General features: G+C 40.8%; 7 protein-coding genes across 12 annotated transcripts in view; 4 read left to right on the top strand and 3 right to left on the bottom strand.

The window, feature by feature from the left end:
- il17a/f3 (interleukin 17a/f3) overlaps positions 1-3,415 on the bottom strand; it is a 3,631-nt gene extending 216 nt beyond the window's left edge. The window contains exons 1-3 of the mRNA XM_058378568.1: positions 3,275-3,415; positions 2,754-2,980; positions 1-97 (exon numbers count right to left, since the gene is read on the bottom strand). The exon at positions 1-97 is cut by the window's left edge and continues 216 nt beyond it. Coding sequence (XP_058234551.1) covers positions 1-97; positions 2,754-2,980; positions 3,275-3,289 — 339 coding nt within the window. The 5' untranslated portion in view covers positions 3,290-3,415. The remainder of the gene's footprint in view (positions 98-2,753; positions 2,981-3,274) is intronic.
- A 4,814-nt stretch (positions 3,416-8,229) lies between these two features.
- Positions 8,230-15,770, bottom strand: mcm3 (minichromosome maintenance complex component 3). The gene is made up of 17 exons (XM_058378460.1): positions 15,559-15,770; positions 15,145-15,257; positions 14,326-14,534; positions 14,067-14,197; positions 13,742-13,980; positions 13,473-13,581; positions 13,195-13,348; positions 12,901-13,032; positions 11,813-12,021; positions 11,513-11,687; positions 11,164-11,290; positions 10,777-10,927; positions 10,545-10,685; positions 9,383-9,495; positions 9,205-9,293; positions 9,017-9,098; positions 8,230-8,749 (listed from the first exon to the last, which is right to left on the bottom strand). The coding sequence occupies exons 1-17, from the start codon at positions 15,631-15,633 to the stop codon at positions 8,551-8,553; spliced, it is 2,448 nt and encodes an 815-aa protein (XP_058234443.1). The 5' UTR covers positions 15,634-15,770; the 3' UTR covers positions 8,230-8,550.
- Positions 15,771-20,442: 4,672 nt separating this feature from the next.
- Positions 20,443-24,195, top strand: paqr8 (progestin and adipoQ receptor family member VIII). The gene is made up of 2 exons (XM_058378595.1): positions 20,443-20,615; positions 21,399-24,195. The coding sequence occupies exon 2, from the start codon at positions 21,408-21,410 to the stop codon at positions 22,476-22,478; it is 1,071 nt and encodes a 356-aa protein (XP_058234578.1). The 5' UTR covers positions 20,443-20,615; positions 21,399-21,407; the 3' UTR covers positions 22,479-24,195.
- A 2,172-nt stretch (positions 24,196-26,367) lies between these two features.
- LOC131346306 (uncharacterized) lies at positions 26,368-35,557 on the top strand. Of its 2 annotated transcripts, none has more exons than XM_058379772.1 (6): positions 26,368-26,509; positions 29,680-29,824; positions 31,604-31,658; positions 32,999-33,050; positions 33,701-33,811; positions 35,056-35,557. In XM_058379772.1, exons 2-6 carry the CDS (start codon positions 29,706-29,708, stop codon positions 35,517-35,519), a joined length of 801 nt encoding a protein of 266 aa, XP_058235755.1. In that variant the 5' UTR covers positions 26,368-26,509; positions 29,680-29,705; the 3' UTR covers positions 35,520-35,557. The 2 variants fall into 2 exon arrangements, with proteins under 2 accessions (XP_058235755.1, XP_058235754.1); XM_058379771.1 differs by having other exon boundaries at positions 34,870-35,556.
- A 5,268-nt stretch (positions 35,558-40,825) lies between these two features.
- On the top strand, positions 40,826-47,632 carry znf395b (zinc finger protein 395b). Of its 2 annotated transcripts, none has more exons than XM_058378491.1 (10): positions 40,826-40,917; positions 41,924-42,080; positions 42,193-42,353; positions 43,745-43,851; positions 44,063-44,271; positions 44,350-44,450; positions 44,767-44,992; positions 45,230-45,319; positions 46,231-46,349; positions 47,121-47,632. In XM_058378491.1, the coding sequence occupies exons 2-10, from the start codon at positions 42,009-42,011 to the stop codon at positions 47,230-47,232; spliced, it is 1,197 nt and encodes a 398-aa protein (XP_058234474.1). In that variant the 5' UTR covers positions 40,826-40,917; positions 41,924-42,008; the 3' UTR covers positions 47,233-47,632. The 2 variants fall into 2 exon arrangements, with proteins under 2 accessions (XP_058234474.1, XP_058234472.1); XM_058378489.1 differs by lacking the exon at positions 40,826-40,917 and adding an exon at positions 41,373-41,701.
- A 1,359-nt stretch (positions 47,633-48,991) lies between these two features.
- Positions 48,992-59,719, bottom strand: pnocb (prepronociceptin b). The gene is made up of 3 exons (XM_058379355.1): positions 59,596-59,719; positions 51,454-51,651; positions 48,992-50,566 (listed from the first exon to the last, which is right to left on the bottom strand). The coding sequence occupies exons 2-3, from the start codon at positions 51,574-51,576 to the stop codon at positions 49,946-49,948; spliced, it is 744 nt and encodes a 247-aa protein (XP_058235338.1). The 5' UTR covers positions 51,577-51,651; positions 59,596-59,719; the 3' UTR covers positions 48,992-49,945.
- Positions 59,720-69,774: 10,055 nt separating this feature from the next.
- Positions 69,775-70,437, top strand: part of si:ch211-63o20.7 (Serine/threonine-protein kinase pdik1l-B-like) — a 10,702-nt gene continuing 10,039 nt past the window's right edge. Inside the window, exons 1-2 of one of the 4 annotated variants that reach the window (XM_058378494.1) lie at positions 69,775-69,942; positions 70,178-70,268. The gene's annotated coding sequence lies outside the window, so the exon portion shown is untranslated. Of the gene's footprint in view, positions 69,943-70,139; positions 70,269-70,296 lie in introns of those variants that run through there. The other 3 variants (XM_058378495.1, XM_058378496.1, XM_058378497.1) reach the window with 3 other exon arrangements.

Below are 70,437 nucleotides of genomic sequence, written 5' to 3'. Positions count from 1 at the left end.
ACCAGGGTCTTCACTCCCGTCTTTGCTCAAGCAGCCCGTTCTCTCACACTTCGCCTCGAAGATGCGGCTCGGAATGCGCGACTCATCGTAAGAGACCCTGAGAGGAGCAGAGACATTTAAACATCTTCATTTCCGTTCTGCACTTTAACCCACAGAGTTTCATTTCTGGTCTATTGCACAATGTTTTTGTGCTGAAGGTGCTGTTTAGTAAGAATGATGAAATCCGCACTGGAAAAATGACAATCTAGCAAAGTCACAACATCTGTACATCAACACAGATATCACATTTATCTGGTATAAGATTACAAATGAACTAAATGCAGTATGATTTCAAGCTCGAAATATTCTTGCTCTATTGGCAGATTTAGTTTTATTATTTGAAGTATTTATTTCAAGAAAGAATTAAAATCTCTAAAATAATTTTTTATTTTTTTTTTTTAAAAAAGCCATACAATAGAATTAAAAAAAAAGTGGACTGGTAAAGTTTGGGGTGGTAAAGGGGAAAAAAAATAGGATGAGAGGGAGATCAATAAAAGAAGACATCTTTTCTCATTAATGGAGGTGAGTAGTGGATATTGCTAATGGTATATAAATTGTAAAAAGAAAAATAACTGTCCCAACAACAATGCAATAATTTATAAAATTTTAAATAAATATTCAGATATAATATATATATATATATATATATATATATATATATATATATATATATATATATTCAGAAAAAATAAATATTAAAGCATGGAAAAACTGGTTGAGAAATCTTCTATCATTTATATTAATCACATAATAAGGAATATTATCTAAATATGGCCATATAATGTAGCAAACCTCTATGCACTGTTATTGATTTAAAAATATATATTTTAAAAATGATTATTATTATTAATAATAATAATAATAATAATCATTTTTAAAATATATTTTATATATATATATATATATATATATATATATATATATATATATATATATATATATATATATATATATATATATATTATTATTATTATTATTATCATAAACATCCTTGAACATAAAACAACGATCAGCCATAATATTAAAACAACTGCAAGGTGACCAGAATACCACTGATTATCTCTTTACAGCGTCACCTGTCAGTTGGATTTATCAGATAAACAGTCAGATCTTGAAGTTGGTGCGTTTGAAGCAGGAAATATGGATAAGTGTAGGAATCTGAGTCTGAGTGACTGATAAGGGCCACACTGTGATATTTACACGACTGAGTCAGAGCTTCTCCAAAACAGCAGGTCTTGTGTATTGATCCCGTTATGCTGGGATTCGTACCAACCAAAAGAGCTCCAAGGAAGAACAACCACTGAACCATAGACAGGGTCATGTACACACAAGTTTTGTTGATGCACATGGAGAGACCAGACTAGCTCGTCTTGTCTGATCCGACAGAAGAAGCACGAATTACTGAAAAAGTTAGAGTCTTGCACGCATGTGGATCTCACTTTGACACGAACCACCTACCTAAACATGATTATAGACCAACTACAACTCTTCATGGCGACAGTGTTCCCTAATGCCAGTGTCCTCTTTCAACAGTAATGATGCTGCCTGACTCAGGGACAACATTATTAAACAAAAATAAAAGCTACAGAGCCAGAGTAAAGTGGTTTGACTGGTTCAGTAATATGCAGGCTGAAAGTTAAGCGAGCCGGTAGGACACACACGATTTCATTACATGAAAACCCGGCCTAACGATACGGAAGAATGACTTGACAATAGCAGGAACAACAGGTCACACAAAGCACGAAGAACATCACCTCAATCATCAGGATTACTACACAGCTTCAATCTGGATTGAGTTTCTTGGCTGATGAGATTAAGTGATGCACGTATTGGGAGCATCATTACTGGAGCGTTACACGTCAACATGAAGGAAAAATAAAGGGAGATGTACCGGGACATAATAGAGTAGAATTTAATCTCATCAGCCAAGAAACTCAATCCGGATTGAAGCTGTAGGTTTTAACAAAACAACAACCCTTTAACATAACACATGAAGTCATGGTGTTGCCTCACGGATCTGCTGACGTGAATCTCATGAACGTTTATGGAGTATTTTGAAATCTTGAGTCCATGTGAGGGAACTTTATAAACCTTAAACCAAATGAAGATGACTTGCCAAGCGGATCGGCCCAGAATTAAACCACAGTGCTGCAAAAAGTCGGTTACACTGCAAAAACTAACGCCTTCTACAGTAGGCAAGTTAAAATATCTTAAATATAATCAAATTCATCTGGTATTTTCTATTATAAGGTCACAATAAACCAGATAGACCAGAAACATAATTCTACATATTTTTTATTAATTTCTAGCTTTAATTTTTTTGCAGATAATTATGTCTGTTTGTATTAATAAATGCTTTAGCAATTTTACTTAGTCCATAAAATAAGACTAATTTATGCCTGAGATTAAAAAGAAAATTCTAGAAAGATTTTTAATCATTTTGTATGTAATCATGTAACGAGAAAGAGCATAAAATTTTTACTCTATTCAAGTTTGCAGAGTACTTCTTACTGTAGACATCTCAATGCTGCAATTGCAAACAACAAACGACGTCATTTTTGGTGTCTGAATACTTCGTTTACTATCACTAGTATTGTTTAAAACATCTCTTTGTTCATGCTTACGAATAATTATCTGAAGTGGATATACACTCTGTTTGTGTGTGTGTGTGTGTGTGTGTGTTGCATCATGTGTACATTTTGAATCAGACTCACTCATACGTCCACGGTGATACTGACTGCCTCGGAGATATTTGGTAGGTATCTGGTTGGATTTCTTCTGCAGAATCGAGAATTAGCTGCAGTTTTTTGGATTTTTGCAGGGGGCCCTTTTTAGCTGGAGCCCTTCTCCGTTCTTTGTTTCTTCCTTTCCGCTCTGCAGGAGAACGATCTGCTCCGAGCAACAGTACCCCCAACGTTAACAACAGTGTGACCTTGAAAAGCTTGAAGGAGAGAGGAGAGAAGAGGTACAGAGAGGAGATTACTATTTTTCTTCTTCTCTTAATGCCTGTAGTCAGTGTTTCAAGGAAACAACTCCAGTATCTATGCATTTATTAATTATTATTTATTATAATAAATAATTAATAGCATTTATTAATTATTTATTAATTATTATTCTACAAATATTGTGCACATAACATTTTAAACGCTATCAGAGTGATACAGCAGTAAAACTCTCAGCTTTTTTAAATTGTCGTTAAAATTTACAGGAAATAAATAAATGTATGCTCACTAACCAGTGAGATGTACATCTTGAGATAAACAGGTGCGCTGTCAGTATCGCAGTCCGTCCTCAGCACAGAACTGGTCCATTCAGTGACAAATGAGGGTTTGTGAATTCCCCATCTTTATATACTGCTACATGTCATGCCTTGCTTGTGTTGTATTTCCTTCCCTTTGACATACTTTTGTCTTTTAGATGTAGACGAGCGGTTGAATATGTTCCAGTCTGCGGCCATGCAAAGGAACAACCTGAAATGGATATTTCAGAAAAATGCTTTTCGGTTTCATTTCTAAAGCATGATCCTCCCAGGTGTAAAGTTTGCCTAATCCAGGATATCATAATGTAGAAATGCAATTTCATCTTTTTGTTGTAATAAAGCATCTACGCATGATTAATCTGTCTGTCTTTCCTAAAATGCATGAATATGAAGTGTTTGATTGTGTTGTTTTTATTTCTCGTCATCAGCTGCACCGATAATTCAGCAGCTCTCGGCCATGACGTGTGTGGTTGACTGCACCAGCAGACACGTGTTATTTAACATATGTTAGGGTTAAAAGGGTTTAGTGAACACGCTCTAAATAATGAAAGCAAAGTTAAACATGGATAAGTTGTATTCAAGCTTATCTGAGATTTACAATCACCTGAGTGACTCAGGAGCCACATCCCTAATATACCACTCATGTTTCATACAGTAAGTGGACCACCTGATAAACTATAGTAATATATCGTATATAAAAATATGAAAGTTAGGAAATGATATTTTTAAAAAGGGGGGTTGCAAGGAAGAAGAAGAAGAAGAAGAAGAAGAAGAAGAAGAAGAAGAAGATGAAGGGGATGAAGACGATAAAGAAGAAGAAGAAGCCTTTATTTCATCACATATACAGTACATTACAGCAGAGTGTCCTTACATATCCCAGCTTGTTAGGAAGTTGAGGTCAGAGCACAGGGTCAGCAGTGATGCAGCTCCCTGAAGCAGAGAGAACACAGAACATGTCTTAATAATTGCCTGAATAATATAATGATGGTCTAGTTTATCAAACACAGCACTGAGATTAAGAAAAACAATGATTTCTTCTTCACATTTCATTTCAGGTCTTCAGGGAGCATGGTGGCTTAGTAGTTAGCAGGTTTGTCTCACACCTCCAGGGTTGGGGTTTGATTCCTGTCTCCTCCCTTTGTGTGTATGGAGCATGTATGTTCTCCCTGTGCTTCAGGGGTTTCCTACAGGTTCTCCAGTTTCCTTCTCCAGTAGGCTGATCGACATCCATAAATTTCACATAGTGTGTGTGAGTGTGTGTGGTTGTGCCATGTGATGGCAACTTTCTTCATTTGACAGAGTGAAGGGATGACATTTCATGATGTTTGGATTGTATTTGTCGATATAGTGACTGTAAAAGGAACTTTAAAACGAAGAATATTAAAACCGAAACCAATGCGTCTGTAGAAAGATCAGTGATCTGAGTGTTTTAAGTTCGATCGAAGACCTTTGACAAACAAAAAGACATTGGCATTTCCTTTTCTAAGTTGAATTTTGTCTTGATAGCAATCTGAAAGTCAAAGTTAAGAAAAATGATATTTTACACTGATTTTTCACGTTTAGAGGCGCTAGTCTATGTCTATTTATGGTGAGTGTCTATTATCTGACTCTGTAAATGAGATTCTGAGCTTTTCACAAATAAACATCGTCCAATGGAACTGATTTAAGGTTTTCTTCACTCTTTCGCCAAGTTCTGCACTCATGAGGCAGAATAAGCCAGCGAATATTGTCAGCGTAAGGCGACTGAATCGAATAACAAAAAAATCGAAGAATCAGCAGGTAAAAGAAATCTGTGACGCTGACCGTCTCCTCTTGCTCTGAGAAACTGCGAGCAGAATGTAGACAGGTTTATGAACATTAAAGTCTAGATTTTTCCTCCAGCACACGCAGTATTCTGGCAGCAGACATTCTGTCGCCCACTTTGCAAAAATGTAGGTCACTAAAATGCTGATTGGCTTCTTATAACACAGCTGAATGAATGCCAAAACCACAAGAGGAGACATGAGCTCATGAGTCATTCTTGGACGATGATCATAATACAGGGTATGTGTAACAGGTTTGGAAAATATTCAGACCCCCTCAGTTTTTCTGCACACTTTAGAGTCTTATAGCTTCCATTTAAAATGGGTTCAAGTGACTTTATTGCCATCCATTTTATCAGTAATGACAAGGATAGGACAAGCAGGAATGATGTTTTACTTTTTAGATTTGTGCAAATCTTTTAAAGATGACGACGCCAGAGGTAACGGTGGTGAGGGAAAACACCCTGAGATGACATAAGGAAGAAACCTTGAGAAGAACCAGAATCAAAAGGAAAGCCATCCTCATCTGGGTCACACCAGAGAGTGTAATTAGTAATCATTTCCCTTCTATAACTGTAATATATGGCCAAAAAGTGCTAATTGTGTAACCAGGAAATTCAGTCAAGTTTTAACTTGAAGTATATCTTGATGAAGTTATCGATTGCTCACTGATGGAGCCTTTTTTTTGCACTGAAGGCGAAACTTTTCATGGTAGTCCTCAGACCATCTTCATGCTACTATCTACAGTATCCCATGTATCTCCAGGCTGTTTATGTGACACATCCTCATCATGTTCATGTGGAGCATCCACCAAGTGATGAGATTCCAACCAGGAGTTGGGCATGAGGATGAGGGTGGATCAGGCAGGTCCAGAGGGAAGAAGGGGTTTTCCTTTTTGCTTTAATTATATGAGATGTCTCTAAAACATTCCTGCATTCCAGGACTTCTCCACTTTAGACTGGACATGATTTAGAAAGGCACACACCTGTGTTTATGAGGTCTCAGAACTCACAGTGTACATCAGGCTATGTGGGCTTCAGATCTCTGTGATCAAACTGTGTCAAGATATAGATCTGACCAAGGGAATAAAATCAATTAAATTAAGCATCAAATGTTCCAAGAAGCATCATTGTGAAACCTGGGGAAAATCTTATGGCAGACACATGAAGGACTAAAAGGATCATCAGGGGCAAAAAGTCAACTCCAAGGGCCGTTTCTTTGTTTTGAAATCCAGGTGCTGCTTATCCTAAACACAATCCTACAATGGTGGTGGCTGCATCATGTTATGGGACTGCTCTTTAGCAGCAACAATGAGGAGATTGGTCAGAATTAAAGGAAGCATAGAGAGATCCTTGAAGAAAACCTGCTCCAGACTACACACAATGGTTAAGCTTCACCTACATACTTGTTTTTGTTTTGTTATTATAGATTATTGCGTGTAAATGAAAGCAGAAATATGACTATTCCATACAGCTGATTAAATACATCATAAATGAAATTTAGAGATCTAAATACTTTTCAAACTCACTTGAGGAAGGTATGTCTCCCACAGAGGTCATGAGCAATCAAAATAATCTATCCCATAATATATACTACAGTACATGAAACTGGTGTATTGTGCCTCCAGGAAGAATTGACTCCCAGTGAAGAACGGGATATTTTATTTATATCTTCTCATTGTAATGTGACTTGATAGAAATAAGATGAAATAAATGTCCTCAGAATTATTTAATAAACAGCAATAAAAATTCTAAAAGCATCATACAGTAATTGAACATTCACACCCTTTTTGATGGAAATTAAGACTTGTATTTATTTTTGAAGAGCTCCAACTAAATATATTTGTGCAGGGTTCACCTGTGTCCAAGTGTATACATGTACAATAAATAATCTGGGTATTTGGATAGTCTCTGTCATGAGAACCAAGGAACTGTCTGTGAAGCTTCAACACTATTCCCATGATGAAGCACGGTATTGGTAGTTGGTAGTGTCATGGTCTCATCTTTTCAGCAGGAGGATCTGGAAAGTTTGTCAGCATCACAGGAAACATGGATGGAAAAAATTCAAGCAAACTGTTGATAAGAGCCTGTTTCAGTCAGCCAGATATCTGCAGATAGGGCAAGATGATATGATCTATGAGAATATATATATATATATATATATATATATATACATATATATATGTAGGGCAAGAATATATGAGTGGCTTGAACTAGGTGAAGCTCTGTTGAGTCCAAACCCAGTCCAAATCCAGCTGAAAACCTTTGGTATGACCAGAAACTTGCTGTCCATCAGCATCGTCCATCTAATTTAGCTTTGAGCTTCGAAGAACATTTCTATCGAGGAGTATCTAAATCCAGAATCTAAAGGGTCTAATATGTATAAGAGGACAGGTCACACTGAGGGGGTGAATACTTATTAATTGAGCAGTTTTATTATATATTATTGCTTTATTTTAATATAAAAATGTCAGAAGATATCTAAATTCTTTATTTTAGTTGTATTTCCGACCCACTTCAAAGGTATTATGAAACTTTCAGGAGGCTTTATTAAACTAGAAGTTCCACACATCAGTACATGAAATGCTGTGTTGTCAGTAATGAACAAAGAAAAAAGCTTTCCAAGCACAGATATATATATATATACATATATATATATGTGTGTGTGTGTGTGTGTGTGTGCTTGGAAAGCTTTTTTTTTTCTTTCTTTGTTCATTACTGACAACACAGTAGCATTTCATGTACTGATACACATCAGTTACACTCTCACTATGACACACCAGTCAAGTCAAGTCTACCCACACTGCTTACTGCTTCATTACGAGACCAGTGGAGAAAAGGTGAGAGAGAGAGTAGGCGACTCCCCCGAAAACCAGCGCATCAGGAATTTAAGATACGTGACTGCTCTTGTGCTGCACAAGCTTTTATGGTTTCCATTCAGGAGGAACAGAAAGTCTTGAATTGTAATGAATATGTTGCGATTGTCCAAAAAGTCACAGATATGTTTTGGGATCTTTGTTGCTTTTTAGATATCCGAGTCGCTCTAACATGTGAGAGGGATTCTGTTCCAGTACATTATTAAGGGTGAAACGAAAACTGGTAGAAATAAAACAATCAATCAAGCTGAAAATCAGGTGACCGCTCATTTATTTTTCCATTGAACTGAAACATTACCTTCTTTTGTAACAATATATACAAACACACACACACACACACACACGTCACCGTTTAATGAAAATAACTGATTTTTTTTTTGTTTAAAAGCAGATAAAACAACAACAATGAACACACTTCAGCACAAAGTAGGGTACGATTTAAAAGAAATAAAACTATGCATAGATATGCGTGTATTACAAAGGAGTAAAAGCGTCCATGTCCGAATGCACATCTGCAATAAAAGTCCACACTCTGCAGTGTTTTCATTTCCTCCATTCTCTCCTTCCCATCCTGTTTAGATGAGGAAGATGATGTCATCAGCTACCATGACTTGGTTGTCGTCTTGCATCCGTGCGAGAGCGGCCTGGACCTCGGCCTTCTCGAACGGAGCCGAGCGCTCCTTGTTGACCTCTCCCATCAGAGCGTTCATGCCCACAGACTGAGCATGTGCGGCTCGGAAGACTTCCAGCAAGGCGGCTTTGAACTCCTTCATCCTGCAAAACACACAAGACGTGTCAGAGCCTGAAGATATCTATAACAAAACGTGAATAAAACATCTGACCAATCAGATTAATCCGAGATTAGTCTAAATCTACTGGAACTGTTATAACAGACTTTAGGATTAAGTTTAAAATCCTTTTAGTCTATTGAAATATGCATTCCCTCGTACTCAAGAGAGTACAATAGAGATAATTTGCTATTTAAACACTAGTTATTAATGTTTGGTTGCTGTTCTCTACGTCCTTGTGCTTTGCACTGACCTGTCCGCTGACAGCTCTGAGTGGCCGTTCTGCGACGTCTCCATGGGCTCCTCACTGGGTCTTGCGGAAGCTGGAGATTGGACTGAACACAAGAAAAATCGCAATATAAATAAACAAGCATTATTTTATTTTTTTATCAGACGTGTACAGGCCACTACGTGATAAGGAGAAGGTGTAACTCTGCTCACTCTGAGGTATGTCCACCTCGGTGGTGAAGTCATAAGGGTCGTACGTTTCACTGCCCTGTGACGGCCGGCGCTCAGTCGAACGGCGCCTCCTAGAGGACAGAGAGCAGGTTTAACACATAATCAAGAGTAAAAAAAAAAATGGCTTCCTCTTAACAGATTAAACGTTAAGTGTTCAGACCTCTTTCTTTGTTGTCTGGGGGTGCCCTGATCTTCCTCATCCTCCTCTTCATCATCATCAGAGGCTGCATCACGCTCTCCATGTCTGGTACGCTTCTTCTCCTTCTCCAGGACCTAGAGTATTGAAAGGAATGATTGTGACTTTGTAGCTAATAAGATGCTTATAAACTGTAAACATGACATAGTTATATTCGTTGAGATTGAAGAAAGATATTTCAACTAAACTAACATTAATAACTAACGTGCTTCAGTGGGTAAACAAGTTAGGCTTCGTTAACATTATGCCTTTTTTCTGATGTAAGCCACTGGTCAAGTCTGAGGGTCATCGTGAGTGGCTATGTGTGTGTGTGAGTGTAGTGTTAGTGTAAATGAGAGTGACATGCGAGTGTCAGTGTGAGTGAGTGTTACTGTTCATGGTAGTGTAGTGTTTGTGTAAGCATAAGTATGAGTGTTTATGTGAGTGTGTGTGTGAATGAGTGTTTATGTGAGTGTGTGTGTGAATGAGTGTTTATGTGAGTGTGTGTGTGAATGAGTGTTTATGTGTGTGTGTGAATGAGTGTTTATGTGAGTGTGTGTGTATGTGAGTATGAATGAGTGTTTATGTGAGTGTGTGTCTGAATGAGTGTTTGTGTGTGTGTGTGTGTGAATGAGTGTTAATGTGAGTGTGTGTGTGTATGAATGAGTGTTAATGTGAGTGTGTGTGTGTATGTGTGTATGAATGAGTGTTAATGTGAGTGTGTGTGTGAGTGTGTGTGTGTGAGCCAGTCCAGGACAGTGCACGGTCCCGTAGTGCATGGTGACTTGCCTTCTTGCACGTTTTTTATATTTTATTTTTGTAAAATAAGCTGTAGTTATTGGCTGACACATTATTAAAGGTGATATGTATTAATAAGTCCACATATGTATGAATAGATGAACCTTTAACCGTAAGTACAATAAGCTTTCTTTCACAAACAAGATCAAGTTGAAAACAACAGCAATAAAACATTCCTTCTAGTAAAACCCCAAACCACCACCAGCACCCCACCCCCCACCCCCCAGAATCCAGGCCCCCAAAGCCCCCTGAACCCTCTATAGAGATATAATTCCTTCTGACCGGTACATGAGTATCACTAATTATTCCAGATTAAAGGTGTGTGCAGGTGTAAGGAAGACTCTCTGACCTTTTTAAAGTAGGCGAACTGAACCAGCTCCACGGCCACCTCAGTGTCCTCCAGCTCCACAGATTTGCTCATGCGAGCCTTGGCATGTGCCGTGGCCAGACGGATCAGAGTCTCCAGAGTCCTGACCGTCACTGGGGAGGTCTGTACGAGAGAGAAAGCGCCACTTAATCACTGTGCTACTTAATTTAAAAGGAAGATCTTGTGATTTCAAGACGGACAAACATTTCCTCACCCGCGCAATGTCCGAGCCCAGCTGCTCCTGGTTGCGCAGTCTTGTGTATTCCTCTGCGATGTGATTGGCTGCTTCTTGGGTCAATACGGGATTAATCACCTTGGCAACATGGATGTACTTCCTCATGAACTCTTTGCTCAGCACCCGATCCCTTAAAACGGGGAGAAAAAAAACATCAGCCCTGTTTATCACACCGCTTCATTCTTTAAAGCGCGGTCACTCTACATTTTTCGTTCCATTGAGTCCCGTTCACACGCCTACGAATGCTGGACACCAGAGTGATAACACGTGATATCATTAACATTTAAACTCTGATGTAATTTAGTCATTACAGTAAACAGGTCTCAGTGATGTGTTGCTTTTTGTAAACAGATTTATAGTGTATACCTTTGTCTCCGGTTGCCATGGAGAAGATGGTTATGTTTCTCATACACCTGAAGCTCCTCCTCTTCCTCCCGCACCACATCGGGGTCCTCGGTGGCCAACACATCCACTGTACCACCCAGAGCCATCGCTGGAACACAGTCAGGGGTGTGGTGGTGAGTTTGGTGTAATTACACAAATTACACAATTACACAATTAGACTGAGAAAACATCTGCAAGCCCTAACAAATTCCACACTGCTTGACTCAGCACAGGAGGATTTCAGGATCTAAACCTGGTTTTAGTTTAAAGCTCTATTCTGCAACATTTAACCCGAGGTCTCGGCTTGACAGCTGAAGTGAAGTCTGAGTACCTGTTCCTTCTTGCTCGCGAGGATCCCGGTAGCGGTGCATGCGCAGAACATGGTCCGAAATCTCACGATCCTGCTCAGGGTCCATCTGATCCAACATGATGAAGAGCAAATCGAAACGAGACAGCAGAGAGTCCTGCAGCCCGATGTTCTCCATGGGGGTCTTATACTGATCATACTGCAGAGAGAGACAGAGAGAGAGAGAGAGTCAGATTATTCAGTAGATCCACAAACCACATGACTTGCTGTAACTGACCGGTATGTGAATCTGTACTAGATGATGGTGTATTATAAAGCACTCACCCGCCCATACACAGGGTTGGCAGCTGCCAGGACGCTACAGCGGGCGTTCAGACGAGCATGAATCCCCGCCTTGGCGATAGTGACACGCCCCTGCTCCATGACCTCGTGGATCGCAGTGCGGTCCATGTCGGACATTTTGTCGAATTCGTCAATGCAGACCACGCCTCGGTCAGCCAGCACCATGGCACCAGCCTCCAGTCGCCGCTCACCTACAGGACAGAGCAAGAGTTCAGAGTCAGACGTCTAGTGTGTTTCTGTAATTACAGCACCGCTCTACTGTAACATCACAGTCACAGATCATCCTTAACAATCAGCTGGAACAAAGATGAATTTCACCTACATTTCACACAAAAGTCTGTGCACCCTTGGGCCAAAGTAAAGAATACTTTGCCTTTATATATTTATAACTAATTGTTTCCTTTTCTGTGAGCAGCATCTAGATTCTCTCACTAAAAATGCCCCATCAACTCTATAAGATGTTTGGACAGATACGTGAATAACACTGTCTTTATCATATCCTGGGGAGATAATACGAGCTTTAGCCTTATATATCACACTGCTAGACTGCATGGTCAAAGAATGGCTTAGACACCTGACCATCACACCCCTCTTATCTGCTGGAGGCTCACAAAGCACAGAGCTCCATGAAGACATGGTGTAGCGGTTAATGTTGTAGTGGAAGACCTGGAGTGTCCTGCACTGATCCCTGACTCTGACTCGACCCCACTGGGATGAACTGGAACATCGACTGAACCCCAGACCTCCTCACTCTTACAACATCAGTGTCTGATCTCACTAATGCTCTTGTAGCTGAATGATCACTAATCCCCACAGACACACTCCAACATCTAGTGGAAAACCTTCACAGTATGGGTGTGATGGTCAGGGGTGCACATATTTTTGCTCATATAGTGCAGATTCACAGGTTCATTAGAAATCTGTGCCATTTTTTTATCCCGTATCCCTCTACTCATGGCCAGTTTATTAGGAACATTCATGTGATTATGCAAATCATGTGCCAGAAGAACAATACATAAACTCATGCACATGAAGGTCAGAAGTTTTAGTAAAGGCTCACGCTGCAGTACCTGTCTCCTGGTCAGTGGTGACGGCTGCAGTGAGACCAACACCTGATGAGCCGCGGCCTGTGGTGGGAATGGCGCGAGGGGCTGTATGCAGCACGTAGCGCAGCAGCTGTGACTTTGCTACAGAGGGATCGCCTGGCAAAGAAAACAGAAAACAGAACCATTTACATTTATAGTTAAAGACTAGAGTGTGATTTTTCTTCAAGGATCAAAATACATGTGGAGACTCTTGCATTTGATTTCCTGCCTCCAAGCTGCAGGTTTATTCTAAGCTTAAAGTTTATTTGTGATACAAACCTATGAGGAGGACATTGATGTCTCCACGGAGGCGTGATCCATTCTCCAGAACCTTCTCTACTCCACCCAGCAGCATACACAGGATGGCCTTCTTGATGTACTCATGACCGTGGATACTGGGAGCCAACGAGCGAGCCAACTGGTCAAACACATTCTGTACAGAAACACGAGGGTAAATCTATGATGCTATAAATGATCTGAGGTGATCAGGACATAACCTCTGACCACCACACAAAAGGATATATCACTGGGAAATATAGCAATGTTCATGTCCTCACCTTAGTGCGAGATTTGCTGAAGTTCTTGATCTTCACCACATCATCAGCAGAGAAGTACGGAGTGACCTCTTTGCTCATCTGCTTCACTTGGCAAGCTATCATAATGGTCCTGAATGTAGGAGCAACAAAGACAGAACTGAGCATGCTCCAAGACGAGGGACTACATCTAGAACTAATAACTGTAGTGAAATCAGCGCAAGTAGAACTAGCTGTTATTCCCCCAGCGTTGTGGTCATGTTCCAAATCTATTAATAGAGGACTTGTTGTACCTGAAGGTGCCAGAGGTGAAGCCGCCCTTCTTGCCCGGCAGGCAACGGTAGGTCCCAATGATTTGCACACGATCTCCAGGTTTTGCAGCGTCCACCAGGTCGTTGTCCAGGATGATGTCCACAGAGCGGGGCAGCTGTCCAGCTGGAGCCTTCTCGGGCATCTCCTGAACTGTGATGGTTTGATGGTCTTTATAGATAGACAGACCAAACTCGGTCTCCAGGGGGTTGTTCTCTTCATCCTGGGGGAAAATCAAAGTGATTAGATGCACTTTAGTAGCCATTTTCACCTCAAATCAAATTTAACATGTAGACAAATGAGCAATACCTTTGTTGGGTAGATGGAGCTGGAAGGGAAGGCATCCAGTGAGGTCATGTCTGTGTATTTACGCTCTAAGGTCTTCTTGGTGGCTGGGCAATAATGGACACTGCGTACTACCTTGGGACGCACAAGAGAGCCTAAAACATAAAGAACAAAATGGTATTCATTATTCTGTAATATCACTGTTATAACATGTTTCACTTTGTTACACATGCATGGTTTCTGACTTCTGTATTATATTATAATATTATAAGCCATGACGTACATTTAGTTATGATGCCCTCCACACACACCATGGAGCCCAGCAGGCGGGAGGTGAGGGTACGAGGTGTGACGTGTTTGCTCCCGAAGCTGCCCTCCAGCCCGATGAAAAACTCCTCAAACTGCTTGGCGTAGGTGGCATCAACAGACGCAACCAAATCCTTCAGAGCACGCTGGAAGGCCAGGAGCTCGTTGAAAGAGTTGTTCAGCAGTCTGTAAACAGAGGACTGTTATAATCCACATAAACTCTCGGCTCCTTTACAATTATGTTTGTAGCATGCACCCATAGAGTTATAAGAGTGAGAACTCATGGTTTATACTGTATAGATAAAAGACATTATGAGTAACAGTGAATTTTTGGTTAAAGAAAGAGACTGATTCACGAAATCTGTGTTTGTCTGTGTCACATGATGCTTCAATTAAATGTTACTGACATCACACACACACACACACACACACACACACACTTTATCACTAGATTTAGCCTTTTGGTGCTGTTTAACAATTTAATTTAAAAAAGGACAAACTGTCTTTTAACAGACATTAGAGACTTCAGTCTAAATAATCAAAGTCTACTAGAATTGGTTATTACGATATTCATATATTCACGACGAATCAATGAATATTCATAAGGGCCAGTGACGTCATCAACACTGCTCTCCCATAGCTACAGACGAAAGTTCAGGAGGAAGGTCCACACTCTGAATTCCAAGCTATCTGATATATGATCACACAATTTGATCGGGCGACATAAAAGCACTTACTGATATGTTTGGTGTACTGAACAGAAAGAAAGAAAAAGTAACAGGAAAGATGAACCTACTTAGCAGCGCGTGCTTCGTTGCGGCGCCGCAGGTCGTTGATGTTGACGATGAGGCGGAATTTATTCTCACTGATCATGTCCCGGACTTTACTCTGATAGATCCCCTGATCCTGCTGTAAAGCGTGATTTAATAAAAATAGACTTATTATGCATATAGAAGTGAAAACAGTAAATACAGGAAGGAAAACTGAGACAGCGCGTGGCTTCTCTGTCCTGAGCTCGAGCCTGCACTGTGCAGAGTGCACGTGCATAAATAATATTATACATCTAGGCACACTTCGATTCACAGAATCTAAAAATAAGATTTCATGTGTGATAAAAGACAAAGCATGGCGAAACAATCTCCCCCATCGGTGCTAACAACCACAGCGAGGAGACTTCAGCAGCAACAATGGCTGGAGAAGAGATACTTACATCATCATCGAGGAAATCCAGGTAATCTCTCTGAGCTTCCCTCATCTCATGATCATCCACAACTTCGGCAGCCATTTTATACAATCTGTCTGAAATGTAATAATAATAATTACAATAATAAAATCCTTCGACAGATAAATAAAAATAAAGTACTGAGGCTCCGCGTGAGTGTCCTGCTCTGCCCCGCGCCGACTCTGGAACTTTTTCGCGCCACACAGAGTTCTGACGCTGCACCGCTTTACGCTCTGATTGGTCAAAACTAATGACTAATTTTAATATTCCAAATATTCGGTCAGGCGTCCAATGAGAACGAAGCGCGCCCCTCCCCTTTCAGGATTTCGCGCGAAAAGTTGAGGGTGCTGCGCATGCGCCAGACGACAGGGCCGCCTTTGTGTTGTTTAGGCTTCGTGAACCACAAGTTACCAAGCTGAACAAATAACACTTTAACCTTAACATCTCTTCTTTATCATTTATCTTATATGGAACTATTTTATGAACAAATCTCTTCGTTAAGATTAAAAGACAAGCAAACAGCACTCATTTGTGATGATAGAGTAAAAAATACACTACATGGCCAAAAGTATGTGGACAATCACACCCATATATGTTAAATACACATTAAACTGTACACGTGTTAATTACAGAACTCAGAGCTGTGAATGAATAAGTTATAGATTATATGGTCTAAAAGTATGTGACCACCTGACCATCACACCCGTATTTGTCTGGTATTTTCCCAAAGTTGAAGCACACAGTAGTATAGAATGTCTGTGTCCTGTAAACAGAGGACTGTTATAAACCCCATAAACTCTCAGCTCCTTTTTATTTTCACCTTACAGCATCTCAATCAGTCAGTGCAGTGAAGCTATGTTTGTACCTTATAACTATGTAGTAACAACCAAAAAAACTTACATATCCTATTCAATTTATTTGCCTTTTACAGTGGACATTGTCTCAAAGCAGCTTGATTCAAGATTCAAGATTCAAGAAGCTTTATTGTCATTTCAACCACATATAGCTGACGCAGTACATAGTGAAATGAAACAACATTTCTCCAGGACCTGGTGCTACAGAATCATACAACATGAAGTTCAAACACAAAAACAACACAGAGCTAGGACCGAAGTTTGTCCAAGCCACATAAAGTGCACAGTGTGCAGCTGGGTGCAAACAGAGCATAGACAAGACAGTGCAAAACAATAAGTACAAAAAAAGACAACACAAAAAACACAGGACACGACACAGCGCCGAAAAAAGAAAAAGAACATATGCAATGAAATGTAAATGAAATGAAATAAAATGAGATGATGTACAACTTTCAGACCTGACAACATGTATTGTGCAAAAATACAATAGCAGCGGTTGAGGTAGTGCAAAATAGAAATAAACATAAATATAAATATAGCAGCAGATGTAATAAACACAAGGGGGTTGAGGTAGTGCAATAAGTATTGAACAATATAAGTTATGTGTGTGTGTCCACACAGGTGAGAGAGAGAGTGTGTGTGTGTGTGTATGTATGTGTGTGTGTGTGTGAGAGAGAGTTTTGTACAGTTCAGTCCTGAGTGTGTGTGTGTGTGTGAGAGAGAGAGTTATGTACAGTTCAGTCCTGAGTGTGTGTGTGTGTGTGTGTGTGTGAGAGAGAGAGTTATGTACAGTTCAGTCCTGGGTGTTGAGGAGCCTGATGGCTTGAGGAAAGAAACTGTTACACAGTCTGGTTGTGAGGGCCCGAATGCTCCGGTACCTCTTTCCAGATGGCAGGAGGGTGAAGAGTGTGTGTGAGGGGTTTGTAGGGGTGTGTAAGAGTGTGTGTGAGGGGTGTGTAGAGGTCATCCAATGCTGTTAGCTTTGCGGATGCAGCGTGTAGTGTAAATGTCCTTGATAGAGGGGAGAGAGACTCCGATGATCTTCTCAGCTGTCCTCACTATCCGCTGAAGGGTCTTGCGGTCCGAGACGTTGCAGTTCCCAAACCAGGCAGTGATGCAGCTGCTCAGGACGCTCTCGATGGTCCCTCTGTAGAACATAGTCAGGATGGGGGGAGGGAGATGGGCTTTCCTCAGCCTCCTCAGGAAGTAGAGGTGCTGCTGGGCTTTCTTGGTGATGGAGCTGGTGTTGAGTGACCAGAAGAAGTCCTCTGCCAGATGAACACCAAAGAATTTGGTGCTCTTGACGATCTCCACAGAGGATCCATCGATGAACAGTGGAGAATGGTCACTCTGTGCTCTCCTGAAGTCAACAACCATCTTGTTAGTCTTGTCGACGTTAAGAGACAGGTTGTTGGCTCTACACCAGGCTGTTAGCCGCTGCACCTCCTCTCTGTATGCTGACTCGTCGTTCTTGCTGATGAGACCCACCACGGTCGTGTCATCGGCAAACTTGACGATGTGATTGGAGCTGTGCATTGCTGCACAGTCGTAAGTCAGCAGAGTGAACAGCAGTGGACTGAGCAAACAGCCCTGAGGAGCTCCAGTGCTCAGTGTGGTGGTGCTGGAGATGCTGTTCCTGATCCAGACTGACTGAGGTCTCCCAGCAGGCTCAGCTTCTCAATCAGCTGCTGAAGGATGATTGTGTTGAACGCTGAACTGAAATCTATGAACAGCATTCGTACGTATGAGTCCTTACAGTCCAGGTGTGTGAGGGCAAGATGGAGGGTTGTGGTGATGGCATCGTCTGTGGAGTGGTTAGGATGATACGCAAACTGCAAGGGGTCCAGCGAGGGTGGTAGCTGTGACTTGATGTGCCTCATGAAGAGCCTCTCGAAGCATTTCATCACAATTGGTGTGAGTGCGATGGGACGATAGACTTTGAGGCAGGAAACCGTAGACTTCTTTGGCACAGGGACGATGGTCGTTGTCTTGAGGCACGTAGGGATGATGGAGCTGCTCAGCGAGATGTTGAAGATGTCAGTGAAGACATCTGCTATCTGCTCTGCACACTCCCTGAGCACTCCAGGAATGTTGTCTGGTTCAGCAGACTTCCCTGGGTTAACTCTGCATAGAGTTCTCTTCACGTCAGCCGTGGTGAGACAGAGCACCTGATCATTTAGAGGAGGGATGGTCTTCCTCGCCATTGTGTTGTTCTGTGTGTCTGGGAGGGAGGCAGCACAGACAGCACAGACAGGTGATGTTGTTCTGTAGTTGGTGATTGCCTGGATGCCCTGCCACATGCGCCGGGAGTCTCCACTGGCCTGGAAGTGTGCCGTGGATTCTCTGGGCGTGTGCGCAGTTCACTTCTCTGATGGCTCGGGACAATTTGCCCCTCGCTGTTTTTAAGGCCGCCCTGTCCCCTGCTCTGAAGGAGGAGTCTCTTGACCTCAGGAGAGCACGCACTTTCGCAGTCATCCACGGCTTCTGGTTGGAGCGTGTGGTGATGGTCTTGGAGATGGTCACGTCATCGATGCACTTCCTGATGTAACCAGTCACTGATGCCGTGTACTCCTCCAAGTCAATAGAGTCGCCGTTGGTTGCAGCCTCCCTAAACATGTCCCAGTCAGTGCACTCGAAACAGTCCTGAAGAGCAGAGATGGCTCCTGCTGGCCAGGCTTTAACCTGTTTCAGAACCGGTTTAGAGCGTCTGACGAGAGGTCTGTATGCTGGAATCAACATAACAGAGATGTGGTCTGAGTAGCCAAGGTGGGGGCGGGGCTCCGCACGATACGCGCCGGGAATGTTTGTGTAAACAATATCCAGCGTGTTTGCCCCTCTCGTCGCAAAGTTCACATGCTGATGGGATTTAGGGAGCACTGTTCTGAGATTTGCATGATTGAAATCTTATAAGCTCTTATAGCTGAATGATCACTAATCCCCAAAGACACACTCCAACATCTACAGCAAGGGCTGTTTGATCTTTTTCACAAAAGGCCGATGTGGGAGCAGGTTTTCATTCCAACTGAGCCTACTAAAAAGCCTACTTTTTCTACTAAAAGTCAAGATGAACTGATAAAACAGGTGGAATAAGGTGTGGCTCCTGCTTGATTGGTATGAAAAACCTGCACCCACACTGACCCTTTGCGAATAAGATTGGGCACCACTGATCTAGTGGAACGTCTTCGCTGAAGAGTGGAGAGCATTATAACAACAAAGGGGGAACAATTCAGTGTTAATGCCCACGGTGTTAGGAATAAAACATTGAATTCTCACTTGTCCACATACTTTTGGTCAGATTATGTGATAGTGTAAAGACAAGTTTGTCCTGATTTTCACTGTCATTACAATGAATCATAAAAAATAATACTGTAGCATATGATCCAAGCAGTATGGGTAGCATTTAGATAATTGTTCATTCTTTGTTAATTTCTTCAGAAGTTAACTACACCTTTTAGTTTAAATATGCGTTCTCTGTCATTAACACAGTCCCATGGCTTCTGTCTTCTAGTACACCTCACTGGAGCTGCCATTATGTCATTATGTCTGAGAGACAGACAGACAGAGAGAGAGAGAGAGAGAGAGAGAGAGAGAAAGAGAGAGAGAGATAGACAGAGAAAGAGAGAGAGAGAGACAGACAGACAGATAGACAGAGAAAGAGAGAGAGTCTGAGAGAGAGAGAGAGAGAGAGAGAGAGTGTCTGAGAGAGAGGGAGAGAGAGAGAGAGAGAGAGTCTGAGAGACAGACAGAGAGAGAGAGAGAGAGAGAGAGTTGCAATATGAAAGTCTTTCACACAAATTCCATTTATTGTTTAGAGATTTTTATATTTATATTTATATATATAAAATTAATATTTTTAAATATCTATATAATCTGTTAGCAGATAGTTTATGTATATTTATTTGCTTTTTATTTGTCTTTTTTCCAGCACTTTTACCCTGAGTTTCCATGTAGTCTCTCAGCTATTCATGGGTGGTGAAACTTGTTACTCCTCCCAGCTCCCGATACTGCTCGTCTTGCAGCTCGCCTCACCAGTTCAGCTGTGGACTCGTCTGAGGCTCAGTCCCTCCATCGCCGGGGATCATGTGTGTACTCTCACAAACACTGGACATTACCCAGAGAGGAGATCAGTTTATTGTTTGTTAAACCGTCTCAGAGTGAACAGCGATCAGTGAACAGAGTCAGCAAACACAGGTGAGGTCCTGTATCTGAGATATCAGTGATCATACTTAGAAACTGGAGTGTTAAAGAAATGTGTTCATTACTGTATTTCTTTCGTTTGTTTAAAAATTGTGCATTTATTTTAATAGAAACCTTAAGTCTGACTGAAAGTGAGATCTTTTAGTAGGTATATTTAAGTCTTCTGGTATTACTCGAAATTTGGCTGTAAGACAAAAATGTCTAAGAGTTATTAAATAGCCTGATTAACAGTGAAGTGCACTACAACCACTGGAACATAACAAACAGCACTTAGGGCTAGATATTTCATGTCATGAAGATACATTTCCATTGTGCAAACTAGGTGCGGCAACCAGGTAATGCCTGTTACCTACATAAGAACAGAGTGTGTTCATGCTGGTGTGATATGCTGGCAGTGTTTATACACACTTCACTTGTTTCTGGTTTACTTGACAACTGAGTCCTCCAAGCAACCATATGCTTAAAACTATGTTTCTGTGAGCGTATTTGTTGTGTTTATTTATTAAATAAAAGATTTCAAGTAAATTCTTGAAATATAACTTGAATTTATTTGCATATGATAGAAATAAAACTCTTAAACTACACATTATTGGATCCAAATGTGGAAATGGTGTGATGTTTGGTGTAGACACAAGCTGCAGGTGCATGCACAGTCCTGACTAACATTTTGCTTTTCCTCTAAATATTACCTACCCTCATACTTCCCTTTTCTCAATGCCACCTCTAATCAGGACAAACTTGATTTTTATTGACCCTGGTATTTTTGTTTCTCTCCAGTCTATCACTATGTCGAGTGGAGTTTTAGGTCGTCTGAGCACCTTGACGCTGAACATTAAGCAGCTAGTCTGTCTGCCTCGGCTTTCCCCGTGTCTGCATTCCTTGCCGTCTCCTCAGGCCACCGTGGGAGCCTCAGACGTGCCCGGCCTGTTCCACGAGCCCTACATTCGTTCAGGCTACCGTCCTATAGGCCAGCCATGGCACTGTTACGCTCTCAGCCTCTTTCAAAGCCACAACGAGTTGCTGAACGTCTGGTCACACCTTCTAGCAGTTCCTGTGGTGCTGCTGCGCTTCTGGTTCTTTGCTGCCACAGGAAGCCTGACTCTAGACGCCTCATCGTTGCCCCTCTGCCTCTACACCCTTTCGGCTCTGACCTACCTCACCTGTAGCACCCTAGCCCACTTGCTTCAGTCTCACTCAGAGCTCTCGCACTACTCCCTCTTCTTCCTGGATTATGTCGGCGTGGCTGTGTATCAGTACGGATCGGCGCTGGCTCATTATTTCTACTGCGCTGAGGAGGAGTGGAGGCAGAGCCTGGTGGGGGCGCTGTTCCTGCCTGGAGCTGCTCTACTGGGATGGTTGTCTTGTGCCAGCTGCTGTTTCGCCAAATTGCGCTATCGTCGTCCGTACCCTCTGCGCAGGAAGATCTTCCAGATCGTTCCCACTAGCTTGGCGTACATGCTAGACATCAGCCCTGTGGCACTCCGGCTAGCCACGAGACCCTGCCGTGAGCCTGTGCTGGTGCTGCACACCCTGCAAGTGGCCTTCTTCCTGATGGCTGCCTTCTTCTTCTCGTGCCCAGTGCCTGAGCGCTTTTTTCCAGGGAAGTGTGATATTGTAGGTCATGGGCACCAGATCTTTCATATCTTCCTAGTCATGTGCACCATGTGCCAGATGGAGGCAGTTTTTATGGACTTCTTGGTGCAGAGGAGCTCGGTAGTGGAGGTGCATGGAGAGATCGGCGTCTGGCTGGCCGCGGGCTCTTTCTTTGTCCTGGTGCTGTGCAGTATGCTGACGGCAGCTCGAATGAGGCAGAGCGTCCAAAGGCAGCTGCAGAAAGAACGAATGAAGAGCGAATGAAAGTAAATTTTGGAGATCTGGAAGGCCACCAAACTGTGCTGTTCTCTAACACACACCAGATTCAGTGAACAAATCTGAGAAAAGAGAACATTTGTAATGTGACACTTTTATTATAGGTAAAAAAAATCATTCTTAGAACATAACAAAGTCCATTTTTGAGTGTTTTATTGTATTGGGAAAATGTGAAAGCTATGCAAGGCATGAGTAAGAATATGCCTCGTGATAATGTGTCATAGGGAACAGATCTGTATCAGGCCATGCATGGCTCTGTGTTGTGTATTAGAGGGTCCTATCTGGGTTGAGAATGAATGGGAACCACTACATTTTGTAATTCCAAAGCTCAGAGCTGTGACTGAATAAGTTATACATTATATGGCCACAAGTATGTGAACACCTGACCATCACACCCATTTCTGGTTCTTCCAAAAACTGATGCCACAAAGCTGGAAGCAAACAATTGTATAAAATGTCTTTGTATGCTGTAGGAACAAAACCTGTTCCAGCATGACAGTGTCCTCTTATAAGCAAGCTCCACAAAGACATAGTGTGTTATGAGTGTCCTGCACTGAGCCCTGACTCTGATTCAAACCCACTGAACACCTTTGGGATGAACTGGAATACTGACTGAACCCCAGACCTCCTCACTTTCACAACATCAGTGTCTGATCTCACTAATGCTCTTGCAGCTGAATGACCACTAATCCCACAGACACACTCCAACATCTAGTGGAAAACCTTCACAGAAGAGCAAAGAGAAGTGTGAGTGTGAGTATGATGGTCAGGGGTGCACTTACGTTTGACTGTATAGTGTATGTAGCTTGTCATTATTCAATAACATTTATTCATGACAATTATTTTATGTAGGCTCACCTAGAGCCTCATGTATTAAAAGGTATTTTAAAGCGAATGTACCTAGCACTGAATGCAGAAGAGACCAGTTTCCGTTACTGTCGGTCAGTTTACATAATTTAATGCCATCGTCTCACATATACACCGGTCAGTGTATAATCTGTTGCTTAGCCACTGTTCCACGTATTATGCACTTATGGGTCTGTGTGGCCTATTTTCTAATAATCCTTTTCAGCCCAGACCCAATTACTCACTTAAAAGGAACAAAGAAATAAAGCTTGACTTGGCTTTAGTGCTATCAGGAGGAGGAATGTGTGAACAAAGGAGTCAGTTTTACTTTGTGAGACTGTGTGAGGGTTTTTTTCTACCAAAAAGCTGGTCAGATGCTGGCTCGAGAAATGACCAGATCAGATTAGTTAATCAGATTTGCCACAAGAATGTTCCCCTGCTCTCAGTACCAGTTGTTCACAGATGCAGGAAACATATCCATCAAAAAATGTCTAAATATGTTCTTTATTTCTAGTTATAATGTACTGTATTGAATGAAAAGGACTGTTATTTACCTCAGCTACATTAAGTTTTTAGGTATAGTGTACTGTATTCATTTTAAAGGTTTGTTATTACCTCAGCCGAGTGGTAGAGAGAGACAGAAAGCTATATTCACAATCGTGTGGACATTCGGATTTGTACTGACCGTCAGACTGACAGTGTGTTTTGCATGTGATGAAGAGTATTGAGTTTAAAGTAGGTTTTTCAGTTGTGTTAAATGAAGTGCTAATGACGTTCAAAACCGTCTCCACTGTGAAGCCGAGATGAAACTGTAAACTGACAGCAATGATTAAATGAAATAAAGTTGATCATTTCATGATATTTAATAGTCGGTGTCATGTATGTTGGAATGAAGCTCATATTGTTATTACTCTATTCCACATTATTGCTGCTTATAAACACATTACGCAGACTGTATGTAACAGCCAGAGTGAGTGGTGAATTCTCAGAGTCCAGTTATACACACAAACAAAACCCCTCAGTGTACAATATTTAATTAGATACTTGCTTTTACCAGGTACAAGTGCACTAACTGGACAAAAGTATGTGGACACCTGAACAATTCCCCCTTATTTTGTTCTTCCCCAAACTGTTGCCACAAGGTCTGAAGCACACAATTACACAGAATGTCTCTGCATGCTTATAGTTTCTCTTCACTGGAACTAAGAGACTCAAACCCTGTTCCAGCATGACAAAGCACAGAGCTCCATGAAGACATGGTGTGTTGAGGTTGTAGTGGAAGAACTGGATTGTCCTGCACTGAGACCTGACTCTGACTCAACCCCACTGAACACCGAATGAACCCCAGACCTCCTCACTCTTACAATATCAGTGTCTGATCTCACTAATGCTCTTGTAGCTGAATGACCACTAATCCCCACAGACACACTCCACCATCTAGTGGAAGACCTTCACAGAAGAGTGGAACAGCATGCATAGGGGAAATACATGCACATGTTCCACATGCACAGATGGGTGTGATGGTCAAGTGTCTACATACATTTGGCCATATAGTGCATGTGCTTAAAACCAGAAGCCTTTATTATCGCCACACATTCATTACAGCACAGTGGAATTCTTTTCTTCACATATCCCAGTTGAGGAAGTTGGAGTCAGAGCGCAGATATGATACAGCTCCCCTGGAGCTGAGAGGGTTAAGGGTGTTGAACAATTGCCCAACAGTGGAGCTTGGCAATGCTGGGGCTTGACCTTCTAATCAACAACCCAGACCCTCAACCACTTGAGCTACCACTGAACGTGTATCTAGGATGAAAATATTATATATATTAAATATATTCAGCTGTTCAATACAGTAAGATACCATGCAGACATGATGCTTTACTTTTCTATATACACAGGTCATTTACTTGTTCTTGGGTCCACTGACCTCACTCTCAAAACACACAGAACACACAGTATATTAAATAGATGAATTCATTAGCTTCATTTGTCCTGAGGTTTACAATTAGTTAATTAAATTAGACTAAGGAACGTAGACAAGATTTCACTCCATCCATCCTTTCATCCAACCAAGTTCAGCGAGTGAGGTCAAACCAATATGGCGGCTCTCAGCAGGACCAGTAAACAAAGCAGCACTTAAAAGCAGCTATCCTTTATAAACATGTTCTGCTTCAGCTCAACCAATACAGACAGATATATACGCATATTAAGTCTATATCAGAGATTTGAGCATGAATGTTCAAAAAACTCCAACATGGAGGTGTGTTTTTCTCCTCAACTTTAAAACTACTTCTGTAACAGCAATGTAATATCTCTCTGATCCACTAGATGGCGCCAGGAATCCATTTACAGTAAAATCGGCTCTCATGATGACTGCTGTAATAATATCCAGAAAAAATCTTGACATGTATGTGAAACAAAAGGAAATGAAATTCATTTGTGTATTAATAGGTATTTTATATTGATAGTTTTCCACTAGTCTCACAGTGCCCAAACATTTAAACTCCATCCATCCATTTTCTATACCCACTTTATTCCTAATTAGGGTCATGGGGATCTGCTGGAGCCTATCCCAGCACATATTGGGCAAAAGGCAGGGGTACACCCTGGACAGGTCACCAGTCCATCACAGGGCCACACATATAGACAGATGACCACACACACTCACACCTATGGGCAATTTAGAATTACCAATCAACCTAATGTACATGTTTTTGGACTGTGGGAGGAAACCCACACAGGTATGGGGAGAACATGCAAATTCCATCCCTGCCTGTTGGAACCCAGGACCTTCTTGTCGTGAGGCAACAGTACTAACCACTAAGCCACCATGCTGCCCTGTTTTTAAGCTCATGAAGTGATGAATTGGAAATAGCTGATGAGTTGAGGCAGGTATGTTAGGAGCAGGAAAAACATGATGAGTAGTTGAGTTGTTTTTCTTCAATAACTGTGAAACACTGTTTTAAATAAAGGCTGGGGGGGAATTATCTCACACCTGTCTCCAAACAAATGATTGTAACTCTAAAGGATTACACAACAAACAGGTAGGAGTGGCGAGTTCTGACTGACTGCATGGTATGGGAAGAGTAATGCAGCCAAAACATTGACAGACGAGTCACACAGGGTGGTGGCAGTGACAGGAGAAGCTACTCCTGATGTCACTGAGGCTACAGGTAAGACAATGTTTTCTGACCAATATATTCTATTAAACAGGACAGATTGTGTCTGCTGCTCAGTGCCGTGCGTTGTCATTCGGTAGGACTGTATATAGAGCGGTCTGTTAGTCGGCTACAGTGGAGACAGCTTCATATAACTGAAGACAAGTCAATGAACTAACACCTCCTGATACACAGTTAATTCTGTATATGAATGTCCTGCTTATCAAACGTGATGGTTGAGTGAGAAGACAAATAAAATAGAAACTGGCTTCATTATATAAATATATATTCCTGCTGTTTTCTATTTCTCTTTGTGTTCACAAACATCAGAGGTGTGACCTGGAATGTAAGAGGGTTGTGCCTTGGAATGTATACAGCAAAAATCCCCAGCTGTGAATAAATAGATAGATAGATAGATAGATAGATAGATAGATAGATAGATAGATAGATAGATAGATAGATAGATAGATAGATAGATAGGAAGGAAGGAAGAAAGAGAGAGGTAGATGGAAAAAGAAAAGGAGATAGATAGATAGATAGATAGATACATAGATAGATAGATAGATAGATAGATAGATAGATAGATAGATAGATAGATAGATAGATAGATAGATAGATAGATAGATAGATAGATAGGAAGGAAGAAAGAGAGAGATAGATGGAAAAAGAAAAGGAGATAGATAGATAGATAGATAGATAGATAGATAGATAGATAGATAGATAGATAGATAGATAGATAGATAGATAGATAGATAGATAGAAAGAAAGAAAGAAAGAAAGAAAGAAAGAAAGAAAGAAAGAAAGAAAGATAGATAGATAGATAGATAGATAGATAGATAGATAGATAGATAGAAAAAGAAAAGGAGATAGATAGATAGATAGATAGATAGATAGATAGATAGATAGATAGATAGATAGATAGATAGATAGATAGATATGGAAAAAGTAAAGGAGATAGATAGATAGATAGATAGATAGATAGATAGATAGATAGATAGATAGATAGATAGATAGATAGATAGATAGATAGATGGAAAAAGAAAAGGAGATAGATAGATAGATAGATAGATAGATAGATAGATAGATAGATAGATAGATAGATAGATAGATAGATAGATAGATAGGAAGAAAGAGAGAGATAGATGGAAAATGAAAAGGAGATAGATAGATAGATAGATAGATAGATAGATAGATAGATAGATAGATAGATAGATAGATAGATAGATAGATAGATAGATAGGAAGGAAGGAAGAGAGAGATAGATGGAAAAAGAAAAGGAGATAGATAGATAGATAGATAGATAGATAGATAGATAGATAGATAGATAGATAGATAGATAGATAGATAGATAGATAGGAAGGAAGGAAGAGAGAGATAGATGGAAAAAGAAAAGGAGATAGATAGATAGATAGATAGATAGATAGATAGATAGATAGATAGATAGATAGATAGATAGATAGATAGATGGAAAAAGAAAAGGAGATAGATAGATAGATAGATAGATAGATAGATAGATAGATAGATAGATAGATAGATAGATAGATAGATAGAAAAAGAAAAGGAGATAGATAGATAGATAGATAGATAGATAGATAGATAGATAGATAGATAGATAGATAGATAGATAGATAGATAGATAGAAAAAGAAAAGGAGATAGATAGATAGATAGATAGATAGATAGATAGATAGATAGATAGATAGATAGATAGATAGATAGATAGATAGATAGATAGATAGAGAGAGATAGATGGAAAAAGAAAAGGAGATAGATAGATAGATAGATAGATAGATAGATAGATAGATAGATAGATAGATAGATAGATAGATAGATAGATAGATAGATAGATAGATATGGAAAAAGTAAAGGAGATAGATAGATAGATAGATAGATAGATAGATAGATAGATAGATAGATAGATAGATAGATAGATAGATAGATAGGAAGAAAGAGAGAGGTAGATGGAAAAAGAAAAGGAGATAGATAGATAGATAGATAGATAGATAGATAGATAGATAGATAGATAGATAGATAGATAGATAGATAGATAGATAGATAGATAGATAGATAGATAGATAGGAAGAAAGAGAGAGGTAGATGGAAAAAGAAAAGGAGATAGATAGATAGATAGATAGATAGATAGATAGATAGATAGATAGATAGATAGATAGATAGATAGATAGATAGAAAGAGAGAGATAGATGGAAAAAGAAAAGGAGATAGATAGATAGATAGATAGATAGATAGATAGATAGATAGATAGATAGATAGATAGATAGATAGATAGATAGATAGATAGATAGAGATAGATGGAAAAAGAAAAGGAGATAGATAGATAGATAGATAGATAGATAGATAGATAGATAGATAGATAGATAGATAGATAGAAAGAAAGAAAGAAAGAAAGAAAGAAAGAAAGAAAGAAAGAATGGTGTAATGTTAGGAACAGTGAAACACGGGGCAGCGTGAGATGTCTGACACTTGGACAGTAGAATAAATCAGGTGATAGTGTGATACTCTACACTCTAAACTACACAACTAACTAATTATACAGTGAACAGAAAGGAAAACTAAAACTCTAAACTAATGACCCTCATATCAGTCACTTACCTCTGGAACGAACACAATGAACCGCATTAACATGGGGGCAGTTAGGAAGCACCATAATACTCCACCTGAATTTGAGGCTGAAGCAAGTTCCAATATTTAGCATGACTTATTGTTATTAAAATTGTATTTCTGTTAACTCATACGGTACACAGTATAATACAGGTTACTTCCTGTAACACATGTAATGATTATACGTGACTCATGGATCCAGCACATGATGTGTGTAGAAACTAAAAGAGCTCGGTCTTGTCCAGGATCCTGGCTCATACTTACTCACTCTTCTAACCTCTGCACCTGTGTTGTGTTTCAGGTTTTAGTTACTGTATAATTCATAGTGATTACTGAGTAATATCCATGTGAAGATACAGAAATACTTTACTGAACTAGCATTTATTCCCACTACTAGCACTAGCATTACTGCTCACAGACTGTAACTTCTGAGAAACACAAAGATTGTTACCAGATCCGCCTTCTGGATCCTGTTTATGCTGTTTTCACTAATCACGTGCGCTATACAGATGTTTAACATCGTGACGTTTTACTTTTCTGTAAAAGTGTTTCCTCTTTGGTTTCCAGTCAGATCACAGGGTGTATGGAGTGCTATGGCTACAGATTTGGGTTGGACGTCAGGACACACTTCCTCCACAGACATCACCATTATCTCCATCCTCTTCCTCGTTGTCTACATCACACTCTACGCCCTCTGCACCACCTGTTTCAGGTAATGTTTCCACTGAGTTCACTGAGTTATAGGAGCCTGTCTGACTGAGCAAGCTGTCAGTAAAGCTTGAGAAAATTGACAGAAATTTGCATTTTTATTAAACCAGGGGACTGTGATGGAAATGTCAGTCGAAGTTATATTTTAATAATATATATATATATATATATATATATTTTTTTTTTTTTTACAAGCTAAAAACTAATATTAATGATGCAAATTAATGCAGATGAGAGGGAAGAAAAGGTGATGGTATTTTAGCTAACTCTGTTAAGACTGTCTGCTTCATGACGTGTTTTCCAGCAGGCCACCGAGAATTAAATATCCCCTTAATGTCTGTTGAGTCACATTCAGCTCTTGGGCTGGACTTTACACAGCCCTGGGTGTGTATTTGGGATGGAAGAAATGTAACACACACTGCACTACATCCTTTGATCACCTGATTCAGGTGTGTGAGAAAGTCTGTCTGAGCAGCAGGAAGTCCCTGAGGGCCTCCAGGAACTGGACAGGGAGCACTGCTTTAATCTCACTGGATACTTCAGCAGGTTTTAGGTGATGAGATTCTTGCTCTGGCGTTTTTGTTGTTGTTGTTGTTGATGTCATACATCATTATACTTATAATAGTAACTGTGACATCATAATACCTGTTGTTGTTATAGACAGCATTGGTTGTGTTTCTTTTATACATTTTACAGTATATCATATACAACTATCAAGTCAAGTGTAATCCACCATATTTAGTTCAGCTTTATCCAGAGAGACTAACAGCTGAGAGAGCTGAAGGTTACGAGTCTTTCACAGAGACGCAAACAACCGACCTTCTGATCTGTTTCTGGTGACTGTAGAATCTGTAATATTTTACTAATGGCAGGGTTGAAGGTATGCAGTCTTTTGATTCGAGTTAATTCAGAGGTGGGTGAAGCCGTGCGATCCAGTCGAGCTTGTTATAGTGACTCAGTGGTTAAGGATTTGAGTCACAGATCAGAAGGTCATGTGTTCAAATCTCAGCAATGCAAAGCTACTGGGGGTGAGATGCTGAGATGTTGTACCTTCAGCTCAGATGTTTCCTGCGTCATGAGCTGGATTAAGTTTGATCATATGTAATATGTTAGGGTTTGATTCCCGTCTCCTCCCTGTGTGTATGTGTGTGTGTGTGTGGAGTTTATATGTTCTCCCTGTGCTTCAGGGGTTTCCTCCAGGTTCTTCGGTTTCCTCTCCCAGTCCAAAGACACGTATAGGCTTCACTTTGTCTGGGTCTGGAGTGTGTGTGATTTTTTCCCCCTTCCAGTGTGTCCTCCGTCTTGTGCCCAGAGTCCTCTGGTTTAGACTCCAGGTTCCCTGCAACTCTGGTGTAGGATAAATGTTACAGAAAATGAAGGATGTTAGTGTGTATATGGATTTCTGCTAGTCCTCAGGTGGTACATCTCATTTCATGTCTATGACTACAATGATATAAAAAAAGTATATAAAATTTATAATAATAATAAATACATCTTTTTGCTTAATGTTTTCCTTTTTTTGTATTTTTAGTTTTATTTCATGTATTTTCAACAGTTATATTTTCCTTCCTGTTAGACCTTTTATTTATTATTTTTATTTTTTTATCTACAGTCTACTGTAGTGACTAATTATGGGGTGTACTATACATTCAGTTCAATGATTACACTGTAATTGCTTGTACTATGTTGTTTATGTTTGTTAGTGGAGAGTTATTCAGCAGATTTGTTTGTCAAGAAGGTCATCTTAGTTCCAGATACTCATTAAACATTACATTTTATCTAGAAAGACCCCCGAGTGTCCAGAGGAGAAAGAAAAACCTTCATCTCTCTCACTAAGCGTAAGTGGACAACACTGTAAACGTGTTTATATAACTGATAACAAAATATTAATGATCTGTCCTTCATAGACAGTGTTACCTCTACAGAATAACTGTAATAAAGCTAGCATTAGAGGCACACCCCTGACCATCACACCTATACCTGGTTCTGCATTAAACTGCTGCTACAAAGCTGGAAGCACACAACTGTAGAGAATGTCTTTGCATGCCATAGCTTTACAATTTCCCTTCACTGGATTTAATTCATGATCACTAATCACTGTCACTCCCAACAACCAATCACTGATCACCATCACTCCCAACAACCAATGACTGATCACCATCACTCCCAACAACCAATGACTGATCACCATCACTCCCAACAACCAATGACTGATCACCATCACTCCCAACAACCAATGACTGATCACCATCACTCCCAACAACCAATGACTGATCACCATCACTCCCAACAACCAATGACTGATCACCATCACTCCCAACAACCAATGACTCATCACCATCACTCCCAACAACCAATGACTCATCACCATCACTCCCAACAACCAATGACTGATCACCATCACTCCCAACAACCAATGACTCATCACCATCACTCCCAACAACCAATGACTGATCACCATCACTCCCAACAACCAATGACTGATCACCATCACTCCCAACAACCAATGACTCATCACCATCACTCCCAACAACCAATGACTGATCACCATCACTCCCAACAACCAATGACTCATCACCATCACTCCCAACAACCAATGACTGATCACCATCACTCCCAACAACCAATGACTCATCACCATCACTCCCAACAACCAATGACTGATCACCATCACTCCCAACAACCAATGACTGATCTGCCTTTGTCCCTGTACACTGTATATTATAATTCCCCTTCACTAGAACTAAGAGACTCAAACCCTGTTCCAGCATGATGATGCCCCTGTACACAGAGCACAGAGCTCCATGAAGACATGGTTGACTCTGACTCAACCCCACTGAACAGCGACTGAACCCCAGACCTCCTCACTCTTACAACATCAGTGTCTGATCTCACTAATGCTCTTGTAGCTGAATGATCACTAATCCCCACAGACGCACTCCAACATCTAGTGGAAAGCCTTCAACACAGTATGGGTGTGATGGTCAGGGGTAAAGTGTACTTTAATTGTAATAACAGGATGCAACCATCTTGCTAACGCTTCGGTGTCCAAGTCACTGCTTCATCAATTTACTTCAGAAATGTGAGGCGCATTGTATAATGAAACTAATGGGAAATTTAACCTGAGTGGAAATGAAGTCTAAATACATAAATATTCAACATGTTCATCTTTCTGTAGGTGAATCGAGAAGATCAGCGGAGCAGAAACAGAACCACAAGCAATGTGGATGGTTTGTTTGACTGATTTCACGTCTTTACATTAAAGATGCACTGATTCATGTTGTTCTTAATAATAACATGGAAATGTGTCACACACACACACACACACACAACACACACACACACACAACACACACACACACACACACACACAAACAAAGCATTGGAAGCAGTGGAAGTTAACATTCAAATACCCAATTTAATCTGATTTTATTGCCATTTCTGGGTTCTCCTTGATGTTTAATGTTCTGAGAGATAACTTTGTCTTGACATCTCAAGTAGGATTAAATGATAGCAAGTTAGCAATTAAACTAATATTTATTATTCTGCTATTCTGAGATGGGGAATAATGTTCATGGGGGAATAGTAAAGGAGTAAACAATCAACAGAGCCGAGCGTTTCCTCAGTAAACTGATGATCATGCAAATTTTAGTGATTTAATGGTGGAGAAATTTCTCTCCATCAAATCTGTAACACAATAAGATAATCAGCATAATTTTAATGGAAAGTACTAATGAATTAAAACCAGGATGGACTGGTGTGATTATCCTAGAAAACGGCATAAAAACAAAGGATTAATGATGCATGTCTGTCACAGCTTAATGTGTTTGTTATGATGAAGGTTAATTGTGATATTTTCTTCTCGATGTGCTTGATGTAGTTCTGAGCTCCACAGCACACAGCGATGTGCCACAGGTTCCTGCTGGACCTCACCACCAGGACCACAACGTTGTGTACAACCAACAAACAAATATTAATTCCCATAACCGAGGTGAGAGGAATGGTTATCATTACTAGCTTTCAGAAATCACGTCACGCTCTGTTACACAGTGACCCCAGCAACATTAATAAGCTAACTGATGCATTAGCAGTTTTTATGGCAGGAATCAGATTACAGATTTCAGTAAAAAAAAAAAAGAAAAAAAAAGATATATTTATTTTTTTTATCTGTGCACAGTAAACATGTATTAAATAATGAATAATAATAGTTATAATATTTTTTGTCAGTGCACAATAAACATGTATTTTTCAGTTGAGGAAAAATATTATTTAATATTAAATAATATTAATGAAATGAATAATTATATTTTTTGTATAATTATAAATGTTTATAATAATTATATAAATAATATTATATAATATAATATTAATAAATATTAATATTTATTAATAATGAATATTAATCAGCAGGTTAATAAGGATAATAATAATGGAAAAATATTAAGCATAACTGCCGTAAAATCCACCTTATTAATTGTAATAAGAGCATTTAAACAGAGCCTATGAAAAGGATTTTAATTCATGTATACAGCTGAGGTCATAAGTTTTCACCCCTCTTTGCTAAATCTGCAAAATATTAATGACAGATCTTATATATTGTAGTTTGTTTTTAATTTAGTTCTGCCCTGAATATATTTCACACACCAGATGTCACAGTATAGTCCACAAGAAAGTAATAACTGAATATACAGAAATGAATCAGTGAAATAAAATGTTTACATCCTCTCGATTCTTAATAGTGTGTGTTGTTACCTGGAGGATCAGTGACTGTTTTTATGTTCTGTGATGAGTTTTTCATGAGTCTATTGTTTGTCCTGGGCATTTAAACTGCCCCGTGATCATCAGATCATCCTCCAGGTCCTGCATATACTTTGCTCTTCCAGCATTCTTCTGCATATTTGACCCCTTTTTACAGCAGCTATATGATTTTGACATTATAGACAGAACAGTTTGCGATCGTGTTTGCATTTTTATCAGGTATCAGTCACTTGATGTAAATTGATCCTCATTAATGAACATCTTACTAAACCAGGGCCTCTTCCTTTACAGCTAAATCAGACAGTTATTTCAGACAGGAAACGACTCCCAGAATTCCAGACACCCCTGAATTCTCACTCAGATCCACAGGTTCAGCGTCTCCAGAACTTCCTGGTCTTCCACCAATTCCATCAATCTTCAACACAGTTCAGCTAGAACCTCGAATGGTTTCTCTTTCGTCTTTCTCTTCTTCTTCAGGACAACAAGACAAAACAGTGTGGGAGTGTGTGACACCTCCACCTGAAGATATCAGCAGTGTGTTTACTGAGACAGTCAGTGAGGAGCATCCATATGAATGTATAGACAATTTAAGAGTCAGTGGACCTTCATCACCCTCGTTCTGTGATGAAGCTGATGAGGAGCAATGGGAGAGCGAGAGTCCTTACCACATGGTGACGGAATGGACAGAGACGGCCGATGATTACGACTTATCTACGCTCCTTTCTGGGACAGACAGCGAAAATGAGCTGAAGTTTATTTTCCCGCCTCTCCCAGCTGTCCCGGATGAAAAAATAAACACAAACAGAACTGCCCTCTACGCAGAGGTGAACTGGAAAAACAAAAGTCGGAGGAGCACTGAAGAAGCTCCTGTTGAACAAGACACAGTGGTGCCGGATGAGGAAGAAGCGCCGCCGCCTGTTCCGGAAAAAATATTTGACTAACAAATATAAATGGGACTAATGTTAATATATGTTAATGTATGTATACATATGCAGTATATATATATATATATATATATATATATATATATATAAATTAAATAAATAAATACAAATGCTGTTCTCTTCTCAGAAATATCGTAAGATTACATTAAACCACTGTGTCAAAATGTCATTCTGGTTATTCAGTTTTGAAAGAGGGATTTACAAAACACAATACAGATTTATTCAGTTCTTCCCCTTCGCTTTGCCTATGTAGAGATAACGACGGCGTGAATAACAGGAACGCACGTTAAAACCATTTCTAATCCCAGATATATCCAAGAAGGAAAAATGGCTAAAAATTGCAGGCGGAAAATGTAGCAACTAGCAAGGAATACAAATTAGTTAGACATTAAGACCTAAAGGGCGGTATGCTACTGTAGAGGTGGTAAACATCTGTATTTCACTGAAGGCATTTTAATGTTGTTGTTGTTGTTCTTGTGGGGTCTCCACAGTGGATCATTTGGTCCGCATGTTTAGATTTGTCGCAGGTTTTATGCCGGATGCCCTTCCTGACACAACCCACCCATTTTATCCAGGCTTAGGACCGGTACTGAGAGTTAACTCTTCAGTGGCTGGCTGGAATCAAACCCGGGCCACGGCAATGAGAGCGCAGGATCATACCCTGGACCACCAGGAGGCTACTGAAGGCATTTTAATAATTGTGTATGCTCCACTCCTTCCTAAGTGTGACAGTGAGGTCTATGAATGTGTACTTTGTCCTATATATCTTTTAAACATTTAACAATATAACCTGCATCAATCCTGACCCAGCAGAGTTCTCTAACCCGAAACCTCTTGCCATTATTAATAAACACCGATCACAGCAGCTCCAGCGAGAAGCATGACAGCACGCAGCTAACTAAATGTTGTGTCTTAAGTGTCTTGTTCATTTCACATGAAATTGAGCAAGCAGGCTGCACATTAATAATGATGATGCTGAACGTTATTAATGTTCAATATGACAAAGATGTCACCCGTAATTGCACAAGGATGCGAGTGAGTGATGGCACATTAAGCCAGTAACTGTTCTGTGTCCCGAACGCTCACATGACATCAGGGAGACGTCATAGATCACCTTCGTGGTGGAGGATCACAGGGTTTAGGACTGCTTGTTACGTTCTGTGTTCCTAGACATACAATAATGATCAGGATAATAATTAATATATAATAATGATTATTTCTGTGTTTCTGTCATTCTCCATTTTGCTCTACAGGCTGTATGTATGCAAATCCACAATAACTTAATTACGTAATAATTGCCTCAGCTGCATTCAAGGTCAAGACATGTTTTAATAATGCTTTGTCCTGGTCAGAGTGGTGATGGAGCTGAAGAATGTCCTGGGAACACTGGGTGTGAGGCAAAAGGACATCCTGTACACCCTAATGAGACACCTGTCCTGTCCAATCAAACCCATTAATAGCTCAACTATTAACTCTTTAATTGTTAGTTTTTAATAGTTGAGCTTGTGAGGCCAAAATAGTTGAATTTCTTCCTGTTCGGTTGTGTTCACGTTTGGCATTGAATGTATTCATGTCCAACTCAGCAGTGGTGCTTTATATGAAGTTCATATGAAAGTCGAGCATTAGGAATTTGTATTTTTTCTTTAGTATTTCTGTTCTTTCCTAGCCTTCTAGGGGCAATATATTTATAGAAATGTTCCAAAAACGTACTTTTTTTTACACAATTTTTCAAAGTAAATGTTGTTCTTTCAGCTGCTCCCTGTTCGGGGTCGCCACAGCAGATCATTCGGTCCGCATGTTTAGATTTGGCACAGGTTTTACGCCGGATGCCCTTCCTGACACAACCCTCCCATTTTATCGGTGCTTGGGACCGGCACTGAGAGTTAACTCTTCAGTGGTTGGGTTAGCGTCCTGCCCGGGGATCGAACCGAGCCGTGGCAATGAGAGCATGAGATCCAGCTAGCTGGACCACCAGGAGGCCACAATGTTTCAAAGTAAATGATGATATCAAGCTCATTTCTGCTCTCTGAGATGCCCCAAGTGCTCGTTCATTTCACACAGCTCTTTCATTTCACACAGCTCTTCCACCTACATGCGTGTTTTTGGGAAGTGGGAGGAAACCACTGTGCTGCCTGGTTTGATAAAAATAAAGCTTTAGTAGTAGCAGAAAAATCTGCTGAAATTTTCTACTCAGCTGTTTTATCCCACAGACTTTACTGGGAGTATAGCACAGACATGACCATTTCACCACAGCCTTCACTCCACACACACTGAGCTACGTGGAAGCTACGAGCTTCATACCAGTGTCTGATTGGTCAGTTTCGGCTTAGGGGAAATATTTAGCAGTGGTTCGTTTATCTTAACCTACTGAATGAACGACAAGCCTTAGAACCAATTCAGAAATTTAATCCAATTGAGATTAGATTCTGATTTCCCCTCAAATTCTCCGAGCAGAAGAGTAGATTTTAAGTTGCATTTCACAAAATGATATAAGTGACTAAGAAAACCAAAGAAAATGCTCCTTTAACTGAGAATTCCTGCTCAGGAACTCAGGATGTTCTCCTCAAGAGATCCTGAGGTCTGCAAGTGATGTTAAATCAACATGGCTGCTAAGAGCATTAGCATTAAACAAACATTAACAAACATTATTCTGTAAAGTATATATTTTACATCAATTAATATACAAACATATTTGCTTGAAAACTCTATAACTTATAGAAATATATAAGAGGAATATATCCATTACGGTTAGCTGGTCAGCTTGTTGATAACAAATGATGGACATGGAAATGTCTGGAATTCTGAGAGTTCTGACTTCCCATTTCTTAAGTCCTGGGCTGTTTTGTTTTGTTATTTGTTGACAAATTGGCCTATTTTCACTGTGGGTTCTGGGTTCCTACATTACCCACAATGCTTTTGGGATTTAGAAAACAATTATTGTAGAGTATTGCAGCAGTGCTTCATGCCTTTTATCTATCCAGCTCTCTAAATTTCATATTTAAGGTTAGCGTAACTATTCTGTGTGGAGACATACACATATAACTAATAGCTACATTTCTAGATAAATTAGTTATTAGTGTCCTGGACCCACTGCAGTTTGCCTACAGAGCCAACAGGTCTGTAGATGACACAATGAACATGGCCCTCTACTTCATCCTCTAGCACCTGGACTCCTCAGGAACCTATGCCAGGATCCTGTTTGTGGATTTCAGCTCTGCTTTCAGTACAATCACTTCATCTCTGCTACAGGAGAAGCTGAGTGCCTAATTCCACCTATAGTTGGACCATAGACTCCCTGACTGACAGGAAGCAGCATGTGAGACTGTCTCTGACTCCTGGACCGTTAATACTGGTTCCCCCCCAAGGATATAGTATTTCTTCTCTACTCTTCTATGCTGTATACGAACAGCTGCACCTCCAGTCACCAATCCGTCAAAATATTGAACTTTGGATGACACTGCTCTCATTGGGCTCATCTGTGAAGGCTAATGAGTCAGCCTACAGGAGGGAGATTGACCATCTGGTGACCTGGTGTAGTCCAAACAACCTGGAGCTCAATGCTGTGAAAACCCTACCCGCACCAATCCTCCTATGTGACTCCCCAGTCAATACTGTGGACTCCTTCATCTTCCTGGAAACCATCCTCAAGTGGATACTGCACATTAAATCTCAAATTAAAAAATGCACCAGCAGATGTACTTCCTGTGGCAGCTAAAGAAGTTCCACCTACCAAAGACAATGATTCTCACCTCCTCCATCACCACTTGGGACACTGCTGCCACTGCCAAGGACAAAAGCAGACTGCAGAGTGTTATTCGCTTCGCTGAGAAGGTGATGGGTTGCAATCTCCCACCTCTTCACGATCCAGGAGCCTGAAGCTGACAGTGAAGTGCAGCTGACCGCTCTCACCCTGGACGCAATCTTTTTGAGCAGGAGGCTGCACTCCGCCAAGACCAAAGCCTCATGCCACAAAAACAGTTTCTTTCCACCTGCAACTCTCCTCATCAACAAGATCCACAAACCATCACGATCTCTTATGCACCTCGTTGGAGATTAACCCCACTTTGCTGTTTCATGTGCATTATGTTAGCACAAAAAACTCCTTTATACCTCAAACTGTCAGCATTTGCACTGGTCTACTTTTGCACATACTGTTTATTCTCAAAGTTTCTATGACTTATAGTTTCTTTAGGTCGTTGTTGATCTTTCAGCTGCTCCCTAAGTGTATGAGGTGTCACCACAGCCGACCAACTGGTCCATACAACAACTTGGCATAGGTTTTATGCCGGATGCCCTTCCTTACACAACCCTCCCATTTTTATCCAGGTTTGGGACTGGCACTGCATCCAGTGGCTGGGGTTTGGGCACTGGCACATGATAGTAAGAAACCTACCACTGAGCCACCAGCGTCCGCATAATTTCTTCATATTTATGCTTATTTGCTTCATGATTACTAGGCAGCAGTACACATTGTTCATCTGTAACACAGTGACCAATATATATTATTGGTTATATGTTTACACAATCATGTTATAAGAGTTAAAAAGATGAAATGATGCTGCTGTGATCTATAGAGCATGAGAAAGAGCTCACAGGAGCTGGCCAGTTTAGCCGACTTTGGAGCTCTATTTGCAGTTAAAAGCTCCTTATATTTCAGTCATTTCCTCAGGTCTGAGACTTTTTTTTTAAGATGTATTGTGAATTCTAGTATATTAGGTTTATGCTATTAATCCTCTGTTCGTAGGAATGCTTTATTTATTTCATTTTATACACATTGTTTGCTATGCAGAAAGAAAATGGATCCTTTTCTGGCATAATTTTTTATCGTTTCTATTTTCCAAGAATCGAATCGAATCGAATCAAATCATGAAGTCAGTTTCTTGATTCAAATCGAATGATGAGCAGAAATTATTTTTCCACCTCTAACATCAACCCTATATCATATTTTACACCTGTGTGAACGTGTGAACATTTATATGTGAACTGGATATAACTAAATATTATATTTAAAAAGTTTTTTCTTGTGATAAATGTGTTAGAATTAACATTAATGTCCTTTTAATCTTCTTCCGAGATAACTGCAGAGATTTAGTCTGTGACAGAGTACACTGAAACAAACTCACCAAGGCAGAGTGAGCCCCAGATGTGCTGATAACCAGGGGTGGGTATTAAAAATTAACAAACAAAAATAATAATAAAAACAAACAAACAAAAATCTTTCGCTGAAGATAAAAGGACACGTAGCAGAATAATACAAGGCGTGTAAAACATACCCAGCTGTCATAGCGGCACTGCTGACCACATACACACACACACACACACACCGCCTTGTGTAGAGAGAAGCGCGCTCCCGAGGAGCCACAGTGGCTCCTCTACCGGAGAAAACCCATTCCAGGTAAAATAAACGCCTTTAATTGGTGTGTATATTAGTTTTATAATAATTCAATTACTTAATTAATGATTTTGCATTTCTGTGTGACGTGCACGCGCTGTGTTTTAATGTAGAGAGGTCAGAGCTTTAATCCTCTAGTACACTTCTCTCTGGTCAGAGATGAATAATTATTTCCTCTCACTCACACATGTACCCTGGTGTAAATGGTGTGGTCAGTGCAGTTGGTGGGTGTGTGTGTGTGTGTTAATGATGTTCATTTAGTGCACGCTTTAATTGAATTCTCGGCTCTACACACATCAACACAGAGCCCAGGCTCAAACTCGTGTCTGGACACGTTGATAAGCGAGGGCGTGCACGCGTGGGGAAAGCCGCTCGACCAATCAGCGCGCGGGACACGCCCACAGTGGGCGGGTTGTTTACGGGGTCGGTGTAAAAAAACGCCCGTTTAGATAGCGGCTCGCGGGAAAGCGTGGAGTGGGAATCCGCGGAATCGGCGCGTGGAGTCGGTGCTGAAACGGCCGCGTGACGTCACATGCCGGACGACGCGAAGGTCCGAGGAGAATGAAGTCGGTTTAGTTTCGGTTTAGTTTTTTTTTTTTTTAAATCGACGTGGAGGTGTGAGTCTGATCCGGTGTCTGTTCGGTTCTTCTCTCGAGCCGAAGCCTGAGTCCATCAGAGGCTCACTGAGGGGGTGTGTTGCCCTAAAAAATAGTCCAGTGCAGTTTGTGAAGACCTAGAGTTGTCTCTTTTTATAACACAAAGACCTTTACGGATTTAATACATGCAGGTTTGGGTGAATCCTTCCTATTTAACAAAGCTTACATGTGTCCTTGTATCAGATGCAGAACTGTACCAAAGGCTTTAGAGCATTACAGCATGGCATACTGTTACTGTGAGCTTTTTTGTTTGGTCATGTAGACTACCAATGATTGTGATGAGTCTATCTTATTATCAGCCATTTTGTGTCTCAGCATGTATAACATGCATTATAATACTTCTCTGGTTTCAGATTTTTTGAGTGCTTGAGCCTACTGTTTGGTCCGGCCCGTTGGAAGAGAGAGAGAGAGAGAGACAGAGGGAGGGTAGGGCACAACATGGCAGCTGTGAAGTCCCAGGCAGGACCCGGGGCCATGCAGTCGGCAACAGGGCGAAAAAAGGACGGCTTGGTACATATCAGCGTTCCAACCATAACACTATCACCGATTCGGTCATGATGGCATTTGCTGTGTCCTAATTTGGGACCCCACGGCAAAACAGATCTCATTCGACTCTCTGCAGGTCAGACACTGTGTTCAGGAGAAAGCAGACGCACAGAAACACAGGCCCAACTCCGTCTTACGGTCCTTCTCGGCGGGTTTTGGGGAAGCGTGGCCTGCCAATTTGGAGCAAACAAACACCGTCCTTTCCTTACAGTCTTCCAATGTCCACCTGCCATACCGGTAACTTTCAGCATCCGAACTGGTTTATATCTTACTGGTTTTTATATGTTCTGTGTTAACACAAAACCTAATAAATCCTCCTACACACACTGTGAATGCTCCACTCCATGTTGTGTCTGCATTGTCCTGTTCAGTATTTTCCCGTGTTCCACAGTAGATTTGGAAGGCGAGAAAGTACATTTGTTCAAGATATCATATGTGGGTGTGTCTCAATCTGCTCTCGAGTCAGTGACTCAGGAGCTGGTGTGCAGAGTTGGGGCTCTGGTATAAGGACTCTGACTCACTACACACTGGGACACTGATGACTGAATATCCGACGCCGTGCCAATTTCTTTATCGGTGACTGTAAAGACATGCCAGATATATCACTTTTATGTCATATCAATGTGTTGTCAGTTAAAAGTCATTAGACTTGAATAAACGGTCAAATAAAGGTTTTTTTGTCATTTGAGAGCAACAACAAACAGAACTTACATTTGTAGATGAAGTTTGGTTCGTCCTATCATCATATTTTTCCAGCTAAGCTGCTTCACGAAATTCTGATGTCATTTCCAGTAAAAGAACATAGTGAGCAGTGGATGTTCCCTGGTTTTTGCTGTGCATTGTGGGAATTTTTTAGGGAGCAAATGTTCCAGTGTACTAGAGAACAGCCCTTAAAATGAAAGACTTCCTGATCAGTGCCCTGACCACTGAGCTATGAAGCTGATTGAGACGCATCCTGTGTGACCTTCTAGTTGCTCACATGGGCACAAAAATATCCTCCTTCTGTGTTTTTACCTGATTGATGTATCCTGTTTTACAGAAACTTCACAATCCAAAACACTGTTAAATAAGAGGGTGCTGTGATGCCAAGCAAAAGTGTTTTATTTCTCTTATACCACAGCAGTTTGTCAACTATTATATTTTTTAATCGATTAAAGACCAACATGTTACACCACTGCAGTATAAAATTGTGGAACATTCACGAGACAGGTCACGTCCTACTACTACACCTTCACTTGTTTCTTTTTCTCTTGAAGTTTTTAGAGACAGACAAGCACCTGAGACTCCCAAGATTCCTTTCCCTAAAATGTTTAAACAGTTTCAAAATCTTCATTATTTTACTGATCTTTGTTAAGTAACATGTTTTTGATCTGTTGATTATTAGTCTTTAGGTTATGTTGAGCATAGGTTCACCATATGGATGAGACGTTACCATAGAAACGATGATAATCGATAATACAGCAGCACTGTGGTGTGAGATAATTAAACCATTATTATTATATTTCATGTTAGATAAATTGTGCTACACCTCATGCATGCTTTTCAAATTCTGTCTCACATCTGTTTATAGATCTAATTATTTATTGATATCTCTTTATTGCTCTCGTGTTGTAATGACTTGGTTGCAGGAGTCCTGAATCAGTAGAAATGGATGAGATCATGGCTGCGATGGTCCTCACCAGTCTGTCCTGCAGTCCAGTGATCCAGAGCCCCACACAGAGAGACGCATTGCCACGTAAATAAAAATAAAAGAAGATATTTGATTATTTTTATTCAGCATTTATAATGAATTGATTGTTGGGATGTTGATGAATGTATATAAATATTGATCTAAGAGAAATGTGGCAGTGCGACCCAGCACAGTATATGGTGCAGTTTACAGTGGAAATGACACAGAGGTCTTTCATGATCTGCTCAGCCTCAATCTCTCTGTACGTTCCTTCTAGATGGTCCACTGGATATGGAGTGTGGTGGAGGAGAACTGTCGGACAGTGGCAGCAGCGGTTACTGGAGCTGGGAGCATGGCAGCGTCAGTCCTGCTCCCTCACCGTCCGTCACCGAGACAGACAGCAGCATGGGGCAGCTGGGAGACGAGGGGCTGCGCGTGGAGCCAGACCCGGGGGCACGTGACGAGCCGGAGAACCGGTGGTGCAAGGTGAGAGAGAGGACAATTGTGAGAAATGTTTGCATCAAATTATAGGTTGCCTCAGGTCCTTTTCTCCCTCGCTGACAGAGTTGGAGCAGGGGAGCATACAGGTGTTTGTGGCCGAGCTGCGGAAAAGTGCTCACGTCACGTGTCGGGATGAAGCGTCACATTCGCATCCTCCATCTCGGGTGAGCTTTTCTCATCAAGTCTATAGATCCGGTCTGGATCTAGATCTATTTTATTTATCATTTATGATGATTTGATTGTTGGGATGTTCTTAAATATATAGAAAGAAGGAACAAAGAGAAACGATTAATGAACACTCCAGGCATTAACTCTCTCTCTCTCTCTTTACTTTAATGATTAAACGTTATCTGTACTCATGATTCTCTTGTGTTAGTTCCATATCCAGACATTTGTTAAAAAGTAATGTGATGTAACTGGACCTACAAATGTTTAGTTGAATAAATATAATACACAGTGATTTGTTTTCCTCGTCCTCAGAGGTGCAGAACAATCTCACAGAGAAGAAGATTTCTATTACACCGAAGTCTCCTCAGAGGAAGAGGAACCGACGTCTCCTTCTCTGTCGTTCACCAGTGGGCCCTGGTCCTCATGTAGCTCCACCCACAGCCAGCCCACTTCCCGAGAAGCCCCGCCCTCCTCCAGTGCCTTCAGCCAATCCGCTCCCAGCAGTGTGTGGCAGATACACACGGAACATCTCTACCAGGTGACACGTGTAGAGCTTAAGTTTTAGAAGAAACAAAGCATTTTCATTTTTCTACATCTGTAACTCTATATAGAGCAAATAGAACGATTCTGAGTACAGGAATAATCCCGCATGTAGCCTTGTCATCTCTGTTAGTGTACATCCTGTTAGATTCCACACAGAATCCCCAAGATTAAGGGCTCTCAATGTTTACTTTTTTGGAGCTTATTTCTCATTTTCTACAATAAATGTTTCCAGGCCCCTTGTGCACCCATTGAGACGACCAAGTCCCCAGACTCTCCTTCCTCCTGTGACTGGACTTCAGCTGGACTCCAGCTGAGACCTCAGGTAGCTCTTCAGTGTACTCTAGCCTACTTAGACATCTAGAGAACAAGCTAGCGGTACTTTAGCTGAGGTTGAAGGTCATTCATAAGTGCTGCTGTGTGTTTTTAATGGATTGGAGCTCATGAAATGTCACTGTGGAGCAGAAGCACCAGCGTGGGAGTCAACCATTACATAGTGGACTTCAGAAAATTTCGAAAAACATTCTATTTACAAAAATATATGTAATATAAAGTGGATCTGGACATCAGTGTGTTCTCGTATCATGATATTAAAAGTGAAGGAGGAATCTGTGTAGTTAAGGTGAGAGTCAGTGCAGCTGTTCCTCAAACACAAGTCTGCACAAGTCATTCATTTTCCTTGTTGATATCAGAAAGTGGCACAGCGCCAGATATCAACAGGAAGTGTTTATGCCAAACGGCTCTGTGGTCTAGGGATCGATTTCGGTTGCTACCGGAGTTTCCTGTATTCTCCTGCGTCTTGCAGTTTCCTTCAGATTCCCTGGTGTCCTCCTGAAAAGACAGGTAGAGATAAAGACCGCTCTTGAACGAGTGTGTAAGAAGCATAGTCATGGAGATTCACCCCAAATCTGACTGGATAAAGCTGAATAAATGATTAAATGATCTCCTTGTTTCTGTCGTGTTCATGACATTCATTTATCACATTTCCAACGACGTGGCGGTCAGTCAGCGAAACATAACCCGCACGAGGATCGTCATAGTCTCAGTTTATATTTTTTTTAACGTCACTCGTGTGTTACATGTGAAATCAGTGCGGCGTGTCGATAAGCCAGTGCGTGTCGGTTAGTTATTCTGGGAAGTGATGAAAGAAATGGAAATGAACTCAACCTGCTCAGTCGAAGTGATTACTGCTGCAGGGTTTGTCATTTTTTTTTACTTTTTCTTTTTCTCTCTCAGATCAGCGTGTCACGGAGCCGCTCCGTCAGCGTCGGTGAGCAGTGGCTACAGCGGAACAACGTTCCTAACAGATCACACACCATCAGCGCGTCACCATCCAGAGGCCACTGCTCCACCCGGTTTGTGCTCCTCACTTTGAAATAGTGTTAGCGTACACCAATCAGGCATAACATTAAGACCACCTGCCTAATATTGTGTTGGTCCCCCTTTTGCTGCCAAAAAAGCCCTGAACTGTTGAGGCATGGACTCCACTAGATCCCTGAAGGTGTGCTGTGGGATCTGGCACCAAGATGTTAGCAGCAGATCCTTTAAGTCCTGTAAGTTGTGAGGTGGGGCCTCCATGAGACTTAAACGATACTTACAGGACTAATAGGATACTTCTGATAGATACTGACCACTGCAGACCGGGAACACCCCACAAGAGTTTTGGAGATGCTCTGATCCAGTGGTCTATCCGCCATCCGATTTTGGCCCTTAAATCCTTACGCTTGTCCATTTTTCCTGCTTCTAACATCAACTTTGAGGACAAAATGTTCACTTGCTACCTAATATATCCCACCCACTAACAGGTGCCATGATGAGGAGTCTTATTCACGGCACCTCTCAGCAGTCATAATGTTATGGCTCATCAGTGTAACTATTACTAGTTTACTAGTTAAAAAACATTCTATCAAGGCAAATCCAGCCATCTTCCTGTCTTATAGCCGTTGTGCATAACTCTTAACCTCAATAAAGAATCACTGCATCCATGACTCCAGTGTTTGCCACAGCAGAACTTTCATAAAGACGCCTCAGATCGGACCAGCCGTGATGTCATTTCAGCAAATTTCCTGTCTGAGGTTATAATATTTTAATGGTTTAATACGTTCCCCGTCTGTGTGTCCGTTCAGGAAAGGTCGAGGCGAGGCCAAAAAGTGCCGCAAGGTATACGGAGTGGAGCGACGGGATCAGTGGTGCACCGCCTGTCGCTGGAAGAAAGCCTGTCAGCGCTTCCCTGACTGAAAAAAAAGCAAAAAAGAGAGAATCTCAGTCTTTCCTTTTCCTTTCTTTCTTTCCTTTCTATTTTACTGGACGACTCCTGGCACTGTAGAGACCCGAGAGAAGAGACATTTTTTTGTTTTTTACCTTTTCTAGCCGTTTTCCAGATAGATATTTTTTAGGATCCTGTGACAGATCTGTGACGTGAGCTCTGGTGAGGAGACGGTGTGACGTGGTTCAGTCTCCATCCCTTTCTTTTCTTTTTTCTTTTTTTCTTTCATTCCTCCGCAGACGTGCACTTCGAACGCTTTTGAGATTATTTAAGTCGTAAATGTCACTTTTGGTATTTTTTCTATTGCTGTTTTTATATCCTGAACTGTGCACTAGCAACATTGAAGTTCATTGTGTTTCTCTGGATTTTTTTTCTTCAGCGTTGTGTTTGGCTCATATGACATCACTTCCTAATGGAGTCAAAGCCACACATGAAGCTATAGTGATATAGGTAATGTCATATGCAAGCGGTGAGCAGCTAGAACCTTCTGAGTGATTACCAAAGTGCTATAGCAAGCCCCTTCTCATGCTGTGGAACAGTATTAATGTTTTTTGTTGTTGTTGTTGTTACCCCCGAAGTGTTCCAGATGATGAAAACACACTTTATACAGTATGCACAATGGGGGGGGGGAGAAAAAAAAGCTGAGGGTTGCCATGACAACGCACAAGAGAAATAGTAAACTATTTTATTGATATTTTATGTGCATTTTATGTACAACTTGGACAAAGAATAAAATCACTTTGGAAAAAGAAAATAATGATATTCCTGAAAGCTGTGATGTCGTGTGTTTTGAAGTATATACATTTTCCACAAAGCCAAAAGTGACAGAAAGGAAGAACACTGTCCTGGACACTACACCTCTACACCAGGTTCCTTCTGTTGTTGTTGTTGTTGTTGTTTTTTCTCTCTTGACCACTTTCCCAGACATTATAATAATAATATTTTTCTTTTCGGTTTTTTTAAAAGGAATACTTGTATGGGGGAAAATATAATTGGTTAAATAATTCCAGCTGAATATTAGTGTACTGGTGTGGAGAAGGCATTTCATCTCTTAATCGTTGCTTTGAGATTGATTTTCTAATGGACTCATGGTCATGGACTCCGCTCAGGGCTTTAATTCTCCTCAGAGGTCATGCTGTGGCTCTTTTATTCATGATGAGGGTGAAACTCACAAAAATTGATCTGGATCAGGACTCGCTTGTATTTAAAATCAAAGTGCGCGTGCGCGTATGTATGTATGTTTGTGTTGCGTGCGTGTGCGTGCCTCTATATATATATATATATATATATAAGTGTGTGTGTGGGGGCGTGCGTGCGTGGGAGTATATATTTGAGTGTGTGTGTGTGTTTGTGCGCGTGCGTGCGTATATATTTGAGTGTGTGTTCGCGCGTGCGTGGGCGTATATATTTGAGTGTGTGTTCGCGTGTGCGTGGGCGTATATATTTGAGTGGGTGTGTGTGCGTGCGGGCGTATATAATGTGCGCGCGTGCGTGGGCGTGTATATATATATATATATATATATATATATATATATATATATATATATATATATATATATATATATATGTATATATATATGTATATATATATATATATATATATATATATGTATATATATATATATATATACTTATATATATATATATATATATATATATATATATATATATATATATATATATGTATATATATATGTATATATATATATATATATATATATATACACACGTGTGCGTGTGTGTGCGCGCGCGCGCGCTAGAGGGCAGTATTACGCCATGGAATTTAATGTCAGTTCTACTAGAGTCAGGAGATTCATATTCCAGATGGTGTTGCGTCTAAAATGGCTCCTTAATCAACACACGGTGTTTAACAGGTGTTTATAAACCTCTCAGGTGTGTAAGAACTTGTCTAATACTTGATTACGCCTTTGGGCTCGCTGTAACAGCAGCAGGAAGGAGTTAAGCTGAATTTCTCCACCTGCTAACATTGTACAGTTAAATGATTCTACTGATTTGGTTTATTTTTTGTTTCAGATTCAGATTTTTTCTTTCTGCGGAGTTTGTTACACATGACCCCTGTGTGGTGTATATGATGATTAGGATCCATTTAGATTTCAGCAGACAACCCCAAAAGTCCTTGGTGAGTAGTGACCTTGTAGTGCTACAAGACTTAAATCAAAAATAGGGTACTTGTGGATAAATAAATAAATAAATACAATTAAAAATCCATCCTCAATCATTCCTCGTTTTCAGATGAAGTGTGACCCACGGTGTGCAAGAATCGAACGATACAATAGATAAAGTGCTTTTTTCCCTTCATGACATTCAACTTTAAAGGACAGACAAACGACCACGGTGCTCTGCGATTCCTCCTACGTCCAGAGCCGATACTGATGGACATGCTCAGTGTAAGTTTCAGTGCATCGCTTTTATTTTCTGCCAAGGTTAAAACTCAAACTCAGCCAGCAGCTGAAACTGGAGAGCAACAGCCTGCTGATTACTGATGAGTGAGCACAATGAGCTCGAAATATCGAGAGTGGAAACAAACAACAACCAAAAAAATAAATAAAAATTAATAACATTCCTCATTGGATATCAATGCAATCTTGTTAATATCTTTTAGCTCGTCTTGGATGTGGTACATGATGGAGGTAAGAGGAGAGATCAGCACCTACTGTAGGGTGGTTAAACCTCGTTCTTTTGTCGGACCCCGGCTGCAGACAGGTTAGCGAAGTGGCCTGAGCGGCCCGTGCGTGCGGTGAGACTCAGGTACTGCCTCAACAGCTGGCTCACACGCTTCTGGTTGTTCCACTTGCGGGCCGACTTGCGGATCCCGATGAAGCCACCGTAGCGCTTCTGCAGGGGTCTCCCAGAGCTCACCAGCTTACGGAAGCCGTGACGGCCCTTCATAAAGCCACCAAAGCGTTTAGACAGATTGAGATTGTCGTCATCGCTATCTTGGTCCCGCTCTTCTCTCTTGTCAACTCGGTCTTGCTCCTCCTCGTCCTCCATACCGGAGTCGAGCCCCAGGTCATAGTTTTCTGCAAACTGATCTGATTTTTGTGCCTCCTCAGAAGGTTCGTGACTGCTGAGCGCCTGAGCCATGTGACGGAATCGCTCCAGAGCTTCCGAGTATTCCACGCCTTCATCCTCCATCTTCACTACGGCCAGAGGCTTTTCTTCGTCTTCGGTACGCTTTGAGAAGTCGTGTGACGGCAGTGAGGCTGGGTTCGCACCCACAACTTGGTAGCAGAGATCCCAGGTTTGAGCGGGGAACGCCTGCGCCTCACATTCCAGCAAACACACCTGCCGAAAATATCACATCACATCACATCACGACTCGTTCACGTCACGGCTGAGTTACACAAATGAGACATTACCGGAATAGCCTTATTAGTGCAGATATAAAGAACGGAAAGGTCCGGAGAACAAACCCTCGATTTGGCCCTGATCATTAGCCGGACTCTGATACCTTATCACTCCATATAGAGGCTGTGTCACTGCTCGTGGGTGTAGGAAAGGGTTCTAATGTGACAAATGAGGCTCTAGTTAAGAAATGGAAAACGTCACTTGTAGAGGGAAAGGCTATAAAAAAACAGCTCAGAAAGATCTGACTAGTGTGTGTGTGTCTTTGTGGTAATTAATTACCCACTGTAAATAAAATACAGGCTCTGTGGGATGTGTGTGATGGATAGAAGAAGTCGTACATGCAGAACATACGGATGAGAGAGCACGTATATCAGTTAGTATTCATAATGGCAGGACGGTCTGTGTGTGTGTGTGTGTGTGTGTGTGTGTGTGGCTGAAAATGAAAGAATGATAAGGTGAGCGCTTCCCAGCCTCAAAGGCCCTTGAGAATCCATGTAGCCACTCAGTAAAAATGCCATCCACATAAGTGGCAGACTTCAGACTTCTCCAACCAATTATGTGCATAGATTAAGTAAATTGACTCGGGCACAGCTTTTTGCATCTTCAAACCCATTAGGAATTTGATTAAGGAGCAAGTGCCATGACATTAAAAAGCAGCTACGGGATTTTGTTGAATAACAAAGCAAAGGACATTTTTGGCTTGATGCATAGATGTGTAAAATGTGTGTGTGTGTGTGAGAGAGAGAGTGTGTGTGTGAGAGAGTGAGTGTGTGTGTGTGTGTGTGTGTGTGAGAGAGAGAGAGAGAGAATAACTGATCACTCACAAGGGTGTTGAACGTTTGCTGTGGAGGCAGGAGAAGTGCGCAGGTTAAACAATCGCCCTGGCAGTCGCTGCGACTCGGGACACACAAACTCAACAACAGAAGGACCCAAAGTGGCGTCTTCATGGCTTCTTCTTCACGGAAAAAACCCCTGGAGTGGAGTTTTGAGCTGGAGCGCGGGGTAAAAGGTCACAGGATTCGCTAGGTAGAAAATAGAAATGTAAATGTGAGTCAAAAATAAGTGAATAAGAACCTAATTGTGTTCATAAAAATCACTAGGCTAATAAATACCAAATCCATTATTACAAATATTTCTACATATACACATATACAGTATACCACAAGATCCTTTAAAATAAAAACAGTTACAAAAATATAAAAAAAACAAAAATCTGATTTTAATCTCATTCCTATCTAGAATCAAATGCTGTGAACATTTTATTTATTATTCGCCTTTTTCTGACAATACTGGAAGCATCTGCTTTCATCAAAATCACTTATTTTTAATAATAATAATAATAATAATAATAATAATGCACAGACAAAACATAAGGCATTTTAAAATATTAGAGAGACGTTGTGGGTTAAATAATAATAAATAATGCAGACTCATGTTAGAGTTTCTCCCACACAGGTAACGTGAGCGTGGACTGAGTGATAATATCCTGCTCATGGATGATTAATTGATGTTTCCTTCTCACTACGCTGCAACAGAATCACTCCTGTGATGTATGAAATAAACGTATTTATTATGCACTCTCCGAAAGAAAGGTAGAAACTGTACCTTTTAAGGTACGAGTGGCCATCGCTGGGGTGTCTACCTCTAGTTGTACCTTTCTAACTCGTTTTGGGAACATAATTGTACCCTATTGTGTACCTTTAAAGGTACCATTATATTTTTTTGTTCCCCATGGAACGGAATTGTACCTCCGCCGTACCCTTTTTTCTGACAGTGTACATTGTTTAACCATCTGAAATTTACTATAAACCCAGTAGTCTACACTTCAGACCTCTGACGCTTGCATTCGGATTCATTTTGGAGTTAAAGGGGAAAAGCAGGATAATTTCACACTGCGATAACTGTTGCACCCAATTTCATGGTTTTTTTGATGGTATCTGCTCAAAAGCTCTCGCTGATACTGAAGCACAACAGCAGCAGCAGAGTCAGGAAGACAGAAGAGGCTCACTTCTGTTAAAGAAATAAATATCATAGCAGCTTTAATGTCAAGGAAAGGTTTTAATCCAGTATAATAAAGCGTTTACATTAATATCAATTCAGTATATTCTTAGAGTGGTTTTGGAAACATGGTCACTCTCTAGCTTGAATACACTCCAGCGTTGTGTTAAAAAGTATTTACTTCTCTTCTAACCTACATACTGCTATTTATTTTCAATGATCTACCACAACCACAGCCACAGCTCTGCCACTGAGGCCAAACGTGACCAAATGAGGCATGCAAGAGGAAATTTTATGCCATATGCCATTTAATTGTGCATATCTCCAGCCCGGGGCAGATGAGTTCTCAATGACGTGTCTTGCTCAAGGACAAAGTGTGACAAAAGCGATAGAAGGACATTTGATGTGTAGAGTATAGAAAGTTTAAGGTTTATATGAAGAGTTTCTAAGCTTTATATGTAGAGGATATACAGTTTAAGCTTCAAATGCATACCTTCCTGGCCCGCTTCGTATCTATAATCATGATGAAATGATCACTCAGGACTCTTTTTGTTTTTAACCCTGTAGCACATGCTAATTATTTTTTTTGCAAAGAACATTATTTTATGGAAGGCAAAATTAAACATTCACCATCTGTTTTTCCCCCCGATCTAAAGTTCATTAGCGAAACTCATCATAGGCCTTAATTGATGTCTGAATTAGCATGTATGGCATAATGAAGAGGAAATGAGAGAGAGCGAGAGAGAGAGAGAGAGAGAGACTGGGAGCAACGAGGACTCTGACTCACTCTGCCAGCACACATTAGTCACGATGAGATTACGGCCTCACACACTCGAACCTTTAACCAAAAATCAGCCTCCGAACTGGAATGAAGTCGGATTTTTAGAAGAAAGACAGGGAATTTACGGTCCTTTTTTCTTCTTAAACTTTTTGTTTAGTGAACAAAAATTGAAGCAGTAATTACAGGGCAGTAGTGTAGCGCAGGAGCGGTGAGGACATTTTCTCTTTTTCCAGCCAGAGAACGATCAGAAACATTTTTCACTCAATTTAACCTCACACACTATTAATGCAGCTCAATTAATTTTCAGAAAGTTACATGCTGGAGAGTCTTTTATTTTGTTTTAATTATCTCCCTCTCTATAATCTTTTATCGAAAAAGGTTCTTTTTAAGAGATAATAGAGGAAATTAAAAGCCGGCTGTGAGAGACCCGTGATTACATCCTAAGCTTTTCTCTCAGTTCTCGACTACTTTCATGTCTTTATTATTCTTTTTTATATTTATTTATGTTCTAATAACCCATTCATACTACAGTTATTAGGAGACAAAGCCTTTATTTGTCACATTACAGCATAGTGAAATTCTTTTTCCGCATCTCTCAGCTTGTTAGGAAGCAGAGGGTTATGGGAATGGCTCAGCAGTGACAGCTCAGAGGTGATGGGGTTTGACTTTTTGATCAGAAATTTAACCGTGAGCTGATTAAATAATCTCGATAGAAGGTGGCTATCAGAAAAAAAGTATCTGTGTGTGTTTTATTTATTCAAGCAAACAGTGAGAATATCATGAATATAGTCGTGTTTATCTAGTGTTTCCTATTATAAGGTTACAATAAACCGAATATAAGATTATTAAATCTATTCTGAGTAATTTTAACTCATTTGAAGGTTTAACAGTTCTTTTTCTATTAGCAAATTCTTCGATTTTCAATTTTAAAGTACAGCGTGATTGATGGTGTACAATATTGCCAAAGCATCAGGATAAGAAGGAAAAAAAGAAAAATGATAAAATAAAATAAAATAAAGAGTGATTATTATTCTTTCTAGAATCGGAGACAGGGTCATGGGAGGTCAAGGCTCATTGATGCATGTGGGGGAGCGAAGGCTGGCCCGTGTGATCCGATCCAACATACGAGCTACTGTTGCTCAAATTGCTGAAGAAGTTAATGCTGGTTCTGATAGAAAGGGGTCAGAATACACAGTGCATCACAGTTTGTTGTGTCTGGGGATGCAGACCAGTCAGGGTGCCCATGCTGACCCCTGTGCACCACTGAAAGTGCCAACAATAGGCACGTGAGCATCAGAACTGGACCACGGAGCAATGGAAGAAGGTGGCCTGGTCTGATGAATCACGTTTCCTTTTACATCATGTGGATGGCCGGGTGCGTGTGCGTCTCTTACCTGGGGAACACATGGCACCAGGGTGCACTATGGGAAGAAGGCGAGCCGGCGGAGGCAGTGTCCAGCTTTGGGCAATGTTCTGCTGGGAAACCTTGGGTCCTGCCATCCATGTGGATGGTACTGTGACACGTACCACCTACCTAAGCATTGTTACAGACCATGTACACTCTTTCATTGAAACAGTATTCCCTGATGCCTGTGGTCTCTTTCAGCAGGATAATGCACCGTGACACAAAGAAAAATACTTCAGGAATGGTTTGATGACCACAACAACAAATTTGTGGTGTTGACTCCACCTCCAAATTCTCCAGATGTAAATCCACTTGAGCATCTGTGGGATGTACTGGACAAACAAGTCCGATCCATGGAGGCCCCACCTCGCAACTTACAGGACTTAAAGGTGCCAGATACCACAGCACACCTTCAGGTTATGAGTTTTTTCCACATGTCCATCAGGATACAGTCCAGACACTTACTACAGGTCAGTAACGGACCTCAGTGCTATATTTTTATATTTTAGTGTGAGATCTCTGTGGGTTTTCACCGTCCTTCATTAGTGGAGTGGTGTGTTGAATGTGTGTGTGTGTTTGTGTGTGTGTGTGTAGTGGTGTGTTCAGTGTGTGTTTGTGTGTGTGTTTGTGTGTGTGTGTGTATAGAGTAGTGTGTTGAATGTGTGTGTATGTAGTAGTGTGTTGAATGTGTGTGTATGTAGTGGTGTGTTGAATGTGTGTGTATGTAGTGGTGTGTTGAATGTGTGTGTTGTATGTGTGTGTATGTAGTGGTGTGTTGAATGTGTGTGTATGTAGTGGTGTGTTGAATGTGTGTGTATGTAGTGGTGTGTTGAATGTGTGTGTATGTAGTGGTGTGTTGAATGTGTGTGTATGTAGTGGTGTGTTGAATGTGTGTGTATGTATGTGTGTGTGTATGTAGTAGTGTGTTGAATGTCTGTGTATGTAGTGGTGTGTTGAATGTGTGTGTTGAATGTGTGTGTATGTAGCGGTGTGTTGAATGTGTGTGTATGTGTGTGTGTATGTAGTAGTGTGTTGAATGTGTGTGTGTGTGTATGTAGTAGTGTGTTGTATGTGTGTGTATGTAGTGGTGTGTTGAATGTGTGTGTTGTATGTGTGTGTATGTAGTGGTGTGTTGAATGTGTGTGTATGGAGTAGTGTGTATGTGTGTGTGTATGTAGTAGTGTGTTGTATGTGTGTGTATGGAGTATTGTGTGTGTGTGTGTATGTAGAAGTGTGTTGTATGTGTGTGTATGTAGTAGTGTGTTGTGTGTGTGTGTGTGTGTGTGTATGTAGTAGTGTGTTGTGTTGTATGTGTGTGTATGTAGTAGTGTGTTGTATGTGTGTGTGTGTATGTAGTAGTGTGTTGTATGTGTGTGTGTGTGTATGTAGTAGTGTGTTGTGTTGTATGTGTGTGTGTGTGTGTGTATGTAGTAGTGTGTTGTATGTGTGTGTGTGTATGTAGTAGTGTGTTGTATGTGTGTGTGTGTGTGTGTATGTAGTAGTGTGTTGTATGTGTGTGTGTGTGTGTATGTAGTAGTGTGTTGTGTTGTATGTGTGTGTGTGTGTGTGTATGTAGTAGTGTGTTGTATGTGTGTGTGTGTGTGTGTGTGTATGTAGTAGTGTGTTGTATGTGTGTGTGTGTGTGTGTGTGTAGTAGTGTGTTGTGTGTGTTGAGTGTGTATTAGTGTGTTGTGTGTGTGTGTGTGTGTGTATGTAGTAGTGTGTTGTGTGTGTGTGTGTGTATGTAGTAGTGTGTTGTGTGTGTGTGTGTGTGTGTGTATATATGTAGTAGTGTGTTGTATGTGTGTGTGTGTATGTAGTAGTGTGTTGTATGTGTGTGTGTGTGTGTGTGTATGTAGTAGTGTGTTGTATGTGTGTGTGTGTGTATGTAGTAGTGTGTTGTATGTGTGTATGTGTGTGTATGGTGCTGAGGAATGCTGCAGCTGAGAGATTGCTAGTCTCCATTCACACTCCCTCGGGGAAAAGCTGTGAAATGATAAATCTGAGGCAATTTTAATCGGATTAAAGCAATCCGCTCTCCTTCTCCCATGGAGGAGCTACCTGATGCTATCAACACCAAGGTAAACACCTCCTTCCATTTTTTCTGTCCCGGGGCTACAATCCATCTAAACGTCTGATCTGATTGAGGCGTGTTGCAGGCTGGACTGATAAGCAGACCTGTATGTCCTCACTATGACGTCTGACGCAGAAGCGATGGTAGCTCTGGAATTGTCCATGTCCCCACCACCATCACCTCCACCACCACCACCACCCACGCGTATATGAACTAAAACACACTTCATTCTGTGTTCATTCCATAATAGTAAGTAATAGCCCACCTGTTTTGCATCTTTCTGCAATTTCATTTTGCCCTTCGCAATGCCATTATCTTCCAATCATCAGTACCCTCACTGTCATAACCATTTTCAGCTCGGTCACTGTAATTGTCAATGCGTCCATAGCCCAAAGGTATAGCGTCTGTGGAGATGATTTCACTCCGCCTCCACTAGCAAAGTAGCAATTATTGCATTACCCAGTGCCCAGGAGGGACTTTATCGTAAAAAAGAAGCCATCTAAGGCAGTGAATGGATGCTTAGGGAATGAAGACATTTACAAAAACTGTTACAAACTCAATGAAACTAGCACCATCCTTTCCGTCGGCTAAAACTTGGGCGGAAAATGGACACGGACTCGATCTGTCACGTCGTCAGGGGGGAAAAAAAATCACTGCTGGTTTTGAAATGGTGATTAGGGAGGAGTGAATTGAGGCGAAATGAAACGAACGGACGCCGCTGCTGGAGTTTCTATCCAAATGCACATGACATTTGAAATGCTTCAGTGTAGAACACGCTCTTAAAAACACACGAGGGTGTAAAGCTGAAAGAAAAAAAAAAAATAAAGCAGCTAACCTCGGGTCAGAGACGCGACAGTGATGTCAAAGCTAAAATTCTCAGGGAATGTGGGATTACAGACACACCGGGACATTAACAGCTTTTGATTGTGAAGATTTGTTCATTCTGAATTGGCCTAAGGAGAGATTTCCCTCCTGCTGTGTGCAGGTGCTTCTTTTCACGTTATTCACATATGTTAAAACTCACGCTTTAACAAACACACGTTTTAATTCATTACGAGCAGGAAAGAGGAAAGTCATCGAATCCAGCAGGTTCACATGGCGCGTGACTTCCTTGCAGCACAAGCATTAATTTCCTGACAGATGTAAGCAATTATAAGATGTTAAAAGCAATCACTGTAAGAAAGTGTGCGGCTAATGGAAAACAGGATCAGACACCGAGGCGATGCTATTCAATCATTTTCAGAATAAAGCCTTTTACCTGTGTTCAGCATTCCTTCCTAATCATTTCCATGAGATCCAGATAAACGTACGTACGTGAAGGTTAACGGGAAGGCGATTCATCGTGCTCGTCAGGCTAGTCACGCGCAGACACATGATGAGACGTTTAATAAATGTTTGACACAAAAATTAGGAGTACAAAGACAAGAGACTGTGTGACTTGTGCCTACGTGATTGCCAGGAGAAGATACGCATGCTTAGCCTTCTGATGGGGAAGAAATTACAGCTGGGCGTTTCGGTTCAGTCGAATGGAAAATAAAACACCGCGTGCGTCGGTCGGGGGAAGGACAGAAAAACAAGGATAAAAGATCGAACAAACTTTAATGTACACTATATTTCGGGCCATTTGAGATTGGAAGCAGTTTCTGTTCTCTGATGCGGGGTTTAACATGATATCCAAATGACTGACTCTTTCAGTGATTGGAATTCTGATGATGCTAAAAATGGTGGAGAAAAAAGGTAATGAATGATTGAAATGTAATTAGCAATTAAAAAGAACGATCATCAACACAGCTGTGGCCGTTATTTTGGATTGATTTTATTAAGACTAAGATCCTGTAATCGTTTGGTAGGGAGCGTGTTAATTGCTGGGACGTAAACCCGAGAAAATCATCCTCAAATCGCGTGGACGGAAACGGAAGAGCTGCAGAAAACATTCAGTGATGATTTTAGTTGAAGCGCTTCCCATCATGTTCCATCAATCATCGCTGCACCAGAGCACTTACCGCTAAACCTGTCTGTAAAATTAGACATGATTGGAGAGGGGAAAAAAATTCAAGTGCCATTAAACTGCATCTTCAAAACCGCTAAGATGTCTGAGATGGACGCTTGGACCAGGGTGTCCGATCAAACCGGTGCATGGAGAGAGCAAAGTTTTTTGGAAGCTGCATAATTACAGTAATGTTTTTTTTATCCATTCCAAAAGAAACTTTCTAAAAAAGTTTAAACTGCTTTGGTGAACTCCATGAAATCCATGTAAGTAATATTATACATGTATAAGATGTGCTCAGTACACCCAGAAGTGTAATATCAACCAATCAGTTGATGTTTCCGGCTGCATGTAATGCGATAATTAATAAGAAAACTAACAGGTTCTCTGAACTGCTTAGTCATTATAAATTGTCTCATGGGATTTGAAAAAGCACTGCAATGGTAATGAATTTCCTTTGACGTAAACACTCAGCATGTCTGTAAATATTAACTACAATGCTTTTTCTTTGATGGTGATGATGATGATGATGATGAGTAAACTAAAGGAAAAGGATCAGTACAACCTCACCCGGAGGACACAATTATTGTATATAGAACTGTATTATAATATTATAATATCTAAGTACTTAAGTAAGGAAAGCCTGTTTAGAGCTTGTTCACACACACACACACACACACACAGGAAAAAAAAAGAAGTAGAAGGACGTGCCAAGCCTTACCTGTGCTCCGGTGCTGAGGAAGTCGTCGTGTACTTGCTCACACACACACACTGACTCTTCAAGCGAGGCAGCAGTTGTCCAACCCGCAGCCTTGTTCAACTGCTCGCCTTCACGCTCTCTCCTCTCTTATAACAACCCGCCCCTTCCTCTGGTTCACCCCCCCCCCCGCCCCCCCAACCCAACCCCTCCTCACCATCCCCCTTCCCTCTACACACCCTCTTGCCTTTTCCACGCCACAGACAGGGAGACACTAAGGTGTGGAATCATGCATAACTTGAACTAGCAACCCTTAGTCGACGCTGACGTATACACCTTCAATGACAACGTCACTTCTGCCTCTAAGCTTCCAGAAAGAGGGCTTGGGCTAAAAATAAATGAATACACGTCCTCTGCATAGGTGCGATAATACACACGTGTCGTTTTTGCATGAAATCCAATTCAAAGACAATTCCAGGGAAGATCGTTGGAAGCCAAAGGGTGCATCCGTGAAGAAAAACAAACGCTCCCAAAGGCAAAGAACGATCTCAGTGGACTGGTGAAGATTTTCTGTCTTATTTTTCTGTTTCCTGTTCAGTATTTTTGTATTCATTGACAATCAGACTGTGTGAGAGGGCCGACGCTCCCTGTATTAAACATGTGGACACCTTTACACCTTGTGGACAGTTGGTCGTGACACAGACTGGACCCACACCCTCATTCTGTGCTGCACCTGTGTGTAGCAGCAGTCTCTTTTTTAAGGTATACCCACGAGGTCAACAGTGACCCGTTACCAAGCAATGTGATGTAGAAAGTACAGCGGATATAAAACGTCTACACAACCCTGTTAACACTGCAGGGGTTTCGTGATGTGAACATCAATCCTGTCCGGTCTTTTCCGCTTTTAACGTGAGAAAAACAAGCAGAAAGATTTTTTTTTTGGGGGGGGGGGATCAGGATTATCGCTAAACTAACATTTTAAAAGAGTCTACCATCTTAACACATCTTGAGTTGGTGATTTCATTTGACTCTTCCATGCAAAAATACTCCAGATTTATCAGATCGTGAGTTGATCTCCGGTACACACTCCTCCTCATATCATTCCACAGGGTTTTGGATAGGATTTAGATCTGATCTCTCACTGCCACATTTCTAAACATTGCTCTTCTTCTTCTGAAGCTGATCTTTTGTTGACTTGGATTCGTGCTTCGAGTCGTTATCCTGCTGGTGAAACAGATTCCTGTGGCAAAATATCCTGGTATTTGGAGATATCCATGATCCTCACATGAGCCCCAGTCACAGCTGAAGAGAAGCAGACCCATAGGTGTTTTGTTTTGTTTTTTGGGTAATGAGCTGTCTTGATTTTGCAGTATATTTTAGAATTCTGTACAAATGGTGCTACTTTGGTCTGATTAGACCATAATTTTGCCACATGGTTTGGGTGATTGTATGCCTGTTCAGTTGGGATTTTATTTACATGAGGATAAAATGACTCCCTTAGCCCAGACATGTCAATAATATAAAAGGATGAGATGGTTGTTATAAAAAAGCAGAAGATTCTGCAGTTTGGTGTCAGTCTGGAGCATTCAAGTGTGTGTCTCCATCATGCTAAGAAGAAAGAACATCAGCCATGATCTCAGAGAAGCACCTGTTACTGCCCATCAAGCTAAGAAGAGTTATGAGGTTGATCTCCAAACAACTTATAATTCTAAAGTAAGAAGGACTGCTTACAAATGAAGAACCTTCAAGACATCTGCCAATCTCCCAAGGAGTGGGCATCCCAACAAGGTCAGACCGCTTAATGCCAAGAACACAGGCATCTGTAGGCACATTAAATTACTATGTTCATAACAACGCAGTCAGAAAAAGACTAAACAAATACAGCTTGTTCATTACCATAAAAAACTTTATACAAAATGTCCATCATGGTGTAGGAGACATGATTTGAGCTGATTTTGCAGCCACAGGATCTGAAAAACCTGCAGTCATTGAAACAACACTGAAACTCCACTATATACCGGAATATTCTATTCAGCTTACGCTCGGCTGAGTCTGGATCATACATGCAATTTTCAGTAAACTGCACATGTCCCAGTTGTTCTTTCTTTGGAGCTCTTTTGGAAGGTACTGACCACTGCATACCGGGAACACCACACAAGACCTGCTGTCCTGGAGAAACTCTGACTCAGTCGTCTAATCATCACAATGTGGCCCTGGGATTCTTCCACTAGACCATTTTTCCTGCTTCCAACACATCAACTTCCAACACTACCCACTGACCGGTGCCTTTGTAACGAGGTAATCAATGCTATTCAGGTCACCTTTCAGTGGTTTCATGGTGAAAAACAAATAATATCAGGGTAATGAGATGTGCCCAGTATGTTTTACTGAACCAGAAAATCCGATTCTTTTCAGATAGCTAAGAGGTTTTGTTAATCCTGTGTAAAATATTGATCTTAATGATAAAGCTTTTCTGAGGCTAATAGCATACCATCTACCAAATATTTACTCTCACTAGTAAAATATTGCATGAATTTGAACTTTTTTGATACCAGAATCCCTGAAAATACCAGGAGTAGTTTTCCACTCAGGCTGATTTTTCCACAATTTTCATACGGCACCTCGTGCTAACTTATATTTTGACCTAACAAAAGCATAAATAAAAATCTTCCAGGTTCCTACAGATGAAATTCATCAGCCGCTGTGTCACATCACATTACCGGGGTCTATGAATTCCCGGCACTGCATCAAGGTCCGAATACATGATGGAATAAAGCTCCCTCCTTCCACTCACTCACTCGTCCAGCACCAAAGTGAAATTGAAAAGTCAATTCCCCACAAAATATGCAATTAGGTGAGCAGGCATATTCACCTGTGTGACGCATTGTGCTCAGCCGACTCGGCTCGAAAAGCCATTTCGCCGCCTTTCATCATTCCCAGCACAAAGTTTTATTGTCTTATGGAGCGATGAAATGCACCGATGCATGCCCAAGCCATCGGAGGAGACACAGCTTTGGTTTATGAGGCGCACAAGGCAATCAGCTGCCAAGACCTTGATAACGGTTATTACAACTGGACCTTTAATTGATTTCATCAAGCCAAAAAGAAAAGGGGAAAAAAATGCATGCTTTAATGACGTAGATCAAATAATGATTTTTCTGGGAAGCGTCCTTTGCAAGACTGAGTCAACAAAGCAGGAACAACTGAAACAAAAGCCCAGGAGATGTCCTGTGAATTAATGAGATTAATGAGATATACTCACTCTTTCTCATGTATCATTAACAGCTAATGCCAACTGCAGCTTTTTTTTTTTTAATTAAATGGACTTGTAAATTAAATACTATGAAATATTGTTGTGAATTTCTCTGTTATTATTTATCTCGTATTAACAAAGTTTGTGTGTGTGATGATAGAGATCAAAAGTATTGGAACATAGTTATTAGAATGTTATTTTAAACACCCCCCCCTTCTGATTTTTCTGATTTAATAGGTTTTATATCAATAAATTCTATTAATAAGGACATTTACATTTTACTGAAAATTGACTTCAGATTCAGATCCTTTGATTAAATAATTATCCGTTAACTTATATCTAATAAATCTCCTAACTTCTATAATAAAATGTTTTGTGCCCTGTATAGAGAATAGATATTAACGTTTAAGTTTGACTGGATTTTTTATGTGCATCGACTACAGTCTCCAAAAGTATTGGAGCAGCAAATCAAGTTCAGTTATTTTTGACTGAAGGTCTGAGATCAAATGATGAATATGAGACGATAGATCAGAATTTAAGCTTTAATTTTTTTTTATATTTAATCCTAGATGTGTAAAACAACTTAGAATTGTTTGTTTAAACACTTAATAGCTCTGATATCTACTCTGGGTTTGAGGTCTGCGTTTCACCTGAAACATGCATTTCACTAAAAAGTAAAAATAAGAGAATTATTTAATCTGAATCAGAACATATTAGGAATTTTAATTACAGTGTAAATAGCCTTTTATAATGAAACGCATTATGTTGCAAAAATAAAAAAGGATTACAGTAAAAACGATCATTCACAATTTTTCAATTTATTATGTTATATTTGTTATATTTACTTGTCCCTTCATCAACAACCACTTTCTTTTCTCAATAAACTTGAAATTGAGATTTCTCTCTCTCTCTCTCACACACACACACACACTTCATTAATATGAGATAAATAATATCAGGGAAATTCAGTCATATTTCAGTGTCATTTTATTTTTTTTAAATAAATTTTATTTATGAATGATACATGAGAAAGGAAGAGTGCATGTTTATGAATCACTGTTAAACAGCCCAAACTTTCCTTAAGCATCCTACTGATCTTCTCAGATCATCACATCCCAGGCTCTAAAGTGAGCATTCCCATTAAAATATCATCACTAGCTCCAGGTTTAGGTAATAGGTCCTATTAGATGGTGGAGGTCCAAAACGCCTGGCAGTATTTCAGCACCTGGGCACCTTCTTGGGCACATGCACACACATGTTTAAGCCTTTATGTGGAGACCACATTCCCTGGGACCTTCTGGCTGAGTTTGTCATGAGTTCTGAGTAACAGGGAACTCCGGAGGTCATAGAATAGCTTTAACCCTTCGTAATCACCAATGGAGTATTTCAACACCTAGATAAAGTAAACAGGCCACGAAGAACTGACTCACCCTAAGACCAACTAGAAGTTCAGATATGAATGCTGTACTCAACATAGTGAAAGGGGGTGGCAGCTTGGTGGACCTAGGATGAGAACTCTGGGATGAGAACCTTCTGATCAGTAGACCAACAACTTAACCGCATCCCCAGTTAGCACCAGCGCTGACATCCTGGAGCAATACACCTCCATGCAGAAGAACTGCTTCCTGTCGAGCGATCTGTTAAAGACCTGTGACCTGTCCTGCCTACAGCCTGAGATGAGACTTCCACCACCCAATGGACCATCCTGTTTGCTATTCCCATCACAGTTTGTCCATTTACTGCCATCCTGGGCTCTGGCCCACATCTGACTCCAAACTTGGGACCAGATCTGCCAAACGAGAGTGCTGTGTCTGCATCATTACACATTCTGCACACAAAATGTCTCTATGAGATGATCCAGGCATCGAATATAAAACTAGGCTTGTCTCAAGGATGTCTAAAATGCTTGATTTTGCATTCTTCTTACTCTAATTCAACACAGCTATTTTTTTAGCAGAGTGAAAAGTAGAATCTTTGAAAAAATTTACATGAATTTCCTTATTATTTGGTCCGTTGCCCTTTTTTGGCTTTAATGACAGTGTGCACACTCGAGCTGCATGAACTCCACACGTTTGTGCAAAACCTTATGATCCATTTTAGATCAAACCCATCAGAGTGTCTTTTGAACACAGGCTTCAATAGAAGAGAGGAAAATCTGATCTTTGTACGAAGCAGTTAAGATGATCGATATCACACATTTGCTTACATTTAAATAGGGAAATAATGCAGAATGTTGAATGTTATATACTCAAGATATTAAACATTCCTTTCTCTGTTTTAGATTCATGATTCTCCCTGGTCGAGTGCAGTGTCATGGCTCGGGCTTGCATGGCTGCTTCTGGAAAATTCTCACTAATCATTATTGATGATGGAGTTCATGATGGTGGCGGAAGAATGAATTTCAAAGTCTACAGAAATATTCTGACTGATAATTTACAGGGAAATGCATCCAGTCTAACTGGGAGTCTAAACTTCATCATCCAGCAGGATAATGATCCAAATCACTGGCAACTCAACACGGAGAGAAAAAGTGGACGTTTTATTTAGATTGGATGAGTCCATCACTGGACCTACACCCAACTGAGCCTCCTGAAGAGGAGACTAAAGGGAAAAACCTACATGAAGCTGGTTTACAAACCTGGGAAAGATTCATGAAAGAAGAATGCAACAGTTTGGTGGATTTCAGTGGGTCACCAGCTAGAAGCATGGGATATGCACCCAAAAATTAAATGTTATTAACTTTCATGTACTCTAAGACAACTTGTTCCAATACTTTTGCACACCTACACTATATTGCCAAAAGTATTCGCTCACCCATCCAAATAATCAGAATCAGGTGTTCCAATCACTTCCATGGCCACAGGTGTATAAAATCAAGCACCTAGGCATGCAGACTGTTTTTACAAACATTTGTGAAAGAATGGGTCGCTCTCAGGAGCTCAGTGAATTCCAGCGTGGAACTGTGATAGGATGCCACCTGTGCAACAAATCCAGTCGTGAAATTTCCTCGCTCCTAAATATTCCACAGTCAACTGTCAGCTGTATTATAAGAACGTGGAAGTGTTTGGGAATGACAGCAACTCAGCCACGAAGTGGTAGGCCACGTAAACTGATGGAGCGGGGTCAGCGGATGCTGAGGCACATAGTGCGAAGAGGTCGCCAACTTTCTGCAGAGTCGATCGCTACAGACCTCCAAACTTCATGTGGCCTTCAGATTAGCTCAAGAACAGTGCGCAGAGAGCTTCATGGAATGGGTTTCCATGGCCGAGCAGCTGCATCCAAGCCATACATCACCAAGTGCAATGCAAAGCGTCGGATACAGTGGTGTAAAGCACGCCGCCACTGGACTCTAGAGCAGTGGAGACGCGTTCTCTGGAGTGACGAATCGCGCTTCTCCATCTGGCAATCTGATGGACGAGTCTGGGTTTGGCGGTTGCCAGGAGAACGGTACTTGTCTGATTGCATTGTGCCAAGTGTAAAGTTTGGTGGAGGGGGGATTATGGTGTGGGGTTGTTTTTCAGGAGCTGGGCTTGGCCCCTTAGTTCCAGTGAAAGGAACTCTGAATGCTTCAGCATACCAAGACATTTTGGACAATTCCATGCTCCCAACTTTGTGGGAACAGTTTGGAGCTGGCCCCTTCCTCTTCCAACATGACTGTGCACCAGTGCACAAAGCAAGGTCCATAAAGACATGGATGACGGAGTCTGGTGTGGAGGAACTTGACTGGCCTGCACAGAGTCCTGACCTCAACCTGATAGAACACCTTTGGGATGAATTAGAGCGGAGACTGAGGGCCAGGCCTTCTCGTCCAACATCAGTGTGTGACCTCACAAATGCGCTTCTGGAAGAATGGTCAAAAATTCCCATAAACACACTCCTAAACCTTGTGGACAGCCTTCCCAGAAGAGTTGAAGCTGTTATAGCTGCAAAGGGTGGAACAACTCCATATTACATTCATGTGCATGTGAAGGCAGACATCCCAAAACATTTGGCCATATAGTGTCTTTCCCCCTTTATATGATGTGACAGTGCTAGCGGTGTAAGCTGGCATGGACGTTACAAGTTAGTGCAAAACCTGTGAAAAGTTATCTATGTTAGATCAAATCCATCAGAGTGTCATCCGATCATGTGATTTTCAGTCTGATCTCAGGATTTTGGACATCACTGTACATATAGATTTCAGTTCATCACATGAGGAAGAAATTTTTTAGATGAACCAGACTCAGGGTGAGACCCCGAATAGTTCAAATATAAATCATTACTCTTCTACCACTGTATACTATAGAGTAAATCAGTGCTAGGTGTGTTGGAAAGATCTTCAGTGTTAGCATCAGGGTGATTTTGGATTTCAGTAGAGCTTTACTTTTAAGTCTTTAATATCCAAGTGAAATTATCTACTGAATAATGAATGAGACTCGAGAATAGATTTTAGTAAGTGCAATCATTAGGCTGTTTAAGTGAGAGCATCCACAATTCAATTCAGTCATTTTTTTAAAACTCACTTTTAACAATTGCCACAAAGCAGCTTTACAGAAATACATGGATACCACACAGATACCAGGTCATCTTTAGGATATCTGTGTGGTATCATCAACAGCAACCTCATGGCACACCTTAGGCTGTCCATGCAGGGTCGTATCCTCAGCAGCAGCAAGTGACTCTCAGGTGAAAGAGTCTCCATGTATCAGAATGGACCAGGCATGGACAAAAAGGCAAGAAACCTCGTGAGACACACTTCAGATGGATGTACACTGTGCATAGAGTGCAAGCAGGGACTCTGAATATAGCACAAGCATGAGGACATCATGGGACATAAAGCGGCCAGCCACTCCACAAAGTAGGAGGGAAGCGTTCAAATATCCCAGTTGACCAGTCCAGATCTGCACCTTTAGAAAAAGGCTTTATTTGTCACATGTACATTACAGCATAGTGAAATGTTCTGCGCATATCCCAGCTTGTTAGAAAGATGAGGTCAGTGCACAGGGTCAGCCGTGATACAGTTCTATGGAGCAGAGAGGGTTAAGAACTCAACAGTGGCCCTTGAACTAGGCCATTAGCCCTCTTTTCCCAACATAGAGCCTTAACTGCCACCCTAAGTAGTGTGCAGAGGGAAAGGACAACATGCCAATCTGGGACTATTGGCAAGGCAGAGGTGCTTGGTATGGCTTGGCTGTGATTTGTATTGTATGAAAGTAGATCCTGCCTGTGCTGTAGTCCTTGTTATTCTAGGTCCCAATAAAAAGCCTGCACTATTTAATCAATGTAGGCACGGAGGATCCTAGCAGTCCAAAAGTGGTGTGTGGATAAGATAGGGGTAAGCTGGTCATATTTCTTTCTGGTACTAGTAAGGTGTAAGGAGGTTCAAGTGGATGCTGCATCCTGTGCTAACTGGTGCTTGTTTATTCACTTACAGTACTGGAACATCCTGCCAGTAAGGCGATAACATTTTCTGCAACTTGTCTTGAAATTATATTTCTTATCTTGGCCATAATTCAGAGATGATATTTGTAATATTATCTACATGAGCTTCAGCTGAGAGACTGGACTCAATAATCACACCAAGGTCCAGCCATGATACATAAGAGCAACCTGGCATGATGTTACAGGAAAATACCAGCTGGGGTGGTGTGATGTGGCCCAATGCGAAGCAGAGGAGTCTGGTTTACACTTGACGCGTGATTTTGAGTGTGTTCACAGAAGCAGCTGCAGCACAAGTGCCATTGTTCACATCATCTTATGTACATCTGGAGGATTAAATGCACCATTCACTAGATGGCACGTCGGAGCCAAAATATCCCTGTTTCCAAGCTGAATTCATACACAGGGATGTTAAACAGACTGGAAAGCTGTCTCTCTCTGAAACTAATATAGAAAATCCAAATTAAACCTTGTGATAGGTTTTGAAAGCTACACTTAAGAAACACGATAGCTTCCATACAAGCTTCCACTTATTTAGAATAAGCTCACCAATTAATACACCTAGATTGGCTTGGTTGTGATGTGCTTAGAAATTTCAGCATTGGTGTCACACTGGAGCAGTTTACAGTGGAGCCAGCAGGAAGGCATTACATTTCATCTCTTCCAGTCATTTGCGTATTGCTGATTACAGAGTGTTGAAACTGTAGAGCTGTTACTAGTCCTAGATTGTTGTTAATGGTTATTTCACTTACACTTCATGTACAAAGGGTATATTATTAGTCATTATAATACATTATAAAAAGTCTGGACTGTTGAAAAACAAAAACTGTAATGGCTTCAGTCAGTCTAGACTCTCTCTAAACTGACCCACATTTCTACACTACAACAATTTGTATAGGTTTCTTCTGATTTAAAAAAAGAAATATGCTGGTATCAGTGACCGATCAATTTACCCCTAAGTGGACTTGAGCTGGACTAACCACTTCATTTCTCAGTGTGTTCCTGAGATATTCTCCAGGTCCACTGCAACCCTGACCATGATAACTAAAGGTAAAGAATTATAAATAAACACAGTGGATTGACTGTGGAATAAATCTGGCAACAGAATTGTTGTTCCCTCCTTATCATGAGGTAGTCTTTTCCTCATCAGTAAATTAATTAATTAAACTGGATAGATGTACATATTTACATAGATGTAGATCTTATTTGCATATTCGCGAAAATGTTCCCGCTCAAAACACCACAAAGCCGTGTGACGTCACATCAACACGTATGCTCACACTGTCCAGATATTTATGAGCTCAACTTAAGCGGATGAATTTTTTTTATGTTTATTTATTTGTTTGTTTGTTTGTTTATAGTTATTATTTATTTTTATTTTGTTATCATCTGTTTGTTTATTTCTGCAATAACCAGGAAGTTTTTTTTATCGTCCCTTCATTTCATTGGTCGGTTTGAATCCTTAGTGACGATCTCGGCGCTTATTGGTCAGTCGCGTACATGCCTCTGCGACCAATAGGAGAGCAGAATCAGTCTAAAGCGGGAAGCTCTGAAGGTTCCGCTAAGTGCAGTGGCAGGTGATATTTTTATGTTGTTTATTTGAGTTTTGTTTACAGATATAGGAGCTTAATTTATGGCGTTCTTGTGCTGTATGAGTAAAAATGGAGCTTTGACAGCGTTCACTCGAGTGTTTCCCATGGGTGAGTTTAATAACAGAGCTTTATTATTTAACACGGCTTTTACTTCCTTAAAATGGTCGTAACCTAGCAACACTGTCTGTAGGTCTAGATGGATGAATTGTTTACACTGTAAAACTTTATTTTTATTAACAGTACTTTTTTTCAAGGTCTAAAGATCTAAAACAGGCTATATCGACATATTAAATATATTTCTTCAGCACCGATTGGACATGAAGTCGATGTTTATTTCACACAGATGTGTTAGATAAAGCCAGCGGAAGTGCACGCGCCGCAGCCATGGGTACTGAATAAAACGCCAGGGTTGCCAGATTGGACTGCATTTCAAGGTCGGTGTCCAGCCCAACATGCATACTGTGATAACTAATACAATAACAAACAGAAAGTTCAAAACAAATGGATTAGTGCAAAGGGAACTATTTAGACACACAGCTACCTGTAAAGGTTTTATTTAATTATCAAATATGACGTCAGAAATTTATAGCAGAATAACACGCT

This window comes from Hemibagrus wyckioides, linkage group LG25 (genome assembly GCF_019097595.1).
Source record: "Hemibagrus wyckioides isolate EC202008001 linkage group LG25, SWU_Hwy_1.0, whole genome shotgun sequence".
In the NCBI taxonomy this organism is placed as follows: domain Eukaryota; kingdom Metazoa; phylum Chordata; class Actinopteri; order Siluriformes; family Bagridae; genus Hemibagrus; species Hemibagrus wyckioides.
Note: the sequence above shows the minus strand (reverse complement) of the source record. Positions and strands in the feature narration are given on the sequence as shown.

What these genes read in the sequence shown, in the direction of transcription:
- mcm3 (XM_058378460.1), bottom strand. Translation starts at nt 15,633, where the DNA reads ATGGCTGCCGAAGTTGTGGATGATCATGAGATGAGGGAAGCTCAGAGA. An exon ending in TCAGCAAATCTCGCACTAAG is followed by an intron (nt 13,349 to 13,472) that starts GTGAGGACATGA and finishes GTTTCTGTACAG; the next exon opens with AATGTGTTTGACCAGTTGGC. An exon ending in CCAACCCTGTGTATGGGCGG is followed by an intron (nt 11,688 to 11,812) that starts GTGAGTGCTTTA and finishes CTCTCTCTGCAG; the next exon opens with TATGATCAGTATAAGACCCC.
- paqr8 (XM_058378595.1), top strand. Translation starts at nt 21,408, where the DNA reads ATGTCGAGTGGAGTTTTAGGTCGTCTGAGCACCTTGACGCTGAACATT.
- LOC131346306 (XM_058379771.1), top strand. Translation starts at nt 29,706, where the DNA reads ATGGCTACAGATTTGGGTTGGACGTCAGGACACACTTCCTCCACAGAC. An exon ending in CTCTGCACCACCTGTTTCAG is followed by an intron (nt 29,825 to 31,603) that starts GTAATGTTTCCA and finishes CATTTTATCTAG; the next exon opens with AAAGACCCCCGAGTGTCCAG. An exon ending in AACCACAAGCAATGTGGATG is followed by an intron (nt 33,051 to 33,700) that starts GTTTGTTTGACT and finishes TGCTTGATGTAG; the next exon opens with TTCTGAGCTCCACAGCACAC.
- znf395b (XM_058378491.1), top strand. Translation starts at nt 42,009, where the DNA reads ATGGCAGCTGTGAAGTCCCAGGCAGGACCCGGGGCCATGCAGTCGGCA. An exon ending in ACAGAGAGACGCATTGCCAC is followed by an intron (nt 43,852 to 44,062) that starts GTAAATAAAAAT and finishes CGTTCCTTCTAG; the next exon opens with ATGGTCCACTGGATATGGAG. An exon ending in GACTCCAGCTGAGACCTCAG is followed by an intron (nt 45,320 to 46,230) that starts GTAGCTCTTCAG and finishes TTTCTCTCTCAG; the next exon opens with ATCAGCGTGTCACGGAGCCG.
- pnocb (XM_058379355.1), bottom strand. Translation starts at nt 51,576, where the DNA reads ATGAAGACGCCACTTTGGGTCCTTCTGTTGTTGAGTTTGTGTGTCCCG. An exon ending in AGCAAACGTTCAACACCCTT is followed by an intron (nt 50,567 to 51,453) that starts GTGAGTGATCAG and finishes TATTTTCGGCAG; the next exon opens with GTGTGTTTGCTGGAATGTGA.